The sequence below is a fragment of the Psittacula echo genome (assembly GCF_963264785.1).
Source record: "Psittacula echo genome assembly, chromosome: 2".
NCBI lineage: Eukaryota > Metazoa > Chordata > Aves > Psittaciformes > Psittacidae > Psittacula > Psittacula echo.
Window position 1 is genome coordinate 128,470,227 of NC_137737.1, and position 72,089 is coordinate 128,542,315.

The 72,089-nt window shown below is 38.3% G+C and overlaps 1 protein-coding gene across 1 annotated transcript; it reads left to right on the top strand.

The window, feature by feature from the left end:
• Positions 1-14,563: 14,563 nt before the first annotated feature.
• CRISPLD1 (cysteine rich secretory protein LCCL domain containing 1) lies at positions 14,564-52,784 on the top strand (the record flags this gene model as incomplete). The annotated part of the gene is made up of 14 exons (XM_080610921.1): positions 14,564-15,563; positions 32,548-32,666; positions 32,794-32,926; positions 34,438-34,553; positions 35,451-35,551; positions 36,669-36,848; positions 36,941-37,001; positions 37,126-37,192; positions 37,898-38,028; positions 42,047-42,090; positions 42,184-42,256; positions 44,425-44,500; positions 50,777-50,907; positions 52,733-52,784. Exons 1-14 carry the CDS (start codon positions 15,306-15,308, stop codon positions 52,782-52,784), a joined length of 1,542 nt encoding a protein of 513 aa, XP_080467047.1. The 5' UTR covers positions 14,564-15,305.
• Between the last annotated feature and the right edge of the window lie 19,305 nt (positions 52,785-72,089).

The window sequence follows — 72,089 nt, forward strand, 5'->3', positions numbered from 1 at the left end:
GGAGGTGCTCCAGTCCCCTGATCATCCTCGTGGCCATCCTTTGGACTTGTTCCAACAGCTCCATGTCCTTTTTATGTTGAGGACACCAGAACTGCACACAATACTCCAAGTGAGGTCTCACGAGAGCAGAGTAGAGGGGCAGGATCACCTCCTTGGACCTGCTGGTCACTCTCCTCTTGATGCAGCCCAGGATACGGTTAGCTTTCTGGGCTGCGAGCACACACTGAAGCCGGCTCATGTTCATTTTCTCATCGACCAACACCCTCAAGTCCTTCCCTGCAGGGCTGCTCTGAATCTCTTCTCTGCCCAACCTGTAGCTGTGCCTAGGATTGCTCCGACCCAGGTGTAGGACCTTGCAATTGGCATGGTTAAACTTCATCTGGAAATAATGCATTATATAGCTCCCTCAGAGCATTTTTTCTAATGTACATTTTGGGAACCTTAGAAATTTCGGTTATTTTTATCATTATTTAAGTGTAGATGTGAGTCTTGCTGACAGGTCTTTTTTCAAACCTTATCATATGTCAGTGAATGGGTGGTTCTGATGTCAGGAAGTGATTGTGAAGGGGAAACCTAGCTGATGGGAGGTGCTTAAGAGTTAAAATGTGCCCAGTGTCAGGTGGGTTACCACATCAATGCTGTGTGGCTTTTTATTATGATAACATTATTTTGAGTATATGATCTGCTATCACTTATACATCACAACTAGGCTGTAAATGTGTGTGATATGAAATATTTAGGAGAAAAAAGCCACAATACATAAGAAATATCATCCACAAGTTTTCACCAAAACCACAGGATCAGGTTTCACAATCTTCCCCAAAGACTTTCAACCTCTGAAAATTTCTTGATAAGCATTTATCCCAGAAAAAAACAACTTTTCATAAAATCTCCCTACTATGCACCCTGACAACTTTGCAGTGGCAGAATTTTACCACTTCACTATTTTTAAAAGTGCTAAGGTGAGATTTAAAAAACAACAAACTGCTGTACACTTATAATTTATTACAGAATATATTACAAAACCTAAATATTCAAATATTAAAACTTTACTTTCCTAAGACTAGACCAATGACCAGAAATTATGTGCTATTTTATTAGAATACTGACAAGCAATAGCAGAGAACACAAATACAGCAGTATTTTGATTTACTTAACTGCTAAGGACATGAAGACTGTCAGCGAGGTTTGAAGGATAGGGCCTTTTTTCCTCCATTACTGAATCAATATTATCAGCACAGAGGAAATGAAGCAATCAAAATTTCCCCTTTTTATCCATGTACTCGCATGTGGGGAAGTTACATGTCTAATGCATTTGCGATAATAGCAGCAGAGAGTGACATCTTTCCATTGTAGTACAAGTGTCCAGCTCACTGACCCTATCAGATATACGTCACACTTGCACAATCATACTGTGCAGCCAGCCACAGACTCCTTTGCATCCTCTTTGATGTGTGCCAAAAAACCTGAGGAAGGCTTCTAACTCCCTGTCCCCCTCAAGATCCAGGCTGTGATTCCAGCAGCCCTACTGCATTTTGACAGTTTTACACCATTTCACACCTCCTCTGTAGTCAGTGTATTTCTTGCAAGATACAAACTAAATAAAACAAAGCCACATCGAATTTCTTTTCCAAAGGAAGCAAACTTTGAGTAAATATTGTTGCTTCCACTTGGCTGCACTGAATTTTATAGCAGCCTCAGGAGGACCAGTCACAAAAGACCATATGGTTCACAAAGCTTATCCTCATATTGGTCAGGTACTACTGCAAAGATGCCAAGATCTCAAAGCTCTCATCCACATCAGGAAAGACTTGTCCCTTTTCCCCTTTTTTTCAAGGCAAGAAGAAACTGTAGTGTGAAAATATTGCAGTCCATACCCTCTGTAACTTGTTTGCATATATAAATATTGCTTCTTTAAGAAAAACAAACACTGGCACCAGTGTAAGAATGTATGTTTTAATATTTGTGCACATACAGATACCAGTCTGTTTAGAGTGAGAAGGCTGAAGAACAGGCACACACAACTGGCACAAAAGGGGAGCTGACCTTTCAGTATTTACTTTGGTGGTGTTTTCAGTGGCACCTACCCTGCTGACGTTGGCGACACTGTTTTGGAAAGTGCCAATTGACTTTGCAAATCTGAAAGCTTCTTTGCAAAGCATTTACTCTACTGCTTGCTTGAACTTCCTTTTCTGGGGCCCCACATTCTGTAAGCAATTAATTTTGTTTTATAACATAAGCATTCAGAGAACAGGTCAGTGTTTGGATGTGTATAACCTGCATTCCCTTAAAGCAGCAACTCAAATCCTCACATGCCCTCTTCTAGCTGCAGCTGTAGCTGTGTGGGTTTGCCATCCACTGCAGCAGCTGTGGATGCAGCATAGTCCCTAGTCCTTGGCAGTGGTGCTCTGTTTTAACTGTAGGTCAGAGCAAAAAGAGAATTGGGATTTCTGGATGCAGAACAGCAGAGTATAAAAGGCTGGTGAAAGCGGAGATTCCTTGGGAAAAAAAAAAAAAAAAAAAAAAAAAAAGCAGTTCTCTAATAAACATCTGTTTATATTTTTCAGCCACCTGTATATGCATGGCCATACTACTGCCAAATGTAGGATTTTTTTAACGCATATCCCATGTTACACAAGCGAAATGTTGGTAAACAAATGGTATATCTACTTAGAAATATATGCCCAGTTATTCTGAGAGGTGAGGTAGGAAGTCAGAGAATTGTAAAGACATTTATTGTGAGGAAGAGTTGAAGGTCCCAATATGGGACAGGCAAGTAAATGCCATAACAAAGCTGAATAGGCAGAAAATAAAGAGCTGGGTCTTGCTGTGAGAGGGAGTATGGGCTCTGATTGCTTGTTGGTGTAAGGACACACAGCGTTGAGGAAGGGATGGGAAAGCTTGGGACTGGGGGACAGAATGAAGTAGAGAGGAGAATTTGGTGGTTAGCTAACCTAATTTAATCAACATTTGACACTGTTAAGGTTAAAGAAGAAATGAGGGAAGAACAGTTCTTTCCGCACCATCCGTACTGCAGGCACAGGGCTGGAAACTGCTTCTGCTGCTGGTGAGGGCGTCAGCCTATATCCACATCATGGCGCCCTTACAATGGCCTTACTCTTCTACAATCATATCTCTCCCTCATATGACCAGAAGTAACATATGCATACCATTGAGCCATCATTGCCTCAAAAAAAGATACTGCGTCACAGACCTTTTCCTGATACTGAGAAAATAATTCACCCAGTGTGAGGAAAGAGCATTTAGAGGTGCTAACAGTCAAGGATACGCACTGAATTGTAAATGACTGGCAAATAAGCTATTAATTAAAATAGAAATTGATTCCATCTTGTGGGATTTAAGGAGAAATAAGTCTCACAAAGTCTCTTCTGAGTGCTCTTTTAGTACAGCTAAAGGCAGTATTTTAATTTTCAAACAATCCAACCCTATAATTAAAGTTACATTTTTGCTACAAATTTTAAAATATTAATGAAACTTGAATAAGTCTGGCTGAAGTGCTCCCAGGCAAAATATAGAAATATGCTAATAAGCACCTTCTTCAAAGGTCTACATATGAAAGAGCCATATGCCAATCGACAACGTTCATTGCTTTAGTTGTCCTTTGTAATTCTAATTAAATCCTCCTTTATGAATCAATTTTTAAACTATTCTTTTTTTCATGTGCCAGTGGAATCACATATTTCATTACATTTATCTGGAAATTTATAGGAAATATAACAATAATAAAAATTAACAATCTCTAGATCTTTATGCTAAACATTGTGTTGATTTTTGCCATTTACAATGAGCTGCTATTGAAAACTGATGTGATATGTAGGATAACATAAATTAATTCTTAGTAAGTGGATCATAACTGTCCATGCTGGTATAACTTTAAGGACTCTGTTTTGCACAGCAGGGTATGAGTAATTTATATAGAAAAAAAAAGAACTACTCACAACCTATAATAGAATTATTAGCATGCTCAGTGATGCCAATATAAAATCAGGATTAAATATTCTTACTGATCCTTGAACAGTACTGCTTCAGAGTGTTCCAGTTGTAGTATCAGGACGTGGATAAACATAATTTCACCTGACCTTTAGGCTGTGGTATCATGAGATATGAAAGGACTCCAAGCACCAGCTCAGAATTTTAATAGCTAAATAACAGTTTTACTCATTGGGCTCCTGGAGGTTTCTGACCCCCAAATCCTCTCATTAGAGGAATGCTACCTATGATCAGTAATTATGATACCTATGTCTGACTTTGCCCACATTAAAAAGATACATGATTCAGCTCAAGCACGGTCTGAGACTTGTAAACCATGCTCTGTTTCACTGCAGGATCTGATATGGAACATCTGTACCTAGGCAGAACTGCTGGAGGTACCAGATCTCTAGCAGAAAGATTGCTCCCAAGGAGCCACTTACTAAGATGTCATGAATAGTATGAGATGTTACAGGTACTGATGCAGATGTTTCTGTATTGGCACTTGAGCATGCAAAAAACTATGATTAAAGAAGAGCAGCCTGTGTAGAAGCAGTTCCATAGGTACTTTCCCATATGTGTTTGATTTAAAAAAAAAAGCAAATAAATACATACATAACAGAAGGAAGTGCAGCAGGAGGGCCAGAAGACCTCCTTGGATGGATAAGGAGATGCTCAGGAAAATTCAAAGCAAAAAAGAGGTTTATAGAAGGTGGAAGCAGGGACAGGCAGCCTGGGAAGAATACAGTGATGTTGTCCGGGAACCAGGTTAGGAAAGCTAAGGCCCAGTTAGAATTAGACTTGGCTAGGGAAGTTAAGGATAACAGGAAGGGATTCTATAGATACGTAACGAATAAAAGACAGACTAGGGACAACGTAGGCCCCCTCCGGAAGCTATCAGGAGAACTGGCTACCCTGGATTTGGAGAAGGCTGAGGTTCTTCATGACTTCTTTGCCTCAGTCTTCACTGGCCGCACCACCCAAGTCTTGGAAGGCAGACGCAGGGACTGTAAGAATGCAGACCCTTGCCCCACTGTAGGAGAGGATCTGGTTTGAGACCATCTTAAAAACCTAAACGTACACAAGTCCATGGGACCTGACGAAATCCATCCGTGGGTCCTGAAGAGTACAAGTAGCTGGCGAATGAAGTTGCTAAGCCACTGGCCATCATATTTGAAAAATCATGGCAGTCAGGTGAAGTTCCAAATGACTGGAAAAAGGAAAATGTAACCCCCATTATCAAGAAGGGGAAAATGGATGAGCCAGGGAATTACAGACCAGTCAGTCTCACCTCTGTGCCTGCCAAAAGCTTGGAGCAGATTCTCCTGGAAGGCATGCTAAGGCACAGGAAAAACAACAAGGTGACAGCCAGCATGGCTTCACTGAGGGGAAATCCTGCCTGACCAATTTGGTGGCCTTCTATGATGGGGCTACGAAACTGATGGACAGGGGCAGAGCAGTTGACGTCATCTACCTGGACTTGTTCAAAGCGTTTGACACTGTCCCACACGACATCCTTGTCTCTAAATTGGAGAGACATCAATTTGATGGATGGACCACTCGGTGGATAAAGAACTGGCTGGATGGCCGCATGCAAAGAGTTGTGGTCAATGGCTCAATGTCCGGCTGGAGACCGGTGACGAGTGGTGTCCCTCAGGGACGGGTGTTGGGACCGGTCTTGTTCAACATCTTTGTCAGTGGTGACATGGACAGTGGGATTGAGTGCGCCCTCAGCAAGTTTGCCGATGACACCAAGCTGTGTGGTTCGGTTGATACGCCGGAGGGAAGGGATGCCATCCAGAGGAACTTTGACACGCTTGTGAGGTGGGCTGATGCCAACCTTATGAAGTTTAACCATGCCAAGTGCAAGGTCCTACACCTGGGTCAGAGCAATCCCAGGCACAGCTACAGGTTGGGCAGAGAAGAGATTCAGAGCAGCCCTGCAGAGAAGGACTTGGGGGTGTTGGTCGATGAGAAAATGAACATGAGCCGGCTTCAGTGTGCGCTCGCAGCCCAGAAAGCCAACCGTATCCTGGGCTGCATCAAGAGGAGCGTGACCAGCAGGTCGAAGGAGGTGATCCTGCCCCTCTACTCTGCTCTCGTGAGACCTCACTTGGAGTATTGTGTGCAGTTCTGGTGTCCTCCACATAAAAAGGACATGGAGCTGTTGGAACAAGTCCAGAGGAGGGCCACGAGGATGATCAGGGGAATTGATACTTACAGACTGCGTGTGCCACAGATGTGCACAGTTTGAGCTGCACAGGTCATGCTGGAAAACTACAAAGTCTGCAAAACTCACCACCAAATTAATGGTTGATCCATCCCTGTGGGTCTGATGATATAGCAGGTGACCAACGTGGCCTGGGTAACCTCCAGTATGTAAGCATATGTGTTTGGAGGGAAGAAGACTGCCAATCTGCCAGAGGCATCTTCAGGAGGTAGAAGTATTCTCTGCTCCCCTGTTGCAGCAAAGTTTGACTGTAGGTTAGGGGCATGAAAACCTTGGTACTTATGTTGCTAAAACAGCACAGAGGTTGGATCATTAGCAGTATGGATGGTGAGGCCTCACACTGGCATCATACCCAGGCACCGTCATGACCTCAGTGGTCTAGGGGAAGATGGGACAGTACAAAGATAGAGGCCCACTGGATAGGGTTGTCATACCTCTGTGACTTTAACAGAGCTCCAGCCTCCCCAAAGACACCAAGTCTCCCTGGCACAAGAAAAATGACTGGTACCTGGTAGGTCAGTTCACCAGTTAGAGAGATCTCTCATTGACAAAGAAAGGTGACAAAGAACATTTCTATTCCTCTTCATCACACTGTACACTGTAACTGGCATTTGGACAATGTTTTCCTGGCAGAAGGACAGCATGTGGTAGAAGGCAATGTATCTGCACCCTGGTGGGAGAGGGCTGAGGGGCGAAACTGGCCTGGTGGGGCTAGAAAAGGGAAGGAGAAAGGCAGCGCAGAGGAGGGAAAAGACGAAAGGCATAAGGGGAGATGAAGACTACTTAGAACCATAGAGAATTAAAGGGAATGGTGGTACTATACATTGAGATTTCCTTCTCTACTGCTGTCAGGTTGTTATTCCCCAATACAAAGACCATCTTCTTATATATCTTAGAGCATTATCACCTCAGCTGAAAGCCCATCCTCTCTGTCATGTCTGTGTGGGTCTCAGATTGGGGCAAGACAACATGATCAATGAGGGCAGAAATTTTTCTTAATCCCCATCTCATAAACAAAATAAAAACCCCAATCTAGATACTTAGGAGGAACAAAGAAGAAAAGTTAAGCAAGGCGCAAACACAACAGAAGCCAATGGGAAAGAATTTTCTCTGTCCCTTCCCTTTGAACTGGGGATAAACAGGGGAGTCTAGGCATAGCAGGAGATATAACTCCTGGCAATAGTAACAGTGGTTGCAGCAGTTCAGATGGTAAATATTTGATTCTCTCCTCAGCCCCCTTAGAGGCAGCAGGGATTTCCATTTCTGTGCTGCTACTGCCAGCAGGCTCTGCCATGAACACCGGCAGTAGAGCAGAGCATGTTCTTCTGCCCTGGCTGGTTTCTGCTGGGCTGCAGCTCAGTCTGCAAGGGGAACAGACAGCAGAAAGCAGCTGGCTTACCTGTGCTCCCTGCACAACCTCCTCTATGGCTGACACTGTAGGCAGGGCACTGGGCTAGGTGGACCACTGATCTGACCCAGCAGACCACTCCTTATGTCCTTAATTTATTCTTATTATTCAAAAATTTCTTGAGTTTCAATTTAGATATTCAGAAGAAAAATACGCTTCAACTGCCTAACTCTCACAGAACCTCTGTGCTACTCTTTCTATGCCAGCCAACTCAGACAAGAGATCAGGATGCTTGGGGAGATGGAATTCATCCCTCAAGGGGCAGAAGAAAACAAAACCAAGCCAACCAAAAAAATCTTGAGCATTTTAATTGGAAAGGTCTTGGTCCGGAGAGATACTTCTCTACAAACTTTCATTGTCAAACATTATTATTCCTTTATATTTTGACTCCTTGCTGTAATTCATATGTTGATAAAGATGCTATTAACAGTAATACTGAAAAAATACTCACTACCCTACTTTAGAAAGGCTGATATGTCTAAGTCTAACCATTTCTTTTCCAGAGAGTAAATGAGGAATTAATGACTCTCATGGGGTCAAACAGGACACTACTGCACCATTACAATTAAACTGTTAAACTGTTAAGCCACTGCAATGTTAAATGCTCTAATCAGCAGGAAAGGATTCATACTTTGGTTTGCTGCCTCATACATGCAGCTTAAGTGATTTATACATAAGAATTTATGAATAAACTGTCAGCCACATCTCATATGACACATATGAAAAATACTTGCAGTTTAGTACCAGGTTTTGTTCCTAACCTATCAAAACAAAATCCACATATCTTGGAGTAAAAGTTGGTTTTGGACAAAATGCTCCAATTTTGTCTCTGCAGCAGCACTGAGCCCAAGAGCAACATTTAACACAATTAATTTTATGGGACAAACAGCTGGACGCAATAAAAACCAACAGCAAAGTTCTCAGTCCTATTCCAAATCAATCAGCAGCAAAGGGACTTAGAACAAAGTATTTCAGCGCTTAAGGCTTGAATTTGTTGGAGCTGTCTGGGTATATCTGTTCAGGCAGAAAAAACCCCAGCATGCTTGCAAGTCCCCTATTCCCCCAAAACACAAAAGTGAGAGAAGCATATGGCTCGTGAGCTTGAGAGTGAGAAAAAACAGGAAAATAAATCAACAAGAGTATATACGGTACTGTATACTTGCCCCAATTAGCAATTTATTTCAAATGCATTAAATGTAAATATTGGGTTTCAGCATGATTTCATTTTAGCAGAAGTGCCTTCATCACTGGGTTACAAAAGAGATACTACACATCTTCCTGGCTCAAAGTATACTTGATTATTTTGTGAAACAGAAGAGACAGAGAGAATGCCATCCTAACTCACTAATGTACAGGTTGGGGGAATTAATCAAGGACAATCAGGCTCAAATCCTTTTAGGAAAGGGGTGGCAATGGAAACTACTCTTTCAGGTCTGATCATCTCTTGTGGCAGTGTGCAAAAGAAAAGGGAGTATGTATTTGTCTTTTGTTGTGTTTTATGAACAGCCATATTGAAACAATGAGTATATGTGCTAATATCTGTCTCCTTTCAGGAGACTTTATGTTTGGTAATCAAAATGTTTTTTGATCTTTCTATGCTTAAGATGCAAGGGGAGTAAATTAACCAATTTTATAATAAACACAGTTTGAAAATCAGGACAATTTACTGTATCTTTCTTTTAAAATGTATCTTCAAAGGAATTTAAATCATGATGTTTTTCTTTTTAATGATAATCTGCCTTTCATTCACCCCAGCTCCCCAGTGGCCTGCAGCTCTGACATTTCTCCGTTGGTCAAAACCTTTCTTAGATTTCAAATTAGTTGCAGAATCTTAATTGCTGGTAACTTTTCTTCATTAGCTGATCTTGGACAAATTTAAACTAAAAAAGTGAACAGTTTTTAATCTCCATTAAAAGCAAAGTAGAAGCTCCCCTTAGTAGAAATAATTGCTTCCAATCACTGTAAATATACAAGAATGATTTTTTCAAAGTAATAAAATGATAATAAAATTACAGTTCTGTCCTCATGCAATCATTGTATTCTAATTTTAAAATGAAACTTTTAAAGCTAGTAACATAAGAGAAAATTCTTCATGCCATCTATTCATAATTTAAGTATATAAAGTTGTGTTCAAGTAATTGTTCTAGAATCATGCAGTCATTGCATGACCATAAATTTCATGTATCTTTATAACATTTTATAAATCTTTATAAAGATTTATATTTCACTATTCACTTTTACAGACCTTTGTGATCACATTTTAAGTCACTTGTGTGAAATAGTTGGTAAGGATGGTACAGAAAAACATTTCTGCTAAGTTTGTTCTTCATTACAGTGATGGTGATACATGACCACAGGTGTGGCTCCTTTATGCAAAGGCTAGGAATTGTAGAGTGCTATGAGTATTTTTGTTAAGTGCTGCTCTTTTAAATATTTTTCTGAAAGACAAGCTGGAAAACCGTGATCTCTGTGAACTCTGCTGGTGAAATACCAAAAGCAATGGATGTAGAATCATAGAATAGTTTGGGTTGGATGGACCTCCAAAGGTCATCTAGTCCAGCCCCCCTGCAATGAGCAGGGACATCTTCATCTAGATCAGGTTGCCCAGGACCACATCCAGCCTAGCCTGGAATGTCTCCAGGGATGGTGCATCTACCACCTTTCTAGGCAAACGGTTCCAGTATTTTCTCTAAGATGCTACAATGTCTAAAGATGACCAACGCTTGAACTGTACTAGAGAATGCATAGTGATGCCTGTTGATAACAGGAAATGCTTGGAAATGCTACCTAGTACATGTAAGGTGACTAGGTGCTTCTGTGACTTCTGATTGATGCATCTTTTTACTCTGGTAAATCTAGCCATTGGAAAGCTATGTCCCATTGCTTTTGGTTGAGATGTGTCTCTGAATTACCAATAGAGCTGTGTTCCTCAAGAATAAAACAGTTCACAAGGTCCTCAGCAATGGATGTGGCTAAGACATTTTCAACTGAGGGAATCCATCTATCAAAAGATCTTGCAACATTGGAGTAATTTTGGTTTGGAGAAAGGTTTCCTTGCCATATCCACAACAGCACAAATACTAACACACATAATCTCTTTACTTCATTTGCTGTCCCTGACCTTTTTGTGACTTTTGTGACCAGGCAGAAAGTCAAAAAACTGCAGAGGCAGTTTGGCAAAAACTTAAAGCAAGACTTTGAGCACAGTTCCTCCATTTTAGCCACCAACTTGCAGACGGATACATTTGCCCTTTTTAGCTCTGTGTATATTTATTTGTAAAATGAAACAGTTTAATCAAAAAGCAAAATCAAATCAGACCACTCAGCAACGTGTTGGGCCTATTAGATCTCAGCAAAGGAGCACTCAACAGCCTGCTCCACATCAGGAAGAGATTAAATTCAAAAACTGGTCTCCCACCCTATAGACATTTCCCCTTAAAGGTCTCCTGCTTGGGCATTTTTTGTGAGGGTCTGGAGCAATTTGCCACACTGTTAGGACATACAGGCAGAGGGGTGCCTAATTTGAAGGTCAGTGGAGCTTACTTACATGCCTGACAGGAGCTTTGTGATACACACAATAAAGTACAAACTCCAAGGATTGAACTTCAGATCTACAGGGGGTTTTCCTGGCAAAAACTGTTCCCATAGTTATTAGTTGCCTACAGGACCAGGTAACAACTAAACACAGATTTTGTGGGCCTAATTTTTGGAAGGAAAAAGAAAAAAAGTAGAAAGTGGCACTGAAGTCCTGTAATAGAACAGACTTTAATAGTTCCTTTAGGTCAATGCAGCGCTGTGATACTGTAATGTCAAGCAGCAAAGCAGAAGGTATATTAACTGAAGATGTTTAAAAACAACAGAAAGGTGGCTTGGATTTTTCTTCCTCCTTCTGTTTTATGTATATGTTTTAGAGTCTTTCTCTCTTCCTCACTTGGTCGTGTCACTCTTTCTCAACCCAATTATCCACACGTGGGGACCCTGTGTATTATTTCTATTAGGAAAACAAATTGATGATGGAGTAAAGTATCTTTCATTCACGTCTTTGTTTATTTACAATGAGTGCTGGAATTCTGCCTCTTTGACCCCTGGAAGACCCAAACAGCAGAAGATACTCTTTCCCTAAAATCTTTCCTAGGGTTTTCTTGGTGCCATATTATCAGTGTTTATGCAGCATATATCTGGTGAGCCATTTCTAATTTCTTTCAAGCGGTTTGGGGTTTTTGTGTGTGTTTGTTGCTTGTCACAATTGTTGTTGTTGCTGCTACAGCTGTTCAGAAAACAGTTGCTGAATCTGTCTGACTGCATGTGCCTTTGGGAAAGGATAGTTAGTTTTAGGTTCAGGAGATGTAATGGTTCTTAACTGTTTATTGCAACAATTTTAGAATATGGATGGCAGTTATATCCTCAGTGTCAGAGGTTTCATAGAATTCAGAATAACAAAACAGGAGAAAAGGGTCTCCCTCCCCCAAGCTGATAAAGTCAACAGATCCAGGCAGTTACATTTAATTATATACATAAAATTAGGTCAAAATATAACTTGGCAGTCACAACACTTTTACATGGTCACAAATTTTACAGCCATCTATCAAATAAAAAAGAGCACAGTTCACAGAGTGTAAAGGGTTTATTCACTTGTTGATAAATTACTTGATAACCCAAAAAGAAAGAGGTCAAGATCAATTCCAATGAGGCCTAGCTCTTTTTATATTAGTATTTATTTTATTTAATCTAAAACTTGTATTGCAATATGTCTTCAACCTGACAAAGACCAAATATGATCAAGTGCTTTCTAAGAAGTGTGATGAATACTCAGAATAAAAGATGTTTGATCTATATTATGTTTGAAACCCAGCAGATGTCCAGTGCTGAGTCAAAGTGGCAGCTTCTGTGCTTTCCAGTGATTGATGGGAACTCCATAAATATCTTCACTCTTTTAGAATTTTAGTTTTTGTGCACAACCATTAATAGCTATAACAGTAAACCTTTTCTGCAGCTTTATAATGAAATACCACTTGTGCCTGTACACAGAATAAATGGCTTGGTATGACACACATTCTTTACTAGGTGATGATGGTGAAGCTGTACCTTAGTGGTTTAGAGTTTAGAGGTCTACAGAGGATGAAAGTCCATGTAGCAAGACAAATGGGATGTGAATATTATAAAAATCCAGATCTGACATATAGACTCCAGCAAGTTCTAGTTTTTTGTTTCCTTCCCCTTTCTTCAAACTCTTAGATGGCCAGACTATAAGCAAGGCTTACTCTTCTGCACCAAAAATGATTGATGTTAAGGAATCCTGGTGCATAAACCCTGACAAAACTTGCATCTAGTCTGTGTATGCAGCTGCACAGTGGCATTTTACCTCACACAGTTTTGCTAGGATGAAGGTGTAGTAGCACCTGATACCCGGGTGCATAAGTCCATTTCCCAACATTGCAAAGAAAAAGTCTTAAAGATCAACCAATATAGGGCATAACAATTTTTGCATATCACAGTGCGTAACAGAGTACCTATAGCATCCTTCAAGACAAGTTAGTTTCAAAGTCTTTAGGGAAATTATAACTAGAACTGAGAGAGTACAATAAGAAGCAGTGTGTTACTTGCATGGCATTGTTTCTCTTGGGCTCATGAAATTTGGAAGCATTTACAGAGCTGGTCTGAAGCCAGCTGGATTCTGATGAATTTTAACCTCAGTCTCTCATTTTCTGAAAAGTAAAATACAAAAAACCCTCGCAAGCTGGTACAGCAATCCTGTGAAGACTGGAATCTGGTCAATCCTGCCGTTAGCTCCATGTAACAAATTATACTAAATAAATGAAACATTGTCCCAGTCCTCTTACATACAAAATTCAGGCTAGAAGACTTTGATGAAATACAATGAAAAAGTACATCTCTTAACACCTAGTCTTGCGGGAAGCAGAGGTGAGTGGTTGCAAAGTTTTGAATTCTACTTCTTAAAGAGAAACAGTAAAATTCCTGTCCTGGTACCTTCAGCCGTGTTGACATGTTCTGGACTTTTGCGGAGCTCGTGTATGAGCACCCAGCTTTTTCTCCTTGCTGTATCTCAGCAGGAGCATGATGAATCTCAGCAGGAGCATGCTGCTTTAGCATCATCTCCTCAGATACCAGAGGATGGAGCTGGCTGGGGTCGGGGCTCGTCTCCACCTTTTATGGTCGACAGCCTTTGCGGGACGCAGGCCAGCTTCTGGCAGGATGCAGAGGACCCAGATGACCCTTCCTGCCCGCCACACTCGAGACACCGCCCGGGGGGGCTCCTGGGATCTCCGCCGCACCCGGCCCGGGGAGGACGGGCAGTGCGGTCGACGGTGCGGGCGCTGATGCGGGGCTGGTTTCGGGCGCGGTGCCCGAAGCGTGGCGCGTCCCGCCCCGCGGGGTGCCGGGGAGGGGTGTCTGTCGCACGTCACCGCCGGCCGCGATAAAAGCCCGGCGGGGAAGGAGCCAGAAGGAGAAGCACGGAGCTCCTCGGGGCGGCAGCGACCCGGAGGCCGGCGGGGGAGGCGGCGGCGGCTCCTCCTCGCTCAGCGGCAATCCCTCGCCGCGCTCCGCTGTTGGACGTGCCGCACCGCGGCTGCACCCCTGCGCGGGCCTGGCGAGGAGGTGGTCGGCGGAGCGAAGCTGGCCGCGGAGGGAGGAGGCAGCCGCCGCCGGAAGGGTAAGGGCGTTGTGGGGAGGCGCCTGACGGCTCCCGGCAGCATCCTCCCTGTGGCTGCGGGTACGGCGGGATACAGACCCCGGCGCATGCGGGGCTACCCGGCCGGCAGCCCCTCGGCGAACGGGGCCTGGGCGGTGCGGCGGAGAGAGCCCGGCTCTGCCCCTTTCGCCGCTTTTTGTTTCCCTCTCGGCGGCTGGGTCCGGCCCGGTCAGTGCGGCGGGATCCACGCGTGTTCACCCAGACACCCATGTCGTGGGAGTGACCATGGCTTTCCCACCTAGAGCACTCAGTCATGCAATAGGCAGTGTTGGTATATGCTGTTCTTGGACGTGGTACTACTTTTCCAGAGTTATCTCTGCTTTCCTTTGTTTGGTGAATAGACTAACCTCATCAATCCCCATTTGCTTTCTCGAGTTGAATACTTCCTTTAGGTTTTTGGAAATCATTAAAAAAAAAAAAAAAAAGCTTTAATCAAAGTCGTATTTTGAAATGCACCAAGAGGGGATGTTTCATATCAACTTCATTGTATTTTTCAGTTATTATTTTGGCAATAGATCAATGGATGCAAGCCTTTTAAGTTACTTTGTTCTTATATTCCAGTAGTGGAAGACCTTATCTACAGTCTAATCTTCATTGATGTCTGGCTCCTTTTAAGTAGCTATGAAAAATATGCTTTCCTGCATGAAGGCAATGAAATGTGAATGCCAGTGTACCATATAAAACAGCTTGAGCAGACTGAAGTTCATACGGTTGAAGATAAACTATCTTCCCAAATCAACAGTGTATACTTCTTAGAGTAAAAACAGAGTAGCATCCTGGTTTCTCCCCCTAAAACAACAGTGGCAAACTGTACAAACTACAGTTATTGTTGCTTAGTAAGTTCATACAGGCCAGCAATTCAGTCTCCAAATTACATTACTCTGTCTTATGCATTTACAGCCAACAGACCTGGAAGAAAGACTTTGTCTTGGAGCTAACTCCTGAGCATTTTGACATCATTCACCATGAAGTATGTAGTACAGGAATGGCTCAGAATAACCACCCTGCTATTCATAGTTCAAGCAGTTTCTGCAATGGTTCTTCCCAATGCCACGCTGTTAGAGGAACTTTTGGAAAAGTACATGGATGAAGATGGTGAGTGGTGGATCACCAAGCAGAGAGGGAAAAGGGCTATCACAGACAGTGATATGCAAAGTATCTTGGATCTTCATAATAAATTACGGGGTCAGGTGTATCCACCAGCTTCCAATATGGAATATATGGTAAGGAAAAACTGATAGTGATGTGCAGAAAGAAATGTTCTTAGAATGGTTGCTATCACTTTATAACACAATATGCTTTCAGTCTCGGCTTGCTTGTTTTCCAGTTTAAAGCACTTGTTATTTGTTTGTTGTTTTTTTGTTTGTTTTTTTGGGGGGGGTTTTTTGGGGTTTTTTTTGTGTTTTTTGTTTTTTTTTTTTTTTTTTGTACAGAGGTGAACTGTGAGATAAAAATGTCTGCTTGTGGATCAAGTGTCATGTTCTACTGATACTAATGGTTTTAATCTTTCATAACTCTGCTGAATTTAAGTGGCAATTCTTCAGTGGTAGGGTTCAATTTCCAAAACTACATTGCTCAAAGGAGTTGATTATGACCTAAGAAGTTACCATCTAAAAAGAGTTACTGAACTCTGAACTTTCAAAATAACATGAATACTCTCCCATGCTTCTAGGTTAGATGGAATTTCTGAGCAAGAAAGTCTTCTATTTAATTTGGCATCTGTTACTGGACTGGAGTCTTGTATGTTCCCATGTTAAACAGATTAATAATGTAATGCATAATTTATGTTTGTGTTTTTCCCTTAAGAAGCCTCTATATTTGGTTTATTATTAGTAGACTTAAATCTCACATGGTTTTGAACTTTGATTTTATGCCATAGTTCAAGGCTAACTCTGTCTGTCCTTGCTAATTAAATCAAGTCAGGTCATTAGAGATTTGAAGAAGTCCAGAGGTCTGACAAGAATGAGCAACTTCTCTTCTGTATTCTTGTTTCTGCAGAAAAGCACAAATCTTTTTCCTGTGTCCACACTGTGTATTATTTGTTCATCTGTCCAGGCACCAGAGAAATAGCATTACTATAGGTTAGGTTGTTTATACCAAATATTACACAGGTTTCCCAGACACTTTACATTGTCAGGTTATGACAGAAGATCATACTAACACATTTCAAGATGGAGATGTCTTTCGCAGCTTGGAGTGGTGTCTATCAGCTTGGAGATCTCATTGAACTGATCATATATGTGCCCTGGAGAAACTGTGCTTGCTTAAACCATTAGTAAAGGTAGTTTAACTTAAGTTTCCTATATGAGTGTTACTATATTAGACTAAGAGCCATCAGAGAATTAGTTACCATGTTCGTCACCAAATAAGGGGATGATAATATCTGAAACCCCTTTAACTCCTTCAGTTAAAATAGCCTGCACATATCTTTGAACTGGTATGTTTCTGTTATGACTTTATCAGACGTTTTTATAATATAGGTTAGCTTCTTGTTTCCAATAATCTCAGTTGATTTATTTCTGCAAAACTTAAGAAAAAGCTGTCCAGAATTTTTGTAAAATAAGAATAGAGAAAACTGCATTATTTTCCTACGTTAAAATACCGTAACACTTTTCCCCAAGATTCTGCGAAAGGGTAGCTTTGATTTTTAGTAAAGTGCTTTTTTCCATTCCTAATGATATTCTACATTTACCTGCGTTACATATTTTGAAAAGAACTTGGATATGCTTCTTGGAGTTACACTTTTGACAGCTGTATTCTTCACAGATTCCTCCTGTACTGTGCACACTTTGGCCTTGACTTTGTGTTAGGTCTACATCTGGAAAAAATTTTTGTTGTGGTGTTGTTATCGTGTTTTTATTTCTGTGCTCCACTGTGACCCCTGACCCAGAATACAAGTAGCATGTGAAAGAGATTACACAATTTTAGTATCAAGGAGATATACTTATGTCCTGTTACTCATAATGGGACAGCAGCTTTCAAGAGAGTGGGATTCAATTTTGAGATAATATCCAAGGGAATCAGGGATTGGGGTGGGCAAAAGTTTAGGGTTTGTGAATGTGAAGGGTCTATGTAAAAAGTCTGGCCAAAGGAGTGAATATGTGTTCAGAGACAGAGACCCATGAGAAGGGCATGCAGGGGGACTGAGAGTCTGGTCAAGAAGGTATTGAGAAATCAGTGGTATGGAGAGAAAGAGCATTTGATGAATAGATGTGGTTTAGGGGGAAGAACTGTGACTTCCTGGTCAAAGAAAATTTGGAAGCAAGAGTTTATGGAGGGAGGTTAACAGCACAGAAGTTCGCTAAGAGGCTGTACGAAAAGACTGAACCTGTGAGTGGGTGGTAAGGGAGGTTGTATGTGGAGAAGCTGGCAGGAGTCAGTATTGGGAACTGAGAGGATGATTTAGGAGGTGGTGGAAGCCCTCCACTGCTTGAAAGAAGGAGGAAATTATGGGGTTTCTGATTGTTTGCATGTATTGTTTAATAAGAGTGAAATTTGAGTGCAGAATGGTAAATGTGGTGTGGAGCCACAGATTGAATAGCAAAGAAGGAACAAGAAATAATAGCTCATTAAAGAAGCATGGTTTGTTGTGTAGAGTGATTCCTTTGGAAAAACTAATATCATAATCATAGTGCATTATTCATATTGCACATTGTATTTATTGCATAATTAAATTACTTGAGGCAAATTCTATTCTGTCATTTCATAACTTTTGACAGTTATAGCTGTATAAGTATTAATGCTAGTTTTCTGTCCATAATTAAAGCAAATGCCTGTTTTTACACTTTCTGGTGAATTTATTTTTCTAGATTCGTATCAATAATAGGATGAACAAGTTCCACTTTCCCAGGTAAAGTGATAAGCACTCAGATCTGTTTTTCCAAGGGTCTGTGAACTATGGGTTGGTTTTGTGGCTCTTTTGTAGTTTGTATCTACTCACAGTAGATATGTCTAAGGAACAGAATGTTCTCATGGTTGTCTGGCTGAATTTACCAGATGACAAGTTCATCTTCCCAAGTACTGTGACTCTATCAGTGAACAGGAGTAGATTCATAGGGTAAAAAGATAATATTAGAGCGTGTGATAAGAGAAACTTCTGCAGTGAAACCCCCCAGCTTCCAGCAAACAGCAGCTTAGGGACTTCCAAAATCTGCTGTTATACTTTTTGTGGCCAGTACTCTTGGGTGGAATTTTCTTCTATGAATCTGAATGCTTTTGAGTCCCTTTGTATTCTTTGAATCCATGGCATCAAGTTGCAGAGCACTATATATTTAATTATGGATTGTGGAAAAAAGTACTTTTTTTTTTTTAAAAAAAAAAAAGAAATAATAATTTCCTCAATGGTCGCATCTTTTCAGCTGGAGAGTCCTACTCCTCTTACTTGAAAAATGTTCTATCTGCTATGGTTGTACTGTTTTCATTGTAATTCAAAGGGAAAAAAACAAACTCTTGATACTTATGGCATACCACAGATACAGTTTTTTGCTTCCTAATAATTTCTAAAATTCTTTTACTTTTTTCACTGTGACTGAACTAAAGCTGACATTTTCATAGAGATATTCACAATTACTCCAAGATCTTTCTAGTGTGCTAAGAGGTCATTTACTACACTACAGTGTATAAATAGTTGTCTGTAATCTCCAGCAATGTTCTCATTATTTTGCATGTGTTCACACTGCAAGTCATTTCGCCTTCCAGTCACTTATTATTAGTGAGTCTCTTAACTGTGTCTTTTATTTTCCTATCTTGTTTTTAACTACCTGAAGTAGTGAATACCAAGTCGCATTCCCTTTTCTTGGGCTGTTGTGAAGAAGGTATACAGCAGAGGACCATGGACACATCTTGCAGGGAATTTGAAAAGTTATTTCGTATTCTTTTCTCTATTTTCTGTCTTTTATCACTTTTTTTCTTAAACTCATGATATCTTAATTTCAGTCATTTATTAATTTTTACTTAGGAACTTTGTAGGAAGCTTAACTGTGCTTAATCCTCTTCCACATGTTGACACCTTCAAAGTTAATACATTCAGGGAGGATTTCATATTATCTGTGTATTTAGAATGTTTTTTAATGTTCTGTATGGAATCATCCCATGGAAATCAGCTTCTAGTTTGCAGTTTCTCAGGATCTACTGGACGCTTTTTAAAATATTACTATCCACACTCTGTTTTCCGTTACTGTGGTAATGAGGCCATTTTAGGAGAGATTGTGTACCACATAGTAATTCTGAAGTTTCATAATCAAGTTCTTCCAGATTCTTGAAGGATATTGTCAGGTCCTGGCAATTTGATGCTGTTAATGTATTCAGTTCCATCTAATGTGTTTTAGGTCTGATATGGATCCTCAAACTCCCCTTCTGTCTCTTTCTCCATATAGAAGGATTCTGGCAAGAGAACCTGTGTAAGCTCCTCTGTATGGAACTGTAGTCCAACCAATTCAATTAACTTATCTGCAGTGGCTTTATGTGACCTTCTGACTGCATATTAGATCATTCTTTCCTAAACATTTTACTTCAATGCTGAGAGAATTCTTGAATTGTCAACATTATGACTTAAACAGGGAAAAAAAACAAAACCTTTTTTAAGGTGATGATGAACAGTGTGTCATGAAAATGAATGGCAGATACATGCTGTATACATATTTATTGAGATCTCTCCTCATAAGAGAGATGCTCCAAAACTCTGATGATCCTTGTGGCTCTCCACTGGACCTTTTCCAGTAGCTCCTTGTCTTTCTTGTACAGAGGAGCCAAGAACTGGACACAGTACCTCATTCATTCCATTTTAAATCATTCTCTTAGTACTGATTCCGTGACTTCATGCATATTTTCCCAAACAAATGAGTAAGTCACATAGCTCATGTGAGATCTATATTCCATGCATGTGCCTCTGTTGTACTGAAAAGTGTTTAGATTCCTATTTTGATAGATAGCAATGCATTTCAACCTGGTATTTCTCAGCAATTAGCCACACACTGCATTTTGTAATTACTGTAATTAGAGAACATCTGTGTCCTCTAGAGCAAGGAAGTCTTTGCTTATTTATAGTTGTCTTTTGGCCAGATCCTGCTGATAAATGCTAGGGCTGTCATTGAAAAGCTTGTGCCTTGCTTCTATAAAGTTTTACTTTGCAGACCTTGTGAAGAAAATACGGTCTTCTAGAGGTACTTTTCAAAAAGTTCAGAATGCAGTAATTTATTTGCTATAGCTGCATGGTCCTTAAGGGCAGTTATGGATGTGTATCTGAATCAGTACTGAATCCATATTTTGTTTACAGAAGAAAAAAAAAAAGAAATATATTTCTTCTTACTTTGTGTTGTTATAATACCTCTGAAGGTCTTAATTTTGAAAATTGATAGTGATGTGATGAAAGTGCTGATACCATGTAACTCCTTTCAAAACCATGATTGACTCATGACTTCTGAGGGGCCTTATATTTTAAGAGGCTTAAAGGTTTGCCTTTCCATTTCAGTAATTTCATGAAAACTTCAGAAGAATATTAATAGTGACTGTAAATACTTCTCATTCAGATTTTTCTTATTATTTCCTCAGGCAAATTCCTTCTGTATTTAAATACAAACCATTGGACTTTTGATCGTATGAACCCAATAGCAGATAGAGCTCTTCCATGAATAACAGTGAAACTTTCATGTCATCATAGTGACTGAACAGGGATAGAAATAAATTATTGGCTATTTTGTGGTGCTTTTAGATCCTATGATCTGCATAAGTCTGAAGGTAGAAGTTTCTCTCTCTATGTGTATCTGTCAGCTTCCAGCTGAGATTTTTTTGTCTGTAATATACTTAGGAGAATTGAAACAGCGTTAGGAAAAATAAAGGAAGGTCTTGTAGTGTACTTTACACATTTTAGTGTAGTGTACTTACACATTTTGGTGAACTTTTATGTGCTAAATAGAAGTGCCCTGTTAAATTTCCTAGACCTTTCTGACAAAACTTGTTCATGTCTCTGTTTAGCTTATCTTGTCCATTTTGCCAAAACTCTTCAGGGACACTTGGTAAAAAACAATTCATGTTCCTTTTGAGTGGAGGACTTTGGTTTGTGGAATCCCTGAAGTGGCTGGAGAGCACTTTGGTGCCAAGAACAGAGCACCTCTTTTAGAGTGATCCTGCCTGCTTTCCCTCTGGTTTTCCACTTTTCTGCTCCACTTCAAAGGTTGGTGGAAGTGCTTCAGCTCCTTTGCCTGTGCTCAAAGGCTATTGACACTGCATCAAAGAATACATTGACGTTGACTTATCCTCTTATTCTCTCTGGCAGTTTTAGCAAAGGATTGTGCAATGTGAAGTGTCCAAGAAAGCAAGCGGATAAGTCCATGGTATGACTTTTACTGATGTAATGCCAACAACAACTAAGCAACTCCAAGTAAAGAAACTGAAAGTGGAAAGTAGCAGAAAGGATCACTGTCTCAAAGTTTAAGGGAGCCTTCCCAAAATAATTAACAACATAGGACAGAAACTCTTCATTTTGTATTTTTGCTGTCAGAGGCATTCTTCATTCTCCATACCAAAAAGATTATTAAAAATTAATCAATAGTAGTAGTAGTAGAGCTTAAATACAAAATACAGTCTGAACACAGAATCAATAAGATTTATAAAAGTAGCTCCTTGTAGCCTTCATCTTTATGATGATATCTGCCTGGGAATCTTCTTTAACTTAAGATTTTTTTTTAATGGATACGAAATACTTATTTTTTAACATGATTTCATTGAAATGCTAGATATGAATTTATCCTCAACTTTAGATTTGGCGTAAGTACAGTGGCTGCCATAGTTAGAAAAGTGTAATTCATTAAGAAGACTGTCTTCTGTCCATACAGAAGATGGTTTTTATTTTATAGTAAAGGAAGATAACAGTTTCTTAAAATGAGGCTATTTCACTCATCAAATCCAGAATTTTGGCTGCCTGATAGATATCACAATATATTTGCCCTGAATTCCCTGTTGGATCTCCAAATGATCAAGAACTCCTTTAATACATTTACTAAGTCTGTCTTTTTTTTTTCTTTCTTTTTTTTTCTTTTTTTTTTTTTTTTTTAGGTTTTATTTAAACATATTTCTAACAGTGGTAACAAGTCACATATGATCAATGGGTGCTTTCTGGCAGTAAGTTCAATTCACTTATGTCAGATTACAGTGGTCATCTTCTCAAAGGATTCACTGTGACACATATTTGAGATACTGCAGCTAATTCATGTCCAAAGTCCAGGAAATTCTGTAGCATCTCTAAAACTGCTGTATGAAAGCAATCAGTTATGGCTGGTTTATCATAGCAATCACTACTATGATTTGAGGTAAGGACCCATGCTCTGGTCAATTTGTGATTAGCTATAAATATTTATGATTACTATTTGTAATGAATGTGTGTAATTCATAATTTGGCAATCAACAAAACTCAGAAATCAAGATCACCATTTACACTCTTGCTTCTTTTCCATTTATGTCAGAATATAGAAGTGAATAGATGATTTTTAGTCGTGTTCTAATAGAAAGTCTTTATGCAGTGCTTTTAAAAAGTAGCAAAATAAATGCAGTGTTTCAGAACACCTTGGAAAGCTGAATATTCCAGCAAGGTTTTTTTAACATGCTTTGAGTACACACAGAATTAAATGTGATTAGTCATGTCTGCTGGTTCCTATTCCTGGTTTTAGTTTTGAACACAAAAAGCTCAAACACATGAAACTCTAATAGGGAGATACTTCTAAATATTGATGCAATGTATTCAATGTTTGGGAACAATTTTTTTGGCCTCATACCACTTTCACGTTTCCAGGCAAAAGCCACAGTTTTCCTGCTTCTTACTCTTGTCCAAAAGAGTAGCTGAAACCTCAAGGTCTATTCAGGGATCTCTGCCCAGTTAAAGATCTGTGAACTCTAGTCCACCACATGGTAGCATGTACGGTCCTTACTATTTTTTTCTAGACAGGTAGTAGTTCTCAAATGAAAAATAGATGCCTAACTTTCTTGGTAGTATAAAGTTTAACAATTTCAGCTATTCTCTTTCTTTTTGCTTAAAGGATGTATCAGTGCTAGTCAGTATGATTGGTTTTGTATTTTCAAGGAGAGTTGTCTTGTGTTTCAGTACTCCTGAGCTTTTGTGGTCACTCTGCTGTATACTGTAAGGGATCTTGAGCTAGTACGGAGGCCACATTTTTTTCATACTCAAATGACTGAAAGTAAGCATCTCAATCATGTGCTAATTCTTATTAGTTTCTATGGATTTCATTCAGCAGCCTTGGTATGGATCAAAACGCCTCACCTAAGCATAACTGAAAGCCAGGCTGATGAAAACTGCCAATGTCTGTTCATCAAGAAGAAACCATGTCAAACCAATCTATTTTATTTTTTATATGACCCACTAATTAACCAGCATAGTGTAACAGGGGGAGTAGTAGGTGTAATATTTTTGATCCTGGAAAGCTTTTGACACTCTTCACCCTGACATTTTTGCAAGTGAAAATTGGCAAGCTCCCTGTTAAACTGGCAGATGATTGAAGGTGTTGCTGCTGCTTTTTGAGTAAGCACTTGGTTATGACTTGTGTGAGCATACACTTCAAGAATACACTTGAAAATTGCGGAAGTCATTAACATGAGCACAAGTTAGGATTGTTTCAGAGAACATGATAAATTAGAACTTCATAAGTAGGAGTAGTGGTTTGGAACCAGCATGATGAAATTCAACTGCAAGGTATGGAATAAGGAAGAAATCAAACAGGTAAAATACAAGGAATAAAACGTAGAGGTAACACTGAAGTAAGAAGATACAGGAGTCACACTGATTTAAAAATTAGAATAAGGCAGCAGTCTTTGAAAGGAGACTTCTCTATGTGAAACTGGTGAGACCTTGTCTGAAATTCAGTATCCAGTTTTAGTCATTTTTTAAGGGTGGTCTAGCCATTCTAGAAGGAATGAGAGGGATTAATTATAAAGACAGAATATGTGCTTTAGAAGTAAAAGTGAAAGAATGAAGCAGCTGAATTTGTTTAATTTAGGAAATAAATAAAGGTTGTTAACAGGAGAGAGAGTGATTTCTTTTTTTCTTGGCAATAAAACATCAGCTAGCATTGCAGGGCAGGAGGTTGGGGTTGCATACCAAGGAAATCCTCTATACTCTTACAATAAAAATATTCCAGAAGAAAATTATTATTAAATATTATTCTGAAACTACTGTTGTTAGTTTTGACTAAAAAATATGGATAATACACATATATTTGATTCTGGCTTAGTGGAAGAGGCTAGATAGATGCAGTCAACATCAGTCTTTTGAAGTAATTTTCAGTTGTACCTTTCTGTCATTCTGCACTGCTGCCCTGCAGCTGATTTCTAGTTCTTGACTGTATTTCTGGCTTACTTGCTCATGGCATTTCTCATTCTATGCTTCATCTTTCCTTTTTTTTTTTTTTTTTTTTTTTTGTTCTCAGCGTCATTAAAGAATACAGTAGATTCTATTAAAAAGTAAATAAACACATAAATACTCATACTGTACTGTGGTATTTACTTTACCACTCTCTCCCTATATTTAGAATATATACAGCAATGAGGTATTTATGCTATGCCATGGTAAATGTTTACTTTCAGCGGTGCCCACTGAACTTACTTTTCCATCTTTCCTGAGCTTAAATTTTAGCTTTTTTTTTCTTTCTGTTTAGTCCCATTCCATACAATTTTCTCTTCCTTCCTACATATATGAAAGTCTCTCCAATTAAAAAGTTAGCCTATTTTATTTTATTTTATTTTATTTTATTTTATTTTATTTTATTTTATTTTATTTTATTTTACCTTTTCACTGGAAAATGTTTTTTTGAACTATTGGGCTTCTCAGTTCTGTTGCAATGCTGGATGGTATAATTGGTAGGCTCACTTAACTCTTTGGATGAGAATGTATTTGTTTGATCTAACGTTCACACAACGCAAATGGTGGGAGTCATCTCCCACCACAAGCTTTTGATGTCTGTGGTGTATATGTCTGCATTTGAGCCAGTCTTTTTTATAATTAGTAGAGAAAAATGAAAATTTCCAACACACAGTTTATTTTAATTAAAGGTGGGTTGCTAAAGTTACCTCCCTCTACAGATGCTTATTTGTCTATGTAACTGCAAAGGTAATTTGGATAATTAGCTCAGATGTAGGTATCTGCTTTAAGGCTGTTTAAATTCAGGGGAGGTTAATCCCTGTGTGGAGTGATTAGTTTGGCTGTTGATGAATTGTAATTTAATCTTTGGTATTGTCACCGAAACATCAGCTCCTCCGTAAGCAGAACATTGGTTTCAGTCTATGCGATACTTGAACCTCATGTTGACAGAGGTTAAATACCACAATTTATAGTCAAGTCCATAAAGCTAAACTGGTGTTAAATGTGCTTGATTTTAGCATGATACGTTGTAAACCAGAAGCATTCAGAAGATCCTTACTGTGTGCAACATTCCTGCTGTAAAGCTTGTAACCTTCTGGGGTAGAAGAAGAGTGGGCAGCTGGAATTGGTAACTGTTACTACCATTCAGTTTAATCTGCCACCTGGGTGGTGGAAAACCTTCTGGGTTTTAGCTCAGCTAATCTAGCATATGTGGAAAGTTTGTGAAATGCTGATAGCGCCGTATCTATGGGAATGTCTTTGATGTTACACTGGGTTTTAATAGGATGCTGATGAAGGCAATGCCTGTGTTAGTGAGTGTTGTGGTGCCACAGGAGCAGGTTTGTAGAGCAAAAGAGTTGGTGATGAGGACTTGACATTCATGCTGTCTGTATTTCAGTGGTTTTTATTTTGAACTGGGATTAATCTGTGTGGACTGAATACCCATGAGCAACTGCAAAGTGTTAGATGCGCTCCTGGAGCACAACTTGCAGTTTAGCTGGAAGAGATCCAGTTTCTACTCCAGGAGTGCTCTGTGATACACAGTAAGTGGGAGTGATCAGAACTTCCATTTCAAAAGCACATTCCTGATCTAAATTAAAAAAAAAAAAAAAAATGAAACAAACCAAAACCCTGATTCACTTTGAGTTCAGTCATGGTGGTATTGCAACCCAGTCTAAAAGATTAGCATTGTTTTCAGGCTGCTGTCTACATGAAAGTGAATGTTTTATATAGTAGATAGTAGATCGGTGTGAAATCTAAGAAATGTGGCAGAAATAGCATAAATAATAACTCAGATGATATGCAAGTTGTTTTCCAAAGCCGAAGCAGGAAGACACTTCTGATACTGTAAGGCTGAAGTATATAGAGCTAAATGTTTTTTTCTCTTACAGTAAAACAGGGGTTTGCAGGGACTGGAAACTTAGCTAATGCTCCTGCTGTGTGTAGCGGCTCAGGTGAAATAGCTTTTAGAATAGCAGTTTTGCTGTATGGTTATGCTGTTGTGGATAGCAGAAGAGTCTGAGCTATAGGCTATGATGCCTTGTGAGTGGTAGACTATTCAGAGTAGATGATAAAATTAAATCTTGAGCAGCACTGAGCCTTGACCCTTGGTTTTTATATGTGGATGATGCTAACTATAAAGACAAAAAGATGTTACCTAGCAATGGGAAGAGACTACCTCCTCTAGTAGACAGCTATTGCAGAGATGGGGAGAAAAGAGAAAGAGGTTTTTTTGCTCATCCATTATCATGATGTCAGAGTGGTCGTAGCTACCTAGTTATGTACCTCTCTTTCCCTCCCTCTCATGTAGAACAAGTTTACATCTGCAGCTTTTTTGAGAATTTCATTTTGTACTTTGGACACCAGAGGGCAAGACAGGTACGAATCAATACATATCCAAGACTAAGAAAATGGTATATGCTACATCATTTTGTGCACTACAGTCTCTTCAGTTCCACGGTTTCTTCCACAATACTATTGAATACAGGGTTATCATTACAAATATAGCTTTCTGTCTTATAAACTACATTTTCTCATCTTAGAATTTTCAAGATAGCCTTTGGTTCAGTGTTTTCTAACCTTCTGCATATATAATTTAAAAAGTGAAATTTCATTCTGTGAAAAGTTGATCCCATTATTTTACCTCCTTTCTATGTCATACTTAGGCTTTGAATCTTTCCTAATTTCAGCTTTCACAGCTAACTGTATGTATATAACAAATTAACTTCATACAACTGCACTCTGCAGACTTTATCTTACAAGTCACATTCATGGCTTTTACAAGTCATTTAACAGTTTTACAAGTTTATGGACCTGGCCATAACTAGAGAGACATTAATCTATTATATTCCATTCTGTATCTAATATTTCATCTCTATTTGAGCACATTTAAACTCTAACATAGTCTTGAAGAAGAAACAATGGCAAGTCGTACTGTGTAGGTTTCATAACCTCATCTGAAAAAAATGGATCAAATTAAGCGTTGGCTGGCAGGGTAATAGCAGTTTTTTCTTATGACAGACTGTGCTAGGTGTACGTGCATGACATCCATGTCAGGTAGGTTTTCTGTGTGGCACTAAAAATAAGGGGTTTAGGTGTTAAAGTCTGAAGAATAAATGAATGGGTCCTTTCCTCTATGGCACAGAGAGAAAATTTCCTGAATAGCTGACTTGGTTGTGTGGCACGTGCATTGAGGAGGAAAGCAAGACAAGTCGCATCATTTGCTGCAAACCCAAAATACATATATGCAAGGCTTTTGACGTCTGATTCATGTCTCAGAACATGTTGCAATTGGGGTTATTTGTTGATACTGTGTGTTTGAGTTATGCAGTATGGCTGGGTTAATTCAATCCTTATACAGCAGCAACTATTTAAGATTTCTGATTATTTTTATCATAAAACTTTTTATTCACAATTTCTCATCAAAATTTTAAGTGATTAAACTTAAATGAGTGTATGAAATATATGCTTTGAAATTTTGTATTGTATTTTTTATAAAAAGGTAACCTGTCTTTTAATTCCTACATTTAAATTCTGATATATGAGACAGTTCCCATGAAATAGTATCACAGGCATTTTACAAAGGTACTGAAATATGAATTACTCAAGTTTTAAAAATCATACTCTTTCTCCATTGTTACAAAGATTAGCTAAAGCTGTTTTAGATTAGCGCCAATAAACAACATTTGTCTTGCCTATTATAATACTTTCAAAGTTTGATTAGAGAAAGGAAAATTGAAAAATTTCAGTTGAAACAAAATTTGGTTTTATCTGTTGGAGATTTATATTTTTTTGCTTTCAATGAAAACTACCAAAAATTGTGATTAGTTGAGCTCTAACATTCCCATTACTTCAGTCTTTCTTGTTCTTCTTTCGTATGTCATAAACTGATGTCTCTGTGAAGTTCCTGTCATTAGACCTGTCATTATGATGGACACAGTAATCAAGGAATGATGATGTTACCACTGTCTTAATGGACACCGGAGCAGAATCAATAATGAAGCTGCTACAAGGAAAGTGCACTATGATGAGGCTCACTTCACCACCATAAACAGTAGTACATAAAAACCACAGAAAGCACTAATGGGACAAATTAAAACTCTTAACATAAAAAGAAATAGGGTGATTACTTCATGGTGAGCCTTAAGCTATAACCTTTTTTGCTTAATTACTTGTGCAGATTCCTACCTGATATAATCTCATGCACATATGCCCTTTCTTAAAAAATGTGGAGTCGGCTCCTCTTGCCGGATGCACTAACCTTCTGTGCAGTCAGGAATGACTGCAATGGGTAAAAATGCCCAAATACCCGAGTCTACTTTTTGATATTATCTCCTGCTCTAAGCTTTGTGCAAAGAGCTTTGCTGCATTCCATCTGCTTAGTCATGAAGATTATTTCTTTACTGCAGCTAAGGTTGTGGACTAGAAACTTGAAAGTGTGCTTATCTCTGGCTAAACAAAGCAGGGGGAGTAAGGACAATATTTCATAGTGTGTGTGAAGGCAGAGAAGCACAAGAAGCTTTTTGAAAGACATCTAGTCTCAACTGTACCTTGGAGTGTGGGTGCTCATCTGTCAGGAGGATTGAATTTAAGTTTTTCATTAAAAAGCTATTCTTGCAGAGTTCTGGATGGCTCTGTCATGCATAGCTATCATCATTCTTTAAAAGAAAATTTTGTTAAGGATAACTACTTCACAAGCTTGAGGAAATGATTCAAGCAGCTACTTTTGACTGCCTAGCTTAACTTCAAAAAATCATTATTTCTCTTAAAATAGCTGCATAAAATAGTTTGAAAATTGTGTGGAGAAAAACACCCAACACAACAGTACAATTTCTTTAACCACAACTGCTGTTTTAAGAGTTGAAAATGTAGGGGGATGCTTTACCAGAGAATAGATTGTGGTATTCTGAGATTTATAAGAGCTACAAGAAATTTTAGCTGGCTTTGGAGGTAGGAATTTCTAAAAATGAGCAGGTGCCCACATTTTGGTCTAATGTAAGTCTAATTTACCCTATATCTGTATTTCAGAACCTGGTTGGTAAAACCATTCTTAAAGAGCAATTATTTGGGAAATATGTTAACTTTATGACTTGTTCATATTCAGAGCTAAATCTAAGTATTACAGGATTTTAATTTGTCAGTGTCATACAATATATGCAGCAAAGACAAACTATAATGGCTTTTTTTTCAAAATGTTGCAGTCTCATGATTATATTGCAGAATGTTGAAGCAATTGTACTATCATAGAATCATAGAATCATAGAATAGTTAGGGTTGGAAAGGACCTTAAGATCATCTAGTTCCAACCCCCCTGCCATGGGCAGGGACACCTCACACTAAACCATGCCACCCAAGGCCTCATCCAACCTGGCCTTGAACACTGGCAAGGATGGAGCATTCACAACCTCTCTGGGCAACCCATTCCAGTGCCTCACCACCCTCACAGTAAAGAATTTCTTCCTTATATTCAATCTAAACTATAAAAACCATTACCCCTTGTCCTGTCACTACAGTCCCTGATGAAAAGTCCATCCCCAGCGTCCTTTTGGCCCCCTTCAGATACTGAAAGGCTGCTATGAGGTCTCCACGCAGCCTTCTCTTCTCCAGGCTGAACAGCCCCAACTTCTTCAGCCTGTCTTCCTACGGGAGGTGCTCCAGTCCCCTGATCATCCTCGTGGCCCTCCTCTGGACTTGTTCCAACAGTTCCATGTCCTTTTTATGTTGAGGACACCAGAACTGCACACAATACTCCAAGTGAGGTCTCACGAGAGCAGAGTAGAGGGGCAGGATCACCTCCTTCGACCTGCTGGTCATGTGCCTTTTGATGCAGCCCCAGATACGGTTGGCTTTCTGGGCTGCGAGCGCACACTGCCGGCTCATGTTCATTTTCTCATCGACCAACACCCCCAAGTCCTTCTCCGCAGGGCTGCTCTGAATCTCTTCTTTGCCCAACCTGTGTCTTTGCCTGGGATTGCTCCGACCCAGGTGTAGGACCTTGCACTTGGCATGGTTAAACTTCATCAGGTTGGCATCAACCCCCCTCACGAGCGTGTCAAGGTCCCTCTGGATGGCATCCCTTCCCTCCGGCGTATCAACCGAACCACACAGCTTGGTGTCATCAGCAAACTTGCTATATCATTTATAAGACCAAAATACATGTGTGGAAAAGTGTGCTAATCTTTATGGTTTTTACAGTGGGTACAATAGAAAGAAGAACTATTAATAATCATGAGACAAAGAAAGGGAAAAGATTTATGCAGACTGTCATATAAAACTTTCTGATTTAAGATTAGAAAATTTCTTAAGGAGATTAAAGAATTCTGTGGCTTATGACACTGAAATACTGGCCCAGTAGGGTGAACAGAAAATTCCTACTGTTTAAAGTTAGTGGGGTTTGTATCCATATGTGTGTTAAAAGCTTTATTGTGTCACTAGTATATGTTAGAGTAATGATGTCAAAATAAATGTTGCATTTTGTGAATCAAAATGGACCCGATAAATTTTCTAACTGCTGATGATATTATTAAGACAAAATCAAATTCAATGCATGAGAGACTTCTGAAGAAGAGAAGCAATAACAGATATTCTAGGATTAAGCTGAGTTATATTAAAGCCTTTACATAATCACAGTCTTGCATAACCAAGGATATATTTATTTTTAATAAGTTATCTGATTAGTAAGGGGAAAAACTGCATGTCAAAATCATTAGAAAAATAAATTTTAGCACATAGAATTTGTCTTTTTTGTTTGTATATTCTTTGGCTTAGACATGATCTCCAGTGTCTGCATAGAGATTTGGTTTTGGAAATACTGAATTAGTGCTGATTTAGATAACAGTCTCCCTCTAAGAAATTCAGTCTGAACTTATGATGAAGTAATTGAGGTTCTATCAGGAAATATGTTTCCTTCCTGGAAATGTTTCAGTTTCCTAACGTAAGCATTGATATCAAAATCAACTATGTAGAAACTGTATCTGCAGCTATCAGGAGCTGTTAAGAGTCCGGCAGTGGTACGGATACTTTGCACCAGAGGGACCACTTTGAGCAAACCACATCTTAGCACAGTTAAAATGTGCATACATAGTATTGTATAATATCTTGCAGTACGAGTACATTTGTCGTATGCTTTTAAAAGAAATAAACTTGCATTTGCCTTTCAGCTATAAGCCTATTCTTCCATGTCCCTTAAAGAATAAAAGAATAAGGATAAGCAGTTTTGAGAAACAATAATTCATAATCTTTAACTTGTCCTAAGCATGCCTCTTGCGAACATGAATGCCTTTTTTGCTAATCTGTCATAAAAATCAATTAATGACAATCTTACTCTGTTTTTCATATTTTGTGTTTGCACTGTATTATTTCAACAAAAGCTGATTACAGAAGAGGGAGAGAAAATCACTTTCATTTCAGATAAACTGTTGGTTTGGAGGAAATAAAGCCTTATGTTGAAAGTGTGCTGTATAACACCGTTTTGGCTAAGAAAAGTACCTATTACTAAAAAGAACTCTCACAAGACAGAAAATGCACTTAATTTAGCTTGGAAAGTTGAACTAAGTCTTTCAGTTTCATATTTGTGCTTTATTCATTGCAGCATTGCTTCACATGCTTTCTAAAGGAACTGCTGTGAAGGGATTAAAACTTTTTTTTTCCTTCTGGTGAAAATATATTTTCTTTCTTATATAACACAAATTTGGCATACAATTGTCAAGTCTTACTCTTTTATTTATTCCTCTGCCCTGGCTGGTAACAGAGGCTTCAAAAATGGATGATCGTGTTTTGTTGTTTTTAAAGTAGGAGATATATATTTCTAAGAAGATGTACCTTTCTTTCCTCTCAAATTTCAGACATGGGACACAGAACTGGAGAGATCTGCAGAATCATGGGCTGAAACCTGTCTATGGGAGCATGGGCCTGCAAGCCTTCTTCCATCAATTGGACAGAATTTAGGTGCACACTGGGGAAGGTAGTTTAAGATACTGTTTCATACTATGTTTTCTAGAAATCTAACAAAATTTGCTTGTTACTTAAAGGGGGAATAATAGAAGCTACAACTTTTGAATGATCTAATAGACTACTACTGGTTTTCATAGGTACAGACCTCCAACATTTCATGTCCAAGCGTGGTATGATGAAGTGAGAGATTTCACGTATCCCCATCCTCATGAATGCAACCCATATTGTCCTTACAAATGCTCTGGTCCTGTCTGTACACATTACACACAGGTATGTAGATGGGTTGAGGTTTTGTCAGCTATGGAAAAGAGTGGTCAAGACTTCCAGTTATGTTACTGCATGACAATGTAGAACATTAATCTTGCAGCATATACCATAGCACTAAAGCACAAATGGGACTTGTTGTTTGTTAGACTCCATAGTTACAAGCATTGGGTATTGGTGACATAGAGTAGGGTTATCATACAAATCCTTAGTTTCCATCCTCATAAATACCACTTCCTTAATAGGATTAAGGAAAAAGCTCATAAACCCCAGTGTTGAGCTAAGTGTTACTGCTCAGTGCATTTTATGGAATCTTGTCTCTGTTGCTGGTATGTTGGTCCTTCTTTCTGTAGTATGCTGAAGAAACACACATTTTAAAAAGAGAAAAAAGGTTTTCTTAGGTGAATTCCTCAGATCAAACAACAGCTTTTTTAACGTTACTTTAACCTTAGCAAGATTTTTAAATTGCATAAGGACCATTTTATTTGGTACTTCTGAGATCTGGATACTTAGCCTGAATTTTTCCAGAGGGGAACCAGTCGTATTTTCAGTGAATAGGAAACACGTGATCCACATATAATTTTCAATATAATATTAGAAAACTTCAAAATGATTAATTTTAAAATATTTATTTTGTTTACTTGAGCAATTTACAATTCTATGTAATTTTAAGACAGAAATACCTCCATGCATTTATTTACTATTTCTGTAAAAATACCTGTAATTGCACTTATCAACTGCATGAGAAATCTATGATACATATATATGGTTCTTTGTGGTACTAATTCTTCATAATACCTATCTCTATCAACTCCTAAGTCTTGCTGAAACTACACAGTTGTCTTATCTTGAATTAATACAGATTTAGCACCTGTCATATTTGTCTAATTTTAACATTCCAGACTTTGTAATTCAGCCTGTTTTGAGATCTGCAATGAAAATGTTTCAACAGATGAATAAAGGAACACAGTCACCTTAGATTACAATGACATGAAAGCATATTCATTTAAAATCTGAGTTTTGGGTCTTTCTGGTATATTAGTGGTTTCTCTGAATAGCTTTATCATTTATGTTACCTGCTTTCACTACTGACAAACATCTGTTCTCTCAGTCTAACCAGCTGAAACCCCTCCTGGGTCCTTAGATTGTACTGAGAGCTCCAGGGTATAGGAACCTAACTTCTAACACATGATTATCTATTAATGTAATTCCAAGAATCAGTTCTTCAGATCATGTTTTGTAAATATTTTGCTGCACTTTCAAATACATGCTTAGACCATTTATGTAAAATGAGAGCTGTGTCATTCTTATGAATGGAAAGGTTTTCTTTCTAACAAGGCTATAACTGAATGGCCTTTTGACAGTTGTAATTAGGTCACTTCAACCCATTTATAACAGAGCTCAATTTAACTTCACTTTTGTGATTTCAGTTTTATATGTTGAAGTTGAGAGACAGTTTTCATTTTATGTTAATCAGCTTTGGTTTTCACATGTATTTCTCTTTCATTTTTCCATAGGTTGTTTGGGCTACAAGTAGCAGAATTGGTTGTGCAATTAATTTGTGTCACAACATGAACATCTGGGGGCAGATTTGGCCAAAAGCAGTCTATCTTGTATGCAATTACTCTCCTAAGTAAGTAGGCTGACACCCAAAAATATCTTGAGGGGCCAAGATACTTTACAATAATACAGGAAATCTGAAAGGAAGTCAGTCTAGGTTTTCTATTTTTTGTACTCTGTTACAAAGTAGAGCATTTTTCCAAATGCAGCTTTTGCCTGCGCAAATACTCCTCTGATTTTCAGTTTTCTGGCCTGTGTTTTAGCATCCAACATCAGAGATCTTTGTTGTAGTGTGATATTTGTCTGACAAATAAATGTATCTATCTCCCCATTGTGACTTTAAGGAATGTGTAATATGAAGCCCATGGTTAAGATCAAATTCTATGGGATATTCCTTTTAGGAAAGCAGAGCGTGAGCTCATGTGATTGAGGAGTTTAGTCTTAAGGTGCTATGCCAAAGATTTTAACAACATAAATAAAAAGATTTTAACAGCAGTTTATGGCAGTACTTCAGTTTTTGCTGCATGGTCTTTTTAATTACTTCATGTGCATTTTGTATAGAATCATGGAATCAGAGAATCATTTAGGTTGAAAAAGACCCTCCTGATCAACAAGTTCAACTGTAAACCTAGCACTGCCAAGTCCACCTCTGAACCATGTCCCTAAGTGCCACAGCTACACACCTTTTAAGTACCTCAAGGGGTGGAAACTGAAACCCTTCCCTGGGCAGCCTCTTCCAATGCTTGACAACCCTTTCAGTGAAGAAATTTTTCCTCCCCTGGTGCAGCTTGAGGCCATTTCCTCTCATACTGTCACTTGTTACTTGGGAATATCAAAGCAAAGTTACGGTCTAAGTGTCTGCTGGTTTTCATCATTTGTCCACATACTAAATGCAGTTTAACGTTAATATATTTATTTATTTATTAAGCCATGTTTGCTAATTTTTGTTTGTTTGTTTGTTTGTGTAAAGGGGTAACTGGTGGGGTCATGCTCCTTATAAACCTGGCCGCCCTTGTTCTGCTTGTCCCCCTAGTTTTGGAGGAGGTTGCAGAGAAAATCTTTGTTACAAAGGTATGTGCTATTTCAATGGCACAACTATAAATGGGAAGAGAAATGTAACCTTTATTTCACCTTCTTTCCTCATTATGCCTAGTGGAATAGAATATATTATGCATGTTCCCAAAGACCTGGTAGGGGCCTACTTTTTCTATGATGAATAAGATCATGTAATTATGATGTGTGAGGCTGAGCCTCACCAGAGGAAATGGAGTGTGCTGAACTCCTGATGATTTACGTGCTGATTGAGGGCTTTTAGTACACAAACATGTAGACTGTCTTTCTGTGCTATGTGTATGCCTTTCTGTAATTATAGTGGGAGACTGTGCAGTCATTTGTTTATAGGGAAATGTTATCTCAGGCACGTAGCCATGTGCATTACTATAAGAATATCAAGAACAAGACTAGAAGACATTGCTAATTAAAATGTCAGGATGATTATTAACTTCTTAACAATTTTCATACCTTAGAGGGTTGAAACACAAAATATAATGAAGCTGCCTTTTTTGTGTGTTTTTTTTTTTTTTTTTTGTTTACCCCATGTACAAGTAATTTAGCAGGTCTTCTTAATAACTTTTGAAAGTTCATATGGACCATAAGAGCTGGATGAGTTTGGCCAAATACCTTCCTTATGGTTTTGCTTAAGTGAGATATTTAGATTCAATGATGAGTATTTAAAAATTATTTTCATTATGTTTGAATAGAAGGCTTAATTTTCAGATGTATATTTTTATGAAACCAGCTTCTTTAATTGCAAGTTATCTATGAACTTGGTAGAACTCTTACGATTGTATAATAGAGACGCCGTATTTGTTCTATGGTTTTTCTGATGGCATAAAGATACTAAACCAGGAGTGTTAGGAGCATTTTCATACTTCAGTTGTGCTGCGTGTACTAGAAATAAAAATCTACCTTTTGTTAACATCAGAAACATACTTGAGATGTATGATTAATTTTGAGGTCTTAATCTTATGAAGCAGTAGAAAGTGTTTCTTGCTTTCTTGCTTTTATTCATCCACCTTTTTATGAGGACAAAACTATGTTACCAAAACATGGTAAGGGATTTGCATTCCACAAACGCTGATTTCTTTTTTCTTCAGATTTTTTTTTTCTTTCCTGTTTTCTGAAACAGATGATTCAGAAAGGTCTTATTCTCCCCATGAACCAGAAGAGGAAACCAATGAGATTGAACGGCAGCGATCCAGAGCCCAGGATGCAACAACACAAAGCCGGCCAAGAGCTCATTCACCTTCGGGCTCCATAGGCACTGATGACAGTGAGAAAAATGAAGTAATAAGCACACAGCAAATGTGTAAGAAGTTTACCTGATTTGCAAGCGGTCAACAGGTTTGAATTACATAGTACCAAATTCATTGCAGTGAAATTGCTTTTTGCTTGTTTTAGCTCAGATTGTTTCATGTGAAGTAAGGCTAAGAGATCAGTGCAAAGGAACAACTTGCAATAGGTATGGTAAATTTTACAGTTGTCATTCTGAGATTATTTTAAGAGGCTCTATTTGTTCGTGAGCTGGAATATTTCCCTTTTTGTAATCCCAGGATTTTAGACCAAGTTGTATTTTATTTTCTTAGGTATGAATGTCCTGCTGGCTGTTTGGATAGCAAAGCCAAAGTTATTGGAAGTGTACATTATGAAATGGTAAATATTCTAAAATTAGATTCTGCACCAGTAGAATGTTTAATGAAATATCTCTCTGTTGGAATGCTGGTTAAAAACATATTAAAAATGGATTTTGAAGAAATCAATATTTACCAAAAATAAAAGCCTACATCAAATGTTTAAGATCACATCAGGCGGTCTAAGCTTGCATCTGCTGTTCTGTGCATATTTTCCAAATATACTTTTTACTTCTTATACATGCACAGAAGTAGAATTTTTGTGTCTACATATTTGCATGTAAATATGTGAAGGTGCTGCAGCAATTTGTGGGTGCACTGATATAAATTATTTGAGTAAGAAAGATAGGCCTACTTGTGTAAGCCTAATGAATGGTAGCTGAAAATATATAATTTATTCTGTAGAACTAGAAAAACAGTGTAGGAAGTAATAGCTGTTGTGAACAAGTATACCAGAAATGAGTATAGTTTGTCTCCAAGTAAGGCAAAGTGGTATTTTCTTCATCTGAAATAATACCTACGTAGACAGTATCAAGCTTATTAGACTATTACCAAGGTTTTAATGGCACATTGTAGTTAAACCCTGGGGGGGGTTGGTGGGTTTTTTTGTTTTTGTTTTTTTTGGGAGGTGGGGGTTGGTTGGTTGGTTGGTTTTTCACAAAGAAATTTCATAGTTAAATAGTGGCTTTGTCTGACATGGAACTGCTTTTCTTGCTCTGTTTTTCAGCAATCCAGTATTTGCAAAGCTGCCATACATTATGGCATCCTAGATAATGAAGGTGGTTGGGTTGATGTCACTAGGCAAGGAAGGAAAAATTACTTTATCAAGTCTTACAGAAATGGCATTCAGTCAATTGGGTAAGTTTTCTTAAAATGTGTGGAAATTTTTTCACCTGTTCCTTTGTATTTCATACAAAATATTTCACAATAATAGCATTTTATTCATACTTTTTATCCTAAAGAATATGAAAATGCTGTAAAAGGGCACGTGGATATACAGGTGTTGTATCTATTCTGAAACTTCAGCATAGTGTTTAATGATGGGCAGAAAAGTGATGCAGTCATGATATGAAAGGTGAAATGATTATCAAAATCACTTGGGCAGTAAGTTAGTATTTGTAGAAATAGTCGTAGTATTTGGAAGATTAAATTAATTGATTTTTTATGTGTATATTGATATAATTTGATATAATTTTATATAATATTGATATAATTGATATATTATGTGTATGTATTTATTGTAGAAAACAAGGGACTCTTCATTAGGGACTGTAAGGATAGGACAAGGGATAATGTGTTAAAACTTAAACAGGGGAAGTTTAGATTGGATATAAGGAAGAAGTTCTTTACTGGAATGGGTTGCCCAGGGGAGTTATGAATGCTCTATCCCTGGTGACGTTCAAGGCCACGTTGGACAGAGCCTTGAGTGACATGGTTTACTGTGAGTGCCCCTGCCCATGGCAGTGGGGTTGGAACTAGATGATCTTAAGGTCCTTTCCAACCCTAAATATTCTATGATTTTATATTGTCAATAAAGTGGCTTTGTTTTGGACAAAGCTGGTAATATTTCCAAGGTTGGACCATGGGCACCATGCATATGAACAGTATGAGCCAAGTAGATAATATACCTCTTCCAATATGTTTGATAGTTTCATCACAGTTCCACAACTTACGTATTTTGCTCCAATATTTTGCACAATTTCTGCTTAGGCCAGTGGTGAAATAATACTGCATACTGTGGAAGCCTCATTTGGAGATGTACTACAGTGTTCAGGTGCTTGCCTTAAGACAGGTGTACAGAAACAGATCCAAATACTTATTGACATGCTAAAAGGAAAACAAGTGAAAAAGGGCATAGAAGTGAATACTTGGCTGTTTCATGTGTAATCATGCAGTGATGGGACAACATCAGCATTTGTGTGTTTAAATCTAAGATATTATTAGGATTTGCAAATTACACTTCACTATATTTTAATATATTCTGCAGACCTGTACATTGCAGTCCTTATTTCTGTCTATCGTTAGTGTGTATGTAATAATAGTATGTATATAACAGTTAATGTAGGAGTAATATCTACCTAAGAGAAAACATAATTTTGCTGATGTATTTGGCTCAGGTGTGAACCCAAGGGTAAGGAGATATGTAATCATTAGAGGCTATGCTCTCACATACAACAAATGCCACATACTATGACACGTCATAATTTCTCTTTTCAACAGATTTACCTAAGCCAGGATAGAGAGAAACACACTGACCAGACCAGGTAGACTAAATTCAATGGCCTATAGTTTGGGCTACCTGGGTAGCACTGAAATCATTGATATCGATCTGTTTCTGTGGGTCATCTGACGATCTGACTGTGGTTTAAGTTACTCCCTCTAGAAATGAAGACACACACAGATCTCTTTTTTTTTTAATGCTGTGAGAAAAAAAGAGAAGTAAATCTTGATTATATTCAATAAGGAAGAAATTCTTTCCTGTTAGGGTGGTGAGGCACTGGAATGGGCTGCCCAGGGAAGTTGTGAATGCTCCATTCCTGGCGGTGTTCAAGGCCAGGTTGGACAGAGCCTTGGGTGGCATGGTTTAGTGTGAGGTGTCCCTGCCCATGGCAGGGGGGTTGGAACTAGATGATCTTAAGGTCCTTTCCAACCCTAACTATTCTATGATTCTATGATTCAATACTAACGTATTAGGAGCCAGTTTTCTAACAAATGTAGGAGTAGTTAAACTGTAGAAAATCATCAAGCTAGAAGGAATTGATTTCTCGTCAGTTGAAATCTCTGTATTTCTGTGCCATATGAAGCAAAACTGTATTGAGTGTTTCATCTACAGAGTATATTTAGGGCCTGTCCTCTGAGAGCTAGAACTCAGAGCAAGGTATTAACACTTGGGTTTGTTTGCTATGGGAATGGGTAATCTTGTCGTTGCTGAATATTACTGGTTTTGTTTTGTGATTCAGATGTTGTAAAAAAAAATAAATAAAAGACTGTTCAAGGACCAAACCTATACCTTCCTATCTATAAACATATTTCGGGAAACTCCTGCTGTTATGTGTACACAAGGATGATATAATTCTTCATTAATGTCCTATAATATTTAGCATATCGCCTTTTAGAGTGAATTTACAATGTTTTATGATCAGGCATCAGTTTCATAAGTCGATCTGTAAACCAAAGGTTCAGGATAAATAAGAATGATTTACCAAAGTTTCTGCCTTCAAAAGGCCCATCAATAAGGCCAGGGATACCTTGCATCTGACGGGCTCTCACTAGTGTCTCTAGATGGAGCCGTGCATAAAATACATATCAATTCAATGAATAATGCATGTTGCAGAACAGAAAGACAGAAAATGTAATACCAGTGCAGCATACAACAGATCTCCTAATCTTCAGCTCCTTTGATTTATAATCAGGGTTGCTAATACAGATTTTTGTTCAACTGTTGCATTTTCATAGTACAGGATACCATTTTTAATAGTATTTCAACAAGCTAATCAAAGATAGAATCACTGCTTGGCAATACAAGGGCAACAGAAATTTGAGCTAACTCAGTGAAAGCAAATTGGAAGCCACTAAATGAGCAAATGTAAAATTAGTGGACCATATAACCAAATAAACCAATGCAAGCAAACAGTTTCTGAAAGCAAATCATCATGTTGTGAAGCACATGTCAGTAATTTGCTGCAAAGGTGGATAGGGAATAATTTCCTTGCGGCTTTGTGGTTTGGTTTTTGGGGTGTTTTTTGGTTTGGTTTTTTTTTTTTTTTTTTTTTGGTTGATTTGGTTTGGGGTTTTTTTAATAATCCATGACTTCATGAATGCCAAAAGCACCACCAGCTTCCTTGTTACAGATGAAAAATACTAGAATCAGAGGCATATCCAATGAGATAAAAGCGGAGTAAAAGAGGAGGAAAATAGAAGAGAAGGAGGTATGAAATAGAAGTCTTCATAAATTCTCATAACAGGAAGTGTATACCTGATTTTATGTAATAACAGGAAACGGATGCATCCAGGTACCACGTAATTACTGAGAAAAACAATCTGTTGTATGTTATCATAGAATCATGGAATGGTTTGGGTTTGAAAGGACTTTAATGATCATTTAGTTCCAGCTCCCCTGCCATGGGCAGAGACACCTTCCACTAGACCAGGTTGCTCAAAGCCCTGTCCAGCCTGGCCTTGAACGCTGCCAGGGATGTGGCAGCCACAGCTTCTCTGGGCAACCTGTGCCAGGGCCTCACCACCCTCACACTAAAGAATTTCTTCCTTATATCAAATATAAATCTACCGTCATTCAGTTGAAAGTCATTACTCCTTGTTCTATCACTGCATGCCCTTGTAAAACATCCCTCTTGTAGGCCCTCTGTAGGTACTGTTATACTGGGGTTTTCATGATACTGGTGATAATTTAACATAGACACAGGATCCAAAAGTAAAATTTCATTATTTTTTTCAAAAACACTGCTAGGAGAAACTGTTTTAAGTGTTTGAGCTGTTAGTAAGAATGTACCTTTAGGGGAGAGTGAATGATCTCTTCTGATAGATGGATGCTTCTGACCAAACACAGATTTCGGTTGCTACATTTTGAGGGACAAATAGATTGCATAATTTGTTCCTAGCACACTTAATCTCTTAGCAGATTCAATTACTGAAAGACTTTAACATGCATTCCTAGTTTTCAGATTCACTGGGATTACAAAGTAAATGTGTCATTGCAATAAATAGATTCACAGCTGGTGAGAGGGAGTACAGTGAGTAAAACCTATTTGGGACAGTGTCTTGAGTTGATTTTTAGATTCTCTAGTCAAAATTCTTCTATTTAAAGAAACCAATAAGATATGTTATTTACTGACTATTTCTGTTTTTTCTTCTTCAGAAAATACCAGTCTGCTAACTCCTTCACTGTCTCTAAAGTAACAGGTTAGGATTTATTTCTTATAAACTCAGTACTACTTTGAGTTATGTTTTTTCTAAATAGCACACATTTATTTGTTTCTGTTTTACTTTCTTCAGTTCAAGCTATCACCTGTGAAACAACAGTGGAACAACTATGCCCATTTCAAAAACCAGCCTCACACTGTCCAAGGTGAAATTCTTTGTTTTTTATTAATGTAAAGTGCTGACATATTTTCTGTCAGTTTCTTATTATCTATAGTTGTCGTTGATAAAGGTGGAAAGAGTAACTGTTAAAGTGAAGCCAAAAATGTTTTACTGGTATTTTGTTCTTTGGTCTAAATAGAAGGCCAGGTAGATACAGGTGATCTACAGGCTTTTGTATTTGGAGAATCTCTCTTTTACCCATAAATATCCCTTGGCAAATCTTAGTAAAATTATCATTGGTAAGACTACAGACTGCAAAGAAAAATTCCTTTTTATGTTTCATTGTCCACTATTATATCTGTGCATATTAGGCAAAATACCCTTTATTTCAGTTTGTTTGTCTGTAAAACAGATAAAATAAAAAGATATGATACAGGTATTTATCATAGAAGTTATGCATTTGTTTGGGAGTTCTGGAGGATAGAGTGAGCAAATACCTTTGCAAAAAATGTGAAGTATATATATTTATGGTAAGGTGTGGTATGCAAGTCAGTTAACATCTTTAAATAGATGTGCCATTACTTTGAAGCCTGCATTTTAACTCTTTGAAAGGAGCCTGTGCCACAATATTTGGAGGAAGGAAATTGGTAACAGTTCTTAAAACCATAGATGAGGCAAAGGTAAATTCACTGTAGCATGATTTACCGCAAGCTAAGCTGGAGATATCCACAGGATTACTTTCAGAGCAATCCTGCAGCCAATAGAGGAAGCAAGTACAAAGCCATAACTGCTAGGAAAATATCCCTTCATGTAGCACTTGAGTCCGTGGACTTGTTTGGTGTTTGGCTATGACTCCTAGCTTTCTTGCTGGAAGATGTGGAGAAGTAAGTGAAGGAGTGGAGTGCAGGAATGGATGGGTACAATCTCATGCTTTCATCTTTTTTTCTTCATTAAAAACTAAAACTAGCTTAATTAAGGGAAATATAAAGTCTGTCTTTAAGAAAATCTGAAAATAAAAATAAGGTTAAAAATTACTAATTCTGATGCATCAGCTGAAGGAATTTGATAGCAACAGTAATTCATTCAAGATTCTGTGAATGCACTTAAGTTAATTCTGAAAATGTAGTCTCAGGAGTTTCAAGCAGTAATCAGCTATGGCATTAATTGCTCAACCTCATTTTTCCCTCTCATGCCTTAATCAGAAATCAGCAGGCCTTCAAAAGGCCTCTGACTCTTGCTTCCTTCAGACAAAAATCTTTTTCCTAGCTGCATTAGCCTGTTCGAGTTGCCCATCTGGTAAGACTGTAGCATGCCCAAGTGGGGTGACATGCTGAATATTGATTGAAGTGTGGGCATTAGCCATTAGGGCATGACCCATTTTTCAAATGAAATATCTCAGAGTAGACCTAGAGCTGACTTGTTCCTTGGAGGAATATTGGAATTACCAAATAAGATGTTTGATGTCTTCTATACTACTGTTAGCATTTCACATGGTTTTACTGTGCATTTTGGAGCTGTATCAGGCATGAATCGCAGAGTTTTCTCAAACATTAACAATATTCAGTTGACTAAAGACAGTCTTTTTTTCAATAGCTTTCTGATAGCCTAGAATCAGCCAGGAATCTCATTACTTTCCAGAGTTTTTCAGTTTAGCCACAGATACCAAGTGCTGACCCTCATTTTAAGTTCCTAAATTGTCTTTCGTCACCACATCAGCATCGTAGTGGGTCCTCATTCAGATCTGCTTCTCCTGAGAAGGTATGCATGTGTACAATTTATATAGGATGCTGTAGAAACAATGATATAGAAGGGAAGATCCTTTCTTCTCACTGGCTTTTCTGCTGGCATCACGTATGTTGAACATGAACATGATCTGCTTATTGAAAGGGAAGACGACCAGACCTGTCTGAAAACAGAAATATGTTTTCAAGTGGTTTGTTACAAACTACAACTTACATCAGCAACGCTTTCACCTGTATTGTCAAAACCTCAAAAGCTAACAGCCTTTTAGTATCGGCGTAGACCCATATGTGTAGAACCATAGAATCAGCTAGGTTGAAAAAGACTTCTAAGATGATCAAGTCCAACCTTTACCCCAGGAAAGGGGTATGCATCGACTTGATTTATACTCAATAATGCTGATGTTAAATATGATGTAGTAGTATTCTGATATCATTCTTTCTAACTGTGTGTGGTTTATTTTTGATATTCCAGGGTGTATTGTCCTCACAACTGTATGCAGGCAAATCCACACCATGCTCGTGTAATTGGAACACGAATTTATTCTGATGTAAGTATAGTGAGTTACACTGTAGTATGTAATAAAATATAAAACCCTATGAAAAGCTATAATGAGATAATAAGATTTAACATAGATATCTGGTTCTCCTCCATATCCTAATTTTTTACACAGTCTTTTCAAAAGTTCTTTTTCAAAGGCTCTCATTTAACTTAATACTGAGCTGCTGAAGATACAGGAAATTATTTGAAAACTCAGTGTAGACTTCAGTAGTCTCTGGACCTATATTTTGAACTTGTTCAGTATTGGCAATGTATACTCATTTAAACTTTTGCTCTTTAGACCCTAATGCAACCATAACTTCTGTCAGATTAAAGTAACAAAAAAAAAAACAAACTGAGAATAAATGTCTACATCTCGTTATTTTTGATATTTCTTAACTGCAGATAGCTAAATATTTGCAGTAGGATTTTGATATATTTGTAGAAAGTATCTCACACTGTCATATATTATTTTAACAGACTAATACTGGGTTTTTTGATTTTAGTTTTTTTTTTTTTTGGTTTTTTTTTTTTTTTTTTTGTCATTCTGTCTACTAGTCAGCTTTCTTTTCCTGTCCTTTTCTATGTTTAGTTCTGAAGTGGGTAGAAAGAATGAAAGGAGAATTCTTTTTTATGCCTCTCCTATGTCATCGCTCTATGGAGAAGCCAGGATGCAGTGGCAGAGAGCACAGTTTACTTTTTTGCTATTACACTGTATGTTTTAACTGTCTTTTAACTGTCATAGTGTGGCAACCAACAGGGTCAGACGATTATTTTCTCTACTTTCCATCACTTTAAAATGTGTGAAAATAATCTGCAAATATTTATTCACCATTATTTTGAAATGATTACCTGGGGAACTTGTCCTGAAAACATTATTCTCCATAAATATTGTTAAATGTTTCAGAAGTACTTCCAGTTCAGGAAGATAATTGATTTGTGCATGTGGAACTTGGTCCTTAATGTGTATAAGAGGGTCAATGAAAACAGGTTCAAATAAAAGCCCATTTTGTGGAAGACTGTTTTCTTTCAGTTCTGTGGTTGCAGTCAAAGGCTACAACCAAAGTTTCCCAGTGAGTTGGAAAAGATTTTATTGTAGGGGAAAGATGACTCATTTCTGTTTAACTTACAGAAGAGAGCATCTCAGAATATGTATTTGCTTTGGTTTGAGAAGTCTCAGATGACTTTCATTAGTATTATAAAGTTATGCTTTAAAATAATTTTAGATGTACGATCTCATTATTCATCTCCATTGTATAGAAATGTGTGCAGCCTTACTGCTTTTAGGAAAAAATGGACATAAATACAGGTAAGAAACCAGGGATGGGAGTCATCCTACCAACTTCAGATGCTGTCAAGGATAGGTCGCTACATTGGTGGTACCTGTCTAAGTTATACTGACAGTAGCTTGCAGTACGTATAGGATAGTGGTAAAGGAGATAAAGTCATCTGCAGCACAGGATTCGTTTGACCTTTTCAGAGCGTCTGCTTCAGTATGAGGTGAATTGCCAAATAGAGATGTCTATTCCTCTACATTTCCTACAGAACGGTTCTAAGGCATCTAGCTCAGATGTAGACAGATGTTTCCTACTTATATCTGTACAGTAGTTTCCATTGATGGTATCAGCATTATGCAATTTTCTGCAATGTTTCTTTGTAGCTAACATTTAAATTATTTTAAAACTAAAAGACTTATTGAAATTTTCACTAAATAATATGACTGGGTATTTTGTACATTATTATATGTTACTGAACTAGTTTCAGGTAAAGTACTTACAGAGAATATTTGTTTAATATGTGTCCTCTTCTTAATTTTTTCATGTATTCACAGTCAGGTTTGTTCATACATACAGAGAATTCATTTACCCGCATGTCATAGAAAATGTGTTTGAAATTGCAGTCCATGATCTACTGGATTGAGTCCACAAAACAGATGGGGTTTTTTTGTGACATTCCTGCAAATTCTTTTGTTTCAAAAATGCATACGTATATATATAAATGTATGTATGTATGCATGCATGCATATATGTACATGCCAATTTCTTTTCACTACTGCTTGGGCTACTTGCATTCGTATATGAAGAAGATTTTGCAGAGATACTGAGAAAAAAGCAAATAACATTAATAGATGTCACTAGTGCAAAAAGATAAGTTTACAAACCCATTTTTGTAGCACTCATTCATAAGAATCCAGTTTAACCTTTCCTTTTCTGGCTTTGGTCTGATCAGGCATTCATTCTTAAACTAATTTCATATTTTGCAGTGACTTCTTTTCCTCCCTGTTCCTGCGAAGGGTTTTTCTCTGATTTATCAGTAGTAATCTTTCTTTTCCCCAATGATGCCTCTATCTTTTTTGTATCTCCGGTGTGAACTGAAATTGAAGTTGCTACTATGTTATAGCACTAGTAATTAATAGTGTTCTCCTAGTTCTTCACTAGCAGTTAATTGCTTGTAAACTTCACCTTTTGTTTCTTTAGACTATAATCCTGTATTGTAGAGGCCATTTTCCCCTTGTATATTTGAAATTGCACATGATTAGTATTATCTTTAGTAACTCCCATAGTATGAGTACATAAAGAATGCTATAATCCTAAAAATAAGGCAACTATTGGTACACGGAGTTTAAGTCTTGCAGCCTTGGGAGAAGTACAGAGGAGCATAAATGGCATCCCTTCTGGCATGTTCAAACCTGCAGCCAGCAGTGTGAAAAGAAAAACTAAAGTGTCTTTGCAAAAGATTCTTTGCATAAACAATTTCAAATCTTTACTCCTAGAAGTATTGTAACATTAAAAAACAAACTATTTAACAGTGGAACTGGCAAGTTCTGTGCTTGGAATGAGAGTAGGAAAAACATTGCTATTTTAAATTCCTGATTTTATGTAGCATCGAGATTACAAAATAGTTATGGTAATAGATACAAATTATTCCAATTATAACTCAAAGAAATGCAATTCTTGTTTGAATAGTGGTCTGTGTGACCAGCTATTGATATTTATATTGACTACATTTTTAAGGTTAGTCGTGGAGCCATCTATTGCAGTGAAGACTTTTTCCCACAAAACAACTTGGCTTGAATTGCAGATTCACTGTTAACTGTAACTACACTTTGCTGTGCTGTGTCTTGAAGATTGGGACCTGCATTCTGGAGTACCTAAGAAGTTTCATTCTTCTGGCACCTTTTAAAATGCTCAAGGAGTAGTAGAGGACTGCAAGTTTAAATCAGTTATTTAAATTATCAAGCTTGTCACTGAGCAATCCTTTGTTGGATATTATTTATGCTACATAGGCTCATGAGAGGAATTAGTGGCCAGTGAATGTAGGTTTCATTTAGGTGAAACTGCTGTTAACTTCACAGGGAATTTTTGTAGAATCATAGAACACCACATTGGAAGGGGACCTCAAGGATCATCTCTTACAACCTTTCTTGGCAAAAGCTCAGTGGCCCAGCACCTGGTCCAGCTGAATCTTATGTGTCTAATGTTGGTGAATCCGGCGCTTCCCTTGGGAAATTATTCCAATGGCTGATTGTTCTTAATGTGAAAAATGTTCCTTTTGTGTCCAGTTGGAATCGCCCCAGGAGTAATTTGTGACCATTACTCCTCATCTTTTCCATTTGACTCCTTGTGAAAAGGGAATCTCCATCTTTGATGTGCCCTTTAAATACCCTTTAAGTAATAGAATCATAGAATCATAGAATAGTTAGGGTTGGAAAGGACCTTAAGATCATCTAGTTCCAACCCCCCTACCATGGGCAGGAACATCTCACACTAAACCATGCCACCCAAGGCCTCATCCAACCTGGCCTTGAACACCGCCAGGGATGGAGCATTCACAACCTCTCTGGGCAACCCATTCCAGTGCCTCACCACCCTCTCAGGAAAGAATTTCTTCCTTAGATCCAATCTAAACTTCCCCTGTTGATGAATAGTCCCTCCCCAGCATCCTTGTAGGCCCCCTTCAGATACTGGAAGGCTGCTAGGAGGTCTCCACGCAGCCTTCTCTTCTCCAGGCTGAACAGCCCCAACTTTCTCAGCCTGTCTTCCTACGGGAGATGCTCCAGTCCCCTGATCATCCTCGTGACCCTCTTCTGGACTTGTTCCAACAGTTCCATGTCCTTTTTATGTTGAGGACACCAGAACCACACACAATACTCCAAGTGAGGTCTCACGAGAGCAGAGTAGAGGAGCAGGTGATAAGGTCTCCCCTGTGCCTTCTTTTCTCCAGGCTGAACAAATGCAGTTCTCTCAACCTTTCCTCATATAGCTGCCTTCCCAGTGCTTTGGTCATCTTTGTGGGCATTCTCTGGACCCTCTCCAGCCTGTCCACAGCTTTTTTGTATAGCAGGAACCACACTAAACACAGTATTCCAGCTATGGCCTGACAAGAGCCAAGTACAGTGGGATAATCTTGTACTAGAATTTGATTCCACAAGGTGATACACTTGCTGATGTAACCCAGCATCCTGTTGGATTTCTTTGCTGCAGCTGCACACTGTTTACTCAAATTGAGCTTGCTATCCCCCGGGATCCTCTTTCCACAAAGCTGCTCCCCAGCCTCATAGATCCCGGCCTGTGCCGCATTCCTGGATTACGTTTTCCCAAGTGAAAGACCTTACACTTGTTGAAATTCATAAGGTTCTTGTTAGCCCAGTCTTCCTGCCTATCCAGATCATCCTGCAGGGTGGCTCTCCTTTCCAGGGTATCCACTTTCCGCTCAGTTTGGTACCATTGGCAAACTCCATTAGGGTACATTTCATCACATCATCCAGATCACTTACAAAGATACTAAATAATGTTGGGCCCAATATTGATCCCTAGGGCACTCCACTAGTGACAAGTTGGCAGTTAAAAAGGAGCTATTCACCACTACCCTCTGAGTATGGCCTGTCAGCCAGTTCATCACCTTCTGCACAGACCACTTGTCTAGACTATAATGCATCAGTTTCTCTAGGAGTAGGCTTTGGGAAACTGTTGAAAGCCTTGAAGAAATCCAGGTAGACAATGTCCACCACTTGCCCTGCATCAGCTGAGCAGGTTACTTTGTCATAGAAGGTGGTCAGGTTTGCTGAGCACAATTTCCCCTTGGTGAATCTGTGCTGGCTTTTCCCAGTCATGAGCTTCCTTTGACTTGTGATAGCCCCCAGGAGGATTCATTCCATATTTTTCCCAGGGACTGAAGTAAGACTGAGGTGCCTATAATTTCCTGGATCCTCCTTTAAGCCCTTCTTGCGGATGGGGTGACATGAGCCTTCTTTTAGTCTTCTGGGATGTCTCCCAGTCTCTAGAACTTCTCAAAGATAAGGAGAGTGGCTTTGCAATGACATTAGCCAGCTCTCGACACCCTTGGATGGATGTTGTCACGGCCTGTCAATTTGTAGGGGTCAAGCTCCTGTAATAGTTCACACACTAACTCCTCCTCCTTCACTGGTGCTGCCTCTGTGTTTGCAACCTGGATTTTTGTTTTCAAAGTCTGGTGCACAGAAGTGCCATGTAATCTTGCCTGCATAAAGTTTATGGAATTAGACCCTGACTTAAAAAATCTTCTTTTGAAGCAGTTGGGAGTCTTCACCTCCTAACTATTTCCTCACTCAGACTTGAGGAGCTAAAGCTGTTAGTCTGTCATTAACTGTTTTAGCTAAGGAATGATTTTAGGCCTCTATCTTCTGTTTGATGCTCACATTATACCTTTAATCTAATATGCTTTTAGTATTTGTCTATGCCTGAGTAAGATAGGCTTTGAATATGGATCATTTTGCTGCTGTTTAAGATTTTGTACCTAAAGAAGGAATTATTTCAGTCAATCCCTCACCTTTGGGGTAGGACATCCTCCTAGAAACACATAACTGCATGTGCCTTTGCTATTCTACAGTTCCTCTGTTCGGCTTTGGCTGGGGACTAAACTGAATCTCCTATTCTATAACAATTGACTAAGGTTTGGAGTTCACTACCTCTCTGCTGTTGAAGTGAAGGCTGATAGAGCCTTTCATTTGAAAGGCTCAAGAATTCAGACATGTCCCTGACCTTTGAACTGAAATAGTCTGAAATAAATGATTTTTGAGGTCATGCTGCAGGAGATCTTTGAAGAGGCAATGTCTGTATTCCTATAAACTGGCCTATTTCCTATGAGATGAGTCTAAATACTGTAAGATTAATAAGATCAATCATGCAATAAATATAATTATTTTATGTTTTCTAGATTTTGGTTTAAGTGTCTTTATTAGTTTCTTCTAAACAATTTTAAAATAAAAGGATGAATGAAAACTAATCATCTCTTCATTCTTTCTTAGATATCCAGTATCTGCCGGGCAGCAGTACATGCTGGTGTAGTCCGCAACCAGGGTGGTTATGTTGATGTTATGCCAGTCGACAAAAGAAAGTTGTATGTCGCTTCCTTTCAAAATGGGATATATTCAGAAAGGTACAGAGCCCAGTTTCAAAGATTACACTTTACTCTTCACCTCAGTAAGATTTACAAAGTCTTGCTTTGTGTCTGTTTGTACCTGGAGCAGTGCTAGAAAACAAACAAATAGGCCAACATGGGTGATTTACAGAGCTTGTGTAACAGCTGTGGTGACTTTGGAGAAGCTGTGGTGCCAGAGCTGCCTGCCTCCTCTAAGCTCATAAGTCATTACTCTAGAAAGCTGCTTATGAAATAAAATAACTCTCTTGTTTACTTTGCTGGTTCTGTTGCAACTAACATACTTGATAAAAAAATTGCCTTTGCTTTCTCTGGGATGTTTTTTAAATTAACATTGGTGATTTATTCTGTCCAAGTTAGAGGATCTGCAGTAGATAGTTACTAATAGCTAATGCAAGTTCATGATGAAATTCGTTGCTGATTTACATGGTATTGAATTAGTGGTATTGAATGCTAAAAAGCATTATAATTCACTATGACATTCACTATCATTAAAACTTTTTTTTTAATGGTTTGACTATTTTTAACTGTTTTTCTGAAAGACATGGAGATGCTGCTGTGTATTGCATTCTCTGATGATAATGAATGGCTGCATGCTGCAGGCTAAATTTAATCCCTGAAAGAGTTCTCCAGGTTGTAAAGGAAGAAAGAGAAATTACATTAAAAAAAAATCCCTCTTGCACCAGTCTTTTAGTCCTGTGAAACTGGGAGTGATTGTTGCTTCTAAAACTGTAGGCCTTCCAAGAAATTTGAGTGCGAAGAAACCTCAAAAAGTTTCTGTAGAGAACTTGAAAGTAGGGAAAGAGTATTTTTTTCTTATTTTTAATTGAGGGTGGGAGAATGTGTTGCCTCTTTCCCTCAAACCTTTCAACAAGCCCGGAAACTTCTGAAATACAGATTTCCTTCTCTTCGTGAATGACTTAATTTACATATTCTTTGACCTTTCCCAATGACCCTCCAGTTACCTCAGAAAGAGAGCTTTCTTACTTACACTTTTGTTCTCCATATTAATCTCCTCATTGAGTAGAGATGTTAGCAGGAAAAGAGATGCAAATTTAATCATTTATTGTACTTTACTATTTTGGTAAAGTTAGGAACATCAACGGTTTGGGAAACAGTCCCATGCAAGTTTCAGATGATGGATTGATTCTAATGCCGTTGCAGTCAACCTGTTTCATTGTGCCCTTCCTTACTTTCACCTCCATTTCCCTTTTGTTCCCAGATATGCCTCAGACAGAGTTTGCAAAAGAGAAAACAATGGCACCATTAAATGTGATATACTAGTTCAGTTTGTAAGACAAAAAAATATTTATTCTAACAAAATTTCATTGTAGTTGAGTATTTTAGTTTCATTTCTTTTGAAATCAGATATTCATTCAGAAGAAATTTCCTTGTTTTTGTAAAATATTAATTCTGTATAGAAATCTGTTCATCATATAAGCAACTAACAAGTGATTTTTTTAGGTCTGCAAGTTCTCTCTGAATATAGTTATTAGAATAGTGAGTATAAGATGAATGACTTCTCTTTTCCTAAAACCTTTTTTTTAGTATTTTGCTTTATAGAGCATTATTCTTTAAATGAGAATCTCTCATCATAAAGGATCACTTGAATTCTTTTATGCTATTACTTTTTTATAATAAACTACTTGGAAGAAAAATAAATTAATTTGTATTTGTAACTTTTTTTTTTTAAATTCTTAGCTGAGGTTATGAGTAGTCACAAGAAGAGTCGCAGGATTCTAGAATTGTCTTTAACAATTAAAAAGAAATATCATTGGAGTGTTGCAGTCTTAAAAATAACATCAGGCATGCTTTTATGTTTCAGTTTACAGAATCCTCCAGGAAGCAAGGCATTCAGATTATTTGCTGTTGTTTGAGTCTGGCAAATAAAATGTAAAACAGGCAAGTGAAAACAGAGCACTTAGAAGAGAACAATGAAGGCCATTTCTTATCATTCCTAAAATTTGTATAAAGCTGTAACATTATTGTACAGAAGATGTATACTGCTTTCCACCAAAAAGTTTAAATTACATATATATATCTTAATGAAAAAAATCTGTAAAAGTGAACATGGGAGAAAAATTCATTTGAAAATCTATAATGATATATAACAATATTTTGAATCCTGTGTTAAAAATTGCTATATTTTCTTAGCAGTTACTCCTATACAGTTAATTCATAACTCATAAATGTCCTTTGTTTTCTTCATCTGAATATATTATTCTATGGTGCTTATATATGCCACTAACAGTAACCTTAAAGCTATACCATAGGGAGGTCTGAGTTTTTATTTCCAATGTACATAAATGAAGCCATCCAAATAATAAAATAAATCATGCCTTAAAGTCAAATAAATATATATATAACTTTTTGATGATTTACAGTAGCATTAGCCATGCAAGCACAAATGAAGAGATAAACTGTTTTCAATTTCACACTACTCATAACAAGTACAAACACCTAGTTTGAAATAAAATGGAAAATGTAAAATATAGGGAAGTCCTGGGTCATATTAATGTATTTCACACAAAAATATTTTTATGAGACTGGGTCATTCATGTTTATTATTTCTTAAATATGTTAGTAAATGTCTATTTGATGCTGCTAAGCTCTTTAGTTTGAATAACCAATTCATTATAGTCCAGTCCTTCACAGATCTGTCTTGGAATGGTAAAGTGAGACATAGATATACATAACCTTGAAAGATCTGAGAAAATTTTCATCCTGAGTAACCTGAAATTAAGGAATAAGCCAGCCATTCTGCAATGCAGTTCTGCATATATACATGCTTTATTTTTGCTTTGTAATTCCTTCAATTTACCTAAATTTGTTTTCAGAAAAATGTAGAATTGTACACATAAAAATTGCACGCTTGAAGCCTTAAGCTGTGCATGGTATCCATATACTGTACATTAATATGAGGGTAAATGTTCAAAAAACAAAGGTTAGTCTTGCTCCTTAGGACCTGGCAAGTACTCCTGCAGGCCAGGAAGTATAGTGGTACGGAGCCCAGGGACTATTATGTCATTTGTTGCTTCATCATTTAAAAAAATTCGTTTATGGTGAACAGCCTTGTGCATTAATTTTACCATATTATGGTATATGAAGAATATGTAGTGATGATACGTTTCTTTCTATGAAAAGTGTATTGGTGCTTTAAAACTGAAAAGCTGTTAAACTTTATTTTTGGTATTTTTTTTTCTGTTGTTGAATTTATTTCCTTCAAACTTGTAAACTTATTTGTATTCTTCATATTTCAGAATACAATATTCTGCCTTCTGTTTTGCTACATGTACTACCTCATGTAGTTAGGCAAGCTTTGTTAGGTTTTTGACTCTGTTTTGAATAAAATTAATTTACATAATAAGAGTACCTTTGACAGCCTTTATTTTTGATTTGTCCTGCCTCAATAAGACCAAAGTAACAGGCACCCAAAATTTGCTTTTTCTGATCTAAGCATTGCAAGTGTAGGACCAACCCATAGACATAATCTGAGGTTCTAAAAGCTGTAAAGGCAATATAGGCACATAACTTCCATTAATTACATTGGGGTTTTCATGGATAAATCCTCTGCTCATTTTTTCAAGTCCTGACCAAGGTCTTTGGGAACAGATTGCTATCTCATTTTAATGGGATATTTAATGCTCTGTCATAAGTGATTATAAAAAATTCACCACTTTTTATTCTGTCGAGCTCTTTCTTGTTGTGGTATGCAAACATTTCTCACTACATATGTTGGGAACAAGCAGGTTTTTATATTACACATGCTTTTTTTGCTCCATAAGACTCATGGTCAGCCTGGGGGTTCCACATGGGAAATCTGTTTAATTGATGAGGGAGAAAAGGAGTCTTTGATGTATAACCTGGTTTTTTGCAGGTGGTGGCAGGGGGCCATTGAAAGAAGCTTTATATAGGTTTTGCAATACTGGCATTAACTGTCCTGCAGAATTGAAACCAAAGTGTAAGCAGACCTTGACTGTGGTAGGAATCTAAGTCACTCAAAGGCTTGAGGGAGACTTGTACCTCCTTTCCTTGAAAGCACCAAGGCAGTAACTCAGAAGGGCCTTGCAGTACCTACAGCTGGGATTGTCAGAACATAAAATGGAGTAAAGGCTGAGATTAAGGCCATGCAGAACTGCTGAGGGAGACATTTGAAAAAAACCCAGTGTAATTTCAGCAGTAGTGTTCCTTTCCACACAGGCAAGACCCTTTCTTGCATCCTGGCTTTGCCATCCAGCAGCTCTCCATGTCCCCTGCCTGGCCCGTGGTCCCAGCAGTTGCCTCAGAAGCCCATGGGAAGCCTGTAAGGTGCTGCAGAGCCTGGCTCTGATGACCAGACAGTAGGGTGAATGCCTTTCTTTGAGAAGGGCAGAGCCTGGGCTGAAGGAAAGACCAAGACAGTCACAGCTTCAGTCATAACCACAGCTTCCTCACTTTTGCTAGGTGGGTGAGTGGAGTCAAATGCAGAAAGAGTTGCTGCCCTAAATTTTTGCCTTTTTCCCACATTTGTTCCTGATACCTTTTTGTCCTGTATATCTTTGCTTCCTGTCCTCTCTCATCTGTAAAGTCCAAACTACGTTTGCTGGGAGTTCCTGTGCAAGGGGACAGGGGTGGATCCTTGGTGCTTTAACAACCAAGTTAGTGCTTTTTGAGAGGAGAAGTGGGGGCTAACACCAGTGCGTGTGGATGGTTGGTGTAAACAGTTCTGTTAAGCAACACAGTGACATGAATAAAGGGAGGCAAGCAATTCTTTCTCTCCACATCTGTTCTATAAATTTTAGACTCCTGTTGCCTTTCCACATGCAATGATTCTATTCTAATAAATATATTCCAGCCAGCATCAGCTTTATGAGAAATTCTCTCATGTATTTACTGTAAGTAATGAGTCAGTGAGTAGACATTTCCAAGCAGTTGTAGACTGGGACTTACACACTGGTATTTTTGTCTGCACCAGAAGCAACTGTATGCCAGATGGTCAAAACTAATTCACACAAAGCCCAGATGAGTAACTTGCGCTCATTTGCAGTATCAGAAAGCTTGTTGAAGCCTAATGAAAAAAATGGAGCAGAAAGTAACTTTAAAATGCTGAAGAACCGTTAACTGAGAAGTTACAAAATTATGTTCTCGACTTGAAATTAAAAAAAAAAAAAAAAAAAGATAATGAGAAAGTAAAGCTGAAAGGGCTAAAATATCAAGGAATGTAAACCCACTAAATACAGTAGGTCCTTAAAAGCTTCTGTGAATCAGGGAAGAGTACATATGAACCTTTGTGCATAATCCTGTGGTATTTGCCATTATGACCTGCTCTATGAGGAATCTTTTCAAGAGAAAAGCATAGGAATCATTTCAAGAGGGATCAAGTATTTGTCAAGCATAGTTCACCTGGCTGGTGAGCTTTTCAGTAAGGAGGCATTTGTCTGCTATGCTGCATCTCTACCAGCTGGAGTAGCTAATTTCGTAACTAAACAAGACTGAGTATGAAAGAAAGTGGTCAGACCCAAACAAATAATTTTTTAAGAGTATCTCACCATTTTGATAGCTATATGTGGATACTTTAGTTTTAAGGAGCTTTGGATGCATAATCGTGTCAGCAGATGACTCGTAGATCTAGCTGGACATAAACTTCGGAAACTAAGAAACGTTTCCTAAACTCTGTGGATACTGAGGAGTTTTATGGGGTTTACAGACTTCCTTGTGTCTGATTTCTGCATAGGGGACTGTCTGATCTAGAATTTATACATAAAGTGGTTTTGGAGCCAAGCCTGAAACACAGGTTGGGATAATGTATGTGAGTTTACAGGCTTTTAACTGATGAAGTACTCAGTTTCAGGTTTTATGTAAATGTCTGGACTGTCAGCTGTCTATGGATTCTTAGCAAATTTAAAAGAAGAAAAGGAGCATCAGCTCTTGTGTGTATTGATACATTTGCTGAGGAAAATGCACTGCACTTTAGTTCAAATGGCAGACATGTAACCAAGTTACTCACATAAACAGTGTCTTCTGTGTGGCAATTGCTTTTAAAGTATGTTTTGAATTTGCTTAAAACTCAGATAACCCAGTTTCCTGTGAATACACAAGGGAAGGTTTATTTCCTTTAGTCATACAAAGAGTCAGATTTAGAACTGTCAATATTTGGAAGTTACAAAGATTATTTATACAGTGCAATATTCTGTTTAGAAATTTATATAAATACTGTATGAAATAGTGTACTGTCACACTTCTGTGTCTTAAGGCTTTTTATAGTGTCTGTGGAACTCTAGGGAATTATACAAGGAATGAAAGGCCTGAAGAGTTTTGTTTCATTCAGTGTATAATATGCATCTTACAGAGCTTTAGATATACAGATGATAGCATACTTTATTATTCAGAAAATTGCATGTGACTTTATAAAGACAGACATTGTGCATACAGGAAAAGAAGCCATGCTGTCAGCCTTAGCTTTAGCCTGCGTTTGTTGTCAGGAATAAATGATGAAACTAGTATAATACTGGTATTATTGTTATTAAATGACCCCTTGTTTGTATGCTAGGGGACAATGAAAATACAATAAAATGTGATTTCTGCTTCATGTTAACATAGGATAGTAATGTGATACTTGAAATTTGCTGTCAGCTGTTCAGTGATCTGTATCAAATATCTTGTTCATCTTAGCCTGTTTGCTAGGAGACAGATGCCTACGTCATTAAGCCATCATAGCACTTTGTAAAAAGTACTAATAATGAGTCTTAAATTTTCAGAAGCTAGCAAAAGTCCCCCAGTTGAACTAACTCAATATAATAAGGCATATGAAAATGCAACTGACTGAAGGAGGAAAGTAAAGAAAATGCCAAACAGGCAGTCATGGTGCTCCATGTCTTACTATCCACATTGATTTCTGCAATAATTACCCTAGTTATTCAATTTAATATCAGCCCCCAGTGGTGTATGCAATATTGGTTTTGTTTGTACTAACAATGGGGTGAGTGTTTGAAGGCTAGCAGCAAATTTGTTGGTTAAGAGCTGAGATACACTGGCCAAACAACGTGGCTTAAGTTTGCAATACTATGTCTTTTAATAGGCAGAAAAAAAGACTTCAGTTGCCAATGACAGTAACTCTTGGTCTTTTAATTCCATAATTTCGTTTAAAGCATAAGCCTTAAAACAAAATAAAAATGTCAGCACATGATAACTCTTTAGTAAGAAATTCAGTTGTTCGAAATCCCATTTATTTCAGCTGAACAGAAATTGCTGTAGCTAACACTAGCAGTATTAGCAATAATCTCCTTGAAATTTTATTTATGTAGTTCAGTAAGCTTTATTTGATGTGTTTGCAGTTATTTCTGCAAGAATGTTTTTTATAAGACAAAGTCCTTATTAGGAGTATCATCTTAGAATAAATACAAGCACTTGCATTAGATTTGCTTGCATATCTTTTTGCAATTACTTCCAAAGGCTGATAGACTCCTAAGAACTTCTAATAATACTAATTACTTTTAGGGTGTTCAGGAAAGAAGAAGATCAGGGAGGTAATAATACTTCCAGACTTAACCTACATTTTGAAAAACAACTACTTCAGTTGCTTAATTATTCACTTAGGCTTGTTTATATGCAATGTAAATAGCAAGTTGGCTTTGACTTCTCATAAATTGCTGCTACTGTACATCCCAAAGATAAATTGGCAACAGTTGCTAAATAAATCTCCCTGTAGTCAGTCTGGTCTTCATTCCTTATTTATCTGCTGAAATCCATCTGCTTCTTGGTGGTGGTGGGTGTTTTTTCCCTACTGAAAGATCAAGTCTTCTGAATAAGCATTTCTTTTATTGTATCAGAACGACTCCAAGACCTTTGGGGCTGCAGGCTGCACTAAGCACAGAAACAGAGCAATCATTTTGTGCAGAAGGACTTAGTTTCAGATTTTGGATTTAGCCCAGTTCAGTACACAAAGAAGGACATTGTATGAATTGATTTAGTGCTTGCTGTACTGGAGGTGATAGTCTTACTCTGGCACAGCTATAACTGAGCCAAGGAATAGTTTTATGAAAAGCTCTGACCCCTTCTCTCTTACCCAATAAGAATTATGAGGCAAATTAGACCAGTTTGCATTTTTAAATAAAAGGAATAACTTGACAGATGGGTTTGGTGGCTTGCTGATAAAGACTTGCCCTTTTGCCACTGATTTAGGATTTCAGCATGTTATACCAAACACATGCAGTGATGTGCAGATCACTGTGATTTTTTTTTTCCCTTGGCAGTAATGTTAGAACAATTTATATTCAGAAATCTTCTGCTCCAGCAGCTTCAAAGCCCACATAATTTTAAAGCCATTTTCTAGAAGTTATTTAATTTTTTGGTGTTAATTTGTAATATGTAAAGATTTGAAGACTTGTCCTAGAAATGAACAAGTCACACCTTGAATGAGATGTGCTCTTGCACCTACTACACAATAAAAATATAGGTTTTTGATTTAGGACTTCAGTTAATACTTCGGGTCAATTTGTAGTTTTCTGTACAATCACTGGAGAAGTACAGTCCAGTTGAAACACCTAAAATATACTTCAGGAAAACCACCATATCTACAATGGTCTCTCAGAAGACATTCAGTGCTTATTTATCTTACATCAATACAACTCAGTATCGCTGCTATAGAAATTGCAGTCTGTGAAGTCTATGATTCCCCAGAAGGCTGAGTTTCCAACCCAGCTTCTTATTTAGTACTAGTCAAAAGCATAGGCAAAGGACTCAGTGCCCCTTGTAATATGCTGAATAACTTAACATCTGTAGTCAGTTGAAGAATCAGGGTTTAACAGGGAAGGTGAGATTAATTTGCAGCTGAAAGCTAGAATAGCTGAGGTCTCTGAGAATATCAGAAATCCCTTCTAAAGGAAAGCAGGGAACTTTGATATATTAGGAGACAAACTTACATGCCTGTGTCACATGGTTCATGAGTAGAAATGGTTGATGTTGCTACAATATGAAGAATAAATCTTAATAAAGAGTGATCTCAGTACTGTCTGTTTACTACCCCAAACAAAATAACCTGCAAATAACATTTCAAAGCTCATTGTTTTTCTTTAGTGTGTAAAAATAGGCAAATACTGAGGTCAGCAGGGCTAAGAAGGAAAATTTGTGTGTAGTTTGACTAGTAGGTGGATAAGAGCTTTCTGAGGTATACTGATGCACAAAAATCTGATGCAAATTTTAATGTTCATTCACAAGCACCCAAACTCTCTGTGATCAGTTTTCTAGCAAGCTTTGTTCTTTGTGCAAACAAATCACTTAAATTGGTGTCCGTTTGTGTTACATTTACCTGTTTTGTAGGACAGGCAGACAAAACCGATTTTTTTTGAGTTTTTGCAAATATGGCTCTATTTAGTGATAGCTGTAAGCTGAAATAAGAAATATTCTCCATTGTATTTCGGAAATATGTATTTATGCCTTGAAAATGTTTATAATACAGAGCTACGCCCCTCAGTATTCTCTAAGGAAATAATAACTGTTAGGAACTGGTACCTTTTAGAATTGCTCAAAGAATCTGGAGGTGATGGATCATGAAGGTCAAATTCAGAAAAGTATTTACTAAGCAGAAGACACGATGGAGGGTGGTTTGTTTTACAATTTTGTTACAGAAAGTTTCCCAGATTGCTTAGATTAGTTAGAAAGTACATCTTACTATGTCTTCTAAACTGAACAATCATCAAGTTTCTCTTAATTTCTACAGCTAGATATTTAATTATTTAAATTTGTAGATAAAGGTGCCAACCTTTTTTTTTTTTAATAATTATCAACTGAACTGAAATTCCTGTAGTCTCTTCAACTTTAGTTGTTCTTCCAAACTGTAGTTCACTGCAAATCTCTACCAGTTCATTGGTCAGCAATACTCTCCATACATACATATTGCTAGATAGCAGTGTGTTAGAAGTGAAAAATCCAGAGAATTTGTATTGCTAAGAAAGTTATAAAAGAAACAATAATATGTGGGTTATCATCACAGTGTAAGGATGATAGTCTGCTCAGGAGGAATGCAGTTTGTGCCCCTGAAAAGCTAATATAGAGAAAATAGCTTCTGTCAACCTACCATCTAAAGGATATGTGTTAGCTGAAAGACTTGTTATTCAGTGCAACTTCTAAGTTTGACCCTGGAGTTACTAAAAGCATCTGCACAGTTGAAGTTGCTACCCAGGTCTCACTCATAACTCATGCCTAGTGACAGAAGTGACTATGAAATAGAGGTAGTGTCTCTCCTCCCACCTAACCCAGCTGCTTTGGGTCTCAGCAAGAGCATAAATGCCTCTTTTCCTTCCTAGTCAAAGGTGGGATTTACAAAGAAAGAGAAAATCTTGAGAGGATGTCTGTGGCAATGCTGCACTGCACAGCAGGGCTAGAGGGATGGCAGACTCCTTGCTGAGCTCTGTCACTGGAAATGTTCATGTGAAATCACAGAGAGGAGAGGGAGGGAGTCTTGCCATACCATGAACATGCACAAGAAAGCATGATAACAAAGGCATCTTCAGCCCAGTAACAGCAATGACAACAGGCAGGTTTTGTGCACTAGAAAATTTAGCAAACTGTATTATGAAGTAGTCAAGCTGTTAATTGCTAGATACAATGCTGCAAATATGATAAATGGAAGGTTGGGTTCTTTTCACTTAAACTGGCGTAAATCATATAAAAGAATAATTCCACCAACATCTGTGATGCTCCTCAAAAACAAGTACAGATAGTTTTGCTTTTCTTAATTGTAAGAATACTTCTGTAAGAAGCAAGTTTTTTGCCAGATTAACTATATCAGTGTCCCAAATGTTTTTAGTGGAAGATGGATAAGCATTGCCTGTTCTGAATAACATGTTGGTACTAGGTGACTTAAGAAGAAATCTTTATAAAAAGGTAGCTAATCCATTTCACTGAGACATTCAAGTGTAGGGTGATCACGGAACACCTGAGGTTGGAAGGGACCTTTGCAGGTCAATTGGTCCAAGCCCCCTGCTCAAGCAAAGCCACCTAGGCCAGGCTGCTCAAGGACCATGTCCAGACAGGTTTTTAATATATCCAAGGACAGAGGCTCCACAACCTCCCTGGACACCTGTGCCAGTGCTCTATCACCCTCAAAGTAAAAACATGTTTCCAGATGTTCAGATGGATCACCCTGTATTTTAATTTATTCCCATTTCCTCTAGTGGACTTTATTATGTGGACTGCTCTCAAACTGGGCACCACTGAAAAGAACCTGGCTCCATCTTCCTTATACCTTGTCATCAGTTATTTATACACACTGGTAGTATTCCCTTGAGCTTTCTCTTCTCCAGGCTGAACACTCCCAGCTCTCTCAGCCTTTCCTCATAGGAGAGATGCTGCAGTGCCTTAATCATCTTTGTGGCCCTTCATTGGACTTTCTTCAGTATGTCCATGTCCCTCCTACACTGGGGAGCCCAGAACTGGGTCCAGCACTCCAGGTGTGGCCTCACCAGTGCTGAGTGAAGGGAAAGAATCACCTCCCTCAGTACTTTGCTGGCAATACTTTGCATAACGTAGCCCAGGATACTGTTAGTCTTTTTTGCCATAAGTGCAAATTGCTTGACTTTTGTTCAACCTGATGTCCACCAGGACCCCCAAATTGTTTTCTTCAAAGCTGCTTTCCAGCTGAGTGTCCCCAGCATACACTGGTGCACAGAGTTGTTCCTCTTCACTTGCAAGACTTTGCACTTCCGCTTCCTAAACTTCCAGGGATTCTTGTCAACAGATTTCTTCAGCCTGTTGGGGTCCCTCTGGATGGAAGCATGACCTCCTGGTATCTCAGTCACTCTTCCCAGTTTTGTGTCATCAGCAAACTCTTTCCTTCATCCAGATCATTAATGAAGATGTTAAGCAGGCTTAGACTCAGTATAGACCCCTGGAGTGCACTGCTAATTATTATCCTGCAACTAGACTTTGTGCCACTGATCAGAACTATCTGGGTATGGCCATTCAGTTTTTAATCATCTACCTCACTGTCTGTTCATCAAAGACATAACTCATTATCTTCTCTGTGAGGATCTTAAGGGAGACAGTGTTGATTTATTGACAGAAACTACCCTCTTTATGCCTTGCCTATAGTGTTTCCTGCTCGTCTGCAAATAATCTGCTCGAATGGTGGCTGCAGGATCAGAAAGTTTAATTCAGGGATTGATAGGCATTAGCTGATTTTTCTCATTCTTTAAGTGGGGCAGTCTACAGACGCTAACAAACACTATTCTTTATGTTATACTGCAGTCATATTTTCATATTATTCTCCAGAAAAAACTTACAGCCTCATCATATGACTTTTCAAGCTGGGTATATGCCTCTGACCTCCATCTAGCTCTAAACAATGTCCCAGATTTCCACTGTAGGAGCCCAAAAACCTACCTGAGAATGTGCCCTTTACTAAATGAGCAAGTCTACTGGAAGTGATGACTAGTTTTGCTATTTCAGATGGGTGCTATTCGGTCTTGTAATTATTGGCAGACCTTTTCAGACCTAAAATACTCAGTCTATTAATGCCTATTTATATCAGCTGAAGGCTCAACTCAGAAGACTTGATGTAAAAGTGGGAAGCCTTGCAACTCCAGGAGATAATACTCTGTAAAAAGCAAAATTTTTCTACATTAGCTCCATAAACAAAACAGAGAGATCTGAGTGTGATGAATGAACTGATGTACGAAAACGTTCTTTGCCTGATTACACTGGAACAGCTCTGTATGGAAAAGAGGAAGTGAAGCATTCAGGGTTAGAAATGTTCGGGGAAAGAGCATGAATTATAGAACATTCACAATAATGGGAGATTATTTCAGAGGAAAAAAATACTAACAAAGAGGCTCACAAGTTATTCAAAATGCTTCTTTCAGAGGCAGATCATTTGCTTCTCTGTTTTGTAAGAATGACTGGCTCTCATTTTACTTCAAACAGCCTGAGTAAGCTTGTTTATAGTTCCATGAGTAAGCTTAGTCTTCTCAGATCTTGCTCCTTTCCCTCCACTGCACACATCTTCTCAACAGTCTTATCCCCATGTCTTTTTGGAGTGCTATGCTATGATCCAGTTGGGTATATCCCTCTAGATGCCAGCTTTTTTACTCAGCAAGCTGACTAATCTTGGTACCACCTACTCCTGTGAATAACGTTAGTACAAAAGGCATAGGAAGATCTTCTTCAAGCAAGGTAGAATTTACTTTACCCAAAGGAATAGAGCAGGCACGGGAATGGTCTCTCTGCAATGGCCTCTCTGCCCAAGATGTGCTTTGAGCTTGGCATTCCTTTATGTGGACTGCTCTCAAACTTGGCATGCCTGAATCTTTTCGCAGAATCACAGAATCCCAAGGGTTGGAAGGGACCTCAAAAGATCATCTAGTCCAACCCCCCTGCAACAACAGGGTAACCTAGAGTACATCACACAGGAACTTGTCCAGCCGGGTATTGAATATCTCCAACGTAGGAGACTCCACAACCCCCCTGGGCAACCTGTTCCAGTGCTCTGTCACTCTCACAGTAAAGAAGTTTTTCCTGATGTTCACATGGAACCTCTTATGCTCCAGTTTACACCCATTACCCCTTGTCCTATCACTGGACATCACTGAGAAAAGCCTAGCTCCATCATCTTGACACTCACCCTTTACATATTTGTAAACATTGATGAGGTCACCCCTCAGTCTCCTCTTCTCCAAGCTAAAGAGACCCAGCTCCCTCAGCCTCTCCTCATAAGGGAGATGTTCCACTCCCCTAATCATCTTTGTGGCTCTGCGCTGGACTCTCTCCAGCAGGTCCCTGTCCTTCTTGAACTGAGGGGCCCAGAACTGGACACAATATTCCAGATGCGGCCTCAGCAAGGCAGAGTAGAGGGGGAGGAGAACCTCTCTTGACCTACTAACCACACACTTTCTAATGCACCCTAGGATGCCATTGGCCTTCTTGGCCACAAGGGCACATTGCTGGCTCATGGTCATCGTCCTATCCACCAGGACCCCCAGGTCCCTTTCCCCTTCACTACTTTCCAGCAGGTCAACCCCCAACCTGTACTGGTACATGGGGTTGTTCCTCCCCAGATGCAAGACTCTACACTTGCCCTTGTTGAACTTCATCACATTTCTCCCCACCCAACTCCCCAGCCTGTCCAGGTCTCGCTGAATGACAACACAGCCTTCTGGTGTGTCAGCCACTCCTCCCAGTTTAGTGTCATCAGTGAACTTGCTGAGGGTACATTCAGTTCCCTCATCCAGGTCGTTGATGAAAATATTAAACAGCACTGGTCCCAGCACCAACCCCTGAGGGACTCCACTAGTCACAGACCTCCAGTTAGATTCTGCCCCATTGACCACAACTCTCTGCCTTCTTCCTTTCAACCAGTTCTTGATCCACCTCACTACCTGATCATCAAGCCCACACTTCCTTAGCTTATCTATGAGGATGCTGTGGGAGACAGTATCAAATGCCTTACTGAAATCAAGAAAAACCACATCTACCGCTCTACCATCATCCATCCACCTAGTTACTTCCTCATAGAAGGCTATAAGGTTGGTCAAACATGACTTCCCCTTGGTAAAACCATGTTGGCTACTCTTAATGACCCCCTCATCCTTGATATGTCTAGAGATGGTGTCAAGAATAAGTTGTTCCATCACCTTTCCAGGGATGGAAGTAAGGCTGACCGGTCTGTAATTACCCAGGTCCTCTTTCTTGCCCTTCTTATAGATTGGCTTGACTTTTGCCATCCTCCAATCCTCAGGCACCTCTCCTGTTTCCCACGACTTACTAAAGATGATGGAGAGTGGCTTAGCAATGACCTCCGCCAGCTCCCTCAGCACCCGTGGGTGTATTCCATCCGGACCCATCGATTTATAGATGTACAGATTGCTTAACTGATCCCTAACCCAATCCTCATCTACCAAAGCAAACTCCTCCTTTATCCTGACTCCTTCTGGGGCTATAGGAATCTGGGGCCCTCGGGGAGAGTCTGCAGGAGTAAAGACAGAGGCAAAGAAGGCATTCAGCACCTCTGCCTTCTTTATATCCTCTGTCTCCAGGGCACCCACCTCGTTCAGCAGTGGGCCTATATTGCCTCTTTTGTTAGTTTTATCCGCTATGTATTTGAAAAAGCCCTTTCTATTGTCCTTAACCCAACTAGCAAGATTAAGTTCCAAGGAGGCCTGAAGCTACAGTTTCTTTGGCTTTCAGACAATTTCTGTGCTTGACACAGCTGACAGTTCCCTTGACCTTTTTCTGCCAGTGCAAATATAAATAGGATTTATTGGTTTAAGGGACACAGCTTTAGGAAAATAAAATCTGCTAAATTTGCTGTCATGTGGAAGAAGAAACTACATGTAATGGCCCATTGTCTCAGCTACCTTTGAGATGCAGAGCTGAAACTTTTCTATCCTGGAAGCTTTTGCTTCATTTTCCACTTTGGCAAACAATATTATTCAAAAAATATAACACCAACATTTAATGACAGTTATTTTTAAAAGCTCAAGACAGATTTTCAGCTGGTGTTAATCAGGCCAACCACCTTGATTTCAAGGGAAATTTGATAATTCACCCAAGCTGATGGTATAGTCTGCATTCTTCAAAAACAACAGAAAATAAACATTGGCAAAGCTTCTTAAAGGGACATCTAAATTGGTTTCATAGTCTGTCACCTGCACAAACTTATAAAACAGAGCATGCATGATTTCCTTTTTCCAGGCTCATTTCCTGGTCAACAACACAAAATGTTAACGCAGGAAGCAAACAAGACTCTTTTAAAGTTGAGGCTATTTTAAAAGATTTAGTACTATTGAAATAGATGTTTCATAAATACCTGGTTATACAATGGAACATATCTCTTGCAGCATGAAGATTTCAGGGAACAATGCAGGAGAGAACTGGATTTGCTGCATTGATGGGGGAGAAACTCTAGCCTGCACTGCAAAGCAATTTTACTGTCATTAATTTTCTTTGACTGACCTCTTTTGGCAACCCCTGCAGAGCCCCCAGCACACAGCCTATTTATGCAGGCTGAATGCAGAGCCAGAATTTAACCTAAACACAGTAAAAATCAAGGATAATGTAAAAAGCCAGCTGTTTAGAGCAGTCTCACACAAACTAATGGATACTTGTTTTTGTAGACATATGGGACTCATGTTGAGTCAGTTCTAGATGATATTTTCCCCAATATAACCAAAAGTGTCCCAGATCCCATGGGACTGCTCTGATGTTTTCTCTGCATCTACTGAATATTCATGGATTCTGAATAAGGGCCTTTTTAAATTAATTGTGTGGATTTGCTCTCTGCTTTTATTAGGTGGAATATAGGTTACATCCTATGATTATGTATGGCATTGCAAACCCTAAACCTTTCATCATTAGCAATGCTTCAGGAACACTCAGAGGACAAAAATATATACAACTTTTGTTTTCTATTAATTGTGAAAAAAATCCAATGACGCAGATGTTCCAAACCAAACCTAATGAAGCAATAATAGTGTTTTTTTTAATTAAATAGGTAGTCATCTGTTTTTGTTGTTACATTGCAACCTTATATTAGGGACAAATTCTCTAAAAGGTCAGATTTCTGGACTATGGTGTTAGAAATTGCAGGTTAGGACATAATATCAGAATAAAACACCACCTAGTGCACTTTGTCCTCTGGAAAATCTGTCCCTTGTAGAAGGCATTAGTTGAGATCAGAGATCTTTTGAAAACCTAGACATTATATTACATTCTTCTGGGAAAAATATCTACACAAAATCATGAACACATTTAAACTGCAGTAATAAACTAGCAACGTGATAGTAATTATTTTTTTTCCTGTTCATTTCCATCAGCCTGTCTTGTTTGTATGTTTCTTTTTCTTGGTAATAGCATGTATGTCTATGCAGAAAATATTCAAGTGTGGGAAAGAAAGAGGATAAGAGGAAAGAGAAAAAAAGATATATATCTTTTATGTACTAGAAACATTAATTCTAAATTAAAAGATGTGTGACAATTGTTGTGCTTTATATTTTCTCACAAACTGATCATGCGTTTCTGTAACTGTGGTTGTTACTCTCAGAATTCTCCTAGTATTTTGAGGATAAATTTTGGTCTTTCTGTTTTTTCCAACTTTTCACTGTATCTTTACTCTGCGACTACTTTTCAAAGAGACAACAGAAAAGAAGGATAGTGAGGAGTCCTGAAAACTGCTGTGTATGCATGATAACCTTTGCAGGAGGTTGACCTGATATTTGATGTGAGTTGGACAGGGCTATACAGCCAGTGGGCCAGTTTCATAGAACTCTTAGCCAGGAACAGCATGTCTATAGTCATGCCAGTCATCATCCTTAACATCAGGAAGAAATGTTGTTACAAAGGAATCTGAATGTTATAATACAAAGATAAACAAAGTAGTTGATAGCTTGAGTAGCTTGAGAGACAGACATGCAAAAATGGGGAAAAAACCAAAAAGGTTCTTTATGTTTTATCAGTTCCAGGAGGCTGTCCATTAATTTCAGAAAGTTGAAAGATTGTCAGCCTTTTCCTGTGGATCTCACAGGTGGGTTTTATGCAGAATTTTATCTCTGGGCATTGTTTTTCCTGAGTGCAGTCTGCAGCTGGGAATCTGCCTCCCCTTTCTCTTTGGCTTTGATTTTTCCTTTTTCCTTTATTTCTGTCTCAGAGGTTCATGCAATGTGATACTTGAAGTAGCTTAACACTTGTCTTAAGGATTACTGATTTTCCCCACCTCACTTCAGAAATGTTGCTGATCGTTGGGAATGGATAACTAGAAGCATTTTCTAATTAGGTAATAAATAAGCTAACAATTGGTCTGGCATTTACTTATTTGAAATCAAACCATTTGCCCACTCTAAAAAATATTTATACTGTCATTTACTGAGGTGGTTTTAAAATATTGTAGTAACTTTGAATATGGAATACTATAATTCATATGAGCATTATTCATCATCACATTTCACATAATCAAAAAATGGTTGAGGTGGGAAGGGATCTTTGGAGGTCATCTGGTGCACTGCCGCTCACACTCAAGCACAGCCACCTATGGAAGACTCCACAACCTCCCTGGACAACCTGTGCCATTGCTCAATCCTTTAATGCAAGCATACAATGGAAAGCACTGCATGCAGGACACCTCCACTTTCAAGAGGAAAAACATTACAGAATATCATGAGATTCTGGTTGGTTTCTGATGAACCACCCTGTATTACAAAATCTTTCTTTGTTTCTAACTGTACTAAAGTAGGCAGCACCAATCCAAGGATGCCGTACAGTTAACATAAAGGAAGGTGAAAACAGGACTTTCAGATCGGAAGGAAAAGCAAAGATGACATTTATGATACTTTTATCCAATTTATGACTCAGTTCGTCTGTATCTGGGATAAGGCCAAAAATTTGACTCATGTATTTTTCATCTTGAAAAATATTTTTTGTAATGCTTTTTGCTATTAAAATAATTTCCTTCCCCCACCTTGTCTAATATTTTATTTCTTCTTTCATTTATTGTTCAAAGTTTCCCAATGCTGCCATAATGAGACGAAAGATCTTCTTTAATTCCAAAAACATAAATACACATTAACCCACTGAACTTTCCTGACCCTACTGGTGGTAACCTCTTCAGGAAACTCTTAACATGTTCCTTAGCTATGGCCTCCACACCCTTAAAAAAAATCTAAGTAAATTGATTTTGATTTATTTTATTATTTCTTTGGTTGTTTGGGGGGCAGAAGTGTTTTTTGTTTGTTTGTTTTGTCTTGTTTTTCCCTCAGATGCTTTCCAACACATCCTTTTAAATAATTCCCAGGTTTCTTCCTTCCAAGATGTAATAACTATATAGTTACAATTTCCTGTGAATTGATTTGCTGTTACTGAAGTCTCTCAGTGGACATATGGAGCAGGATAACGTATTTTCTAACTGCCTTAATGGATTTGAAAGGTGGTTAAATTGTTACCTTTCTTCCAGACTACTGACAAGAAAAATGGAAATCAGTAGAAAGACTGCAAAATATAGAGAACAGATGTTTTGAGTGTTCAAAACCAGTCAAATGATCAACTTGGTGAATTTGAAGTCCCCTCCAACATACTAAGAATTTAAAGCAGAAAATCTTATGCTACATTTACACTGAATTTCTTGTGGCTGGGTCAGAGAAGACTTGGGGTGAAATTTGCCACTAATCCATATTGTTTACCTGTATGGGAATCCTTTTAAAACAGCTCTAGCTTGCATTTCCTGAGGCAAAATTCAGCAGGAACCTGGGAGGATAGAGGCAGCTTTTCATACACTTCAAGGCACCTCCACATACTCTGGCTGGTCAAACCCATGCACCCTGTCAATTTTTGTATTATTATTACAGGACTGCTATCAGCCAGACAAAATAGTCTGAGTGAAGGAAGGGAATTATTCTTGTATTTCTGCCTTCTGTGACATTGCCCACTTCTGCAGTATGCCCTGGAAAGACAAATGGGATTTACAGGAAGCCTGAGCTTAGACTTTTGGACTTCCAAAAAGTCAATGCAGTTGCAAACAGGCTGCTGGGTACAGTGCATATGTAGCCTATTGATGTATGTCAGGGTGTGAATATAGAGCACCTAAGGTATCTTTTCGTTTTAGGAGTCTGAGGCTTGTTGAATCATGATAAATTATATAATTGCAAAATTATTTCAGATTGGAAGTTTAGTTTGGTTCATGATGCTGATCCTATTCTTACAAGAAATACTTGAAACTAGTAGTTTTCATTTGTCAATTCTTTAAAATTTTGTCTTTTAATTACTGATATCTGGCACTCGTCTTAAAATTTTCCTTCCTAGATCCATGTGAATTTGAAAAATTCAGAGTTCATTAAATGTAAAAAGTTGTCACAAGAAGACATTGCAATAAAGATCTGTCCTTTAGGATATGTATAAAGAATAAAAATCTAACGTTAATTTTTTCTTTTCTTACACTAATGTGTTTCAACAGAGTACTGATTTTCACATGTTTTCACAGAGTGTTCAGTGGGCAGGTCAGTCTGTGAGAAGCTGGAGACCAGCCCTACTGTGTGACTTCTCATTAGGCATTGTCTGGTAAAGCACGGTGACAGTGTGGTTACAAAACTGCCTGCTCCATGCCAGCTTTTATGAGAGCCCAGGTGCAATGATATCGAAGCTGTCTACAAAAGGATTACAGCTTTTTGATGGTGCCCTAAAGGTATTTACAAAATGGCAATAAGCTGATGGATAGCTGCAGCAGTTCAAAATGCACCAGTTTTAAAGCTGAATTAAATGTTTTCTGCCACAAGAAACTTTTTAATAAAGATTACTCACTAAAAATGAGTGCAGTGCTTTTGGAGATTGACATTTCCCATTCTGTCTGCTATGGCTTCTACAGAAAGTCATTTTACAACAATTTACAACCCATTTTACAACCCTTGAAAAGTATTTTTGTTCTGAAACTAAATCAAGTATGCTATTAAAATTTACATATATACTTTGTGTAAAACTAAAGAAAAGATTTCCATATATAAATCATAGAATCATAGAATAGTTAGAGTTGGAAAAGACCTTGAGATCATCAAGATCCAACCCCCTGCCATGGGCAGGGACACCTCACACTAAACCATGTCACCCAAGGCTCTGTCCAACCTGGCCTTGAACACCACCAGGGATGGAGCATTCACAACTTCCCGGGGCAACCCATTCCAGTGCCTCACCACCCTCACAGTAAAAAACTTCCTCCTTATATCCAATCTAAACCTCCCCTGTTTAAATTTCAACCCATTACCCCTTGTCCTGTCACTACAGTCCCTGATGCAGCCAGTTCTTTATCCACTGAGTGGGCTATCTATCAAATTAATGTCTCTCCGATTTGGAGATAAGAATGTCATGCAGGACAGTATCAAACACTTTGCACAAGTCCAGGGAGATGACGTCAGCTGCTCTGCCCCTGTTCATCACTTCCGTAGCCCCATCATAGAAGGTCACCAGATTGGTCAGGCAGGATTTCCCCTCAGTGAAGCCATGCTGGCTGTCACCAACCACTTTGTTGTTTTTCCTGTGCCTTAGCATGCCTTCCAGGAGAATCTGCTCCAGGATTTTGCCAGGCATAGATGTGAGACTGACTGGTCTGTAGTTCCCTGGGTTATCCATTTTCACCTTCTTGAAAATGGGGGTTATATTTCCCTTTTTCTGGTCATCGAGAGCTTCACCTGACTGCCAGATCCTCTCCTACGGTGGGCCCAAGGTCTTCATTC